We start from the raw sequence: 54322 nt of genomic DNA, 5'->3' as shown, positions 1-54322 counted from the left end.
TGACAGTGACATTTGTAGTTTACTTATAGGTTTATAATTATATCAGTCTCAGACTGCTTGGTATTTTTGTAAGGAAGTTCTGAAGACTGTCTTTGTATATTTGTAGCTCTACGGCTACTAATCTTTCAGCCGAGAGGAAGGTGATCAATGCAAATATTTTTGCATGATTCATGTTTTGTGCATGATTCATGTTTTGTGCTGGAATTGTTGAGTGGCTTTAAATATCTAGGTTAGTACTTAGTTAATCCTTAGTTAAGGCTACTTCAGGTAGAATTTTTAGTTACGCAAAAAAAAATTGAATTAAGCTTTTGATTTATTTCTACAAATTAATAAATCAATAAACACCAGCAGCGATATATCTCAAGGCTGGTATGGTAGTCTTAGAACTGAACTTATTTAAATTTATGATTGAGTAGATATACAGAGCTACAAGTGAAATGTGAACTCTATGATAAAGTACCTGTGAACTTTATAGTCAGGACGTTTGATTTTAAAGGAAGACTAGAAGTCTGGAGCACTGTTCTATTTTAAAGGTGCATTACTGTATTGTAGCAGAACTTGTCCAGTATTTCACTACATGTAGGTGGTAATTAAGTAAGGTAATTTTCTTCATGTACACGTAGTGTATGTGACGTGAACAGTGTGTTTTGCTCCCCATAGATTCTTGTCTTGGGAGATATACAATATATTAGTTTGATTCAAAACTTGGTTTTTGTGAGCAGATTGACTTATTCCTTGTTTTCTTTTTTTTCTTTTGCATTTGCCGGAGGAATCAAGAGAAAGGAAGTCTTTGTCATTTCTAACTGTACTAACCTCAATATATTAACAGGTCAGTATTGTTTTGTTTTATATTATAACAATTTAGATAGCACAAAGCAGTTCATTACTTTGAAAAAAATAAGAAAACAAATAATTTTAATTTTTCTTTATAAGAGTGTAAGAAATTTAACACTTAGAAACGGATGCTTATTTCAACTTTCTTGTACAAATTCTGGCAAAGCACAGGGAAAGTCTATACCTATTTTTTATGAGCATCCATATTTCTTTTGTGATATTTCTTGGAAATGCATGCTGAATAGAGACTAATCTGGTCATTATATTATTAGGTCGAAATCAAACACATTGAACCTAGATTGTTGGATAACTTTAACATGATATTCTTTTCATGCTAAAATTAATTCTGTGAAAATTGTTCATGTGTTTTGGAGATAATTGCGGAATAATATTCGTGGTTTAACGATTGTCCCCTAATTAGGTGAGGTTTTGGGGAACATTTGTTAGTAGCTTTGAAATTCTATAATAGTGTGCCCAATATTCAGAAGGGGCATTTTCTGGTTGTAATAATTTGTATTTATTTTTTGCAAATTATTGGTCAAAGGTTTTCTCTATTCAAGAAAAAAAAACTTAAGCCCAATTGTCTGTATTAAATTAAATAGGGACTACTATTCTATTTAGTTGTTCAATTTAATAACACCTATAATACTTAATGCATTTGTACAAAAAATAATCATTGTTTTTTTTTGTGTTGACTAGTGTTGCTAATCTGTTGTGATACTGTGCACACCAATGGTCTAACATTGTACATGTATTAATATTTAGGTTTTATAGACATTTGAGACACAAATAAAAAAATAAAATAAAAGAATTGGGATTTACATATAATTTTTCTTATCCCTGATTGCTGGGGTGCACACATCTTTTTTGTGTGTCATATTTTATGTTGTTAATAGATATAATAATTGTCACCTTTCAACACCTCAATACTTGCTTGTGTCAAAGAAGGAATTATTTCTGATTTCTGAATAGTCCTTTGATTTTCTTGTTGGGTAATCAATGGAGCAAACAAATATGGCTCAATAACAAGAAATTAAAATTAATTTTTGTAGTGAGGATGATTTGATTCCCATTTTTTCGTTGCCAACAGCTAAGAAAATAATCAGATGGAGGGACCAATGTGGGAATTTAACCCAATCCTTGTTTCTTCGGTGTCCCAAATTACGGTATGGCCCCAAGTACTTACCACACCTTGATTTCGAACACAATAGTCAATCAGACTTGAATATGGATGACTGTACAAGCAATGTTAGAGAGGGAGGGGAGGAATCTGAGGAAGAATCTGAGGAGGAGATAGAGGCTGAGGTTAATCCCAATGTTAGTGGGGGTAATCTTCATTCAAGTGAACATGCCCCATTTGATAGATCCTCTAGTAGTCGAAATCGGTATGAGAATAATGCCAATGTTAGAGGGGGTAATCTTCATTCAAGTGAACATGCTCCATTCGCGAGAAAATCTAGTAGTCGGAATCGGTATGAGAATAAGGGGGCATATGATGATTATGCGGTTAGGGGTAATCCTCGCACAACTAGCCCAAGAATTGGCCGGAAACTTCCTTCGAGACAGGAGCCCCCACCATCCCTTCCAAAATCGATTTCGTTCAATGGTCGCGGAAGTTGGGAGGTATTCAAAAACAAATTTACTTCATACGCAGCCGCATACCGATGGACGCCCGAAGAGAAAAAAAATGCACTTGGATGGTCGTTTCAGGGCGAAGCCTCTGATTACTTCGCTGCCATTTCAAGGCAAGGTCACAAAGAATACGCGTACCTAATGTATCTCATGCAAGAGCGGTACCAAAGAAATGCGTTACCCGAAGAGGAACTTGCTGAGTTTCATACCGCTCAGCAAGAACAGGATGAAGCTTTAGCTGATTGGGCAGGACGACTTCGCGTATTAGCATACCGTGCTTTTGAAGGACTGGGTAATATTACGAATCCAAGGGTTCAATCCCAGCTCGTGTTTCAGTTTTGTAAGGGTTGCGTAAACAAACAAGCAGGTTACTCTGCTCTCATGTCCCATCCCGTCTCCCTTGATGATGCGATTCAAGGAGTAAAGTGGGCAGAGAATTTCCGCAAAGTTGTGTATGGACGAAGTCAAGATCAGGGTAATTTCAGATCGGATAATAGGGTAGGTCGTCCGCGAACCGTACAGTCCGTGACCTGTTCGGAATACAATTCCGAGGACGAGGAGACTGAGTCTTCTTATGTTTCGCGTGTTCAACAGACTTCTACAGGTAATCGACCCTGGACGAATGATGGACGCGATAACACAATCAAGAGTGTTCTTGAAACCATACGGACAGGATTCGAGGGGATGCGGTCAAGTCTTGAAGGACTTCGAGAGGATATGAAGGGGATGAAAGTTAGCATGAATGGTCTTCGGGATGATTTGAGAACCGAAATTACAGAACTAAAACAGAGCGTTAAATCACTCAAACCCCGTCCGCGATCTCCATCTCCGAATACATGTTTCCATTGTGGGCAGACTGGTCATATTAAGCGTGAGTGTCCCAGTTTGCAAAAGGTGTCCTTCCTACTTCACGATACGGAAAACATGGAGGGATCGGGGAGCGAGGCCGATCCCCGGTCCGAATGGAGCAAGGCCAAGAACCTATAGATCAGGGAACAACAATTGAGTCTGGCCTTCAAATTGAGTCAGATATTGAATCACGTAATCTGCCGGACATTACGGAACAAGCAGAATCTACTTGTTTTGACCCACTGGAATTAGACACTACTTCCGTAGCTGATGTGTATTTAGAAGCATCGTCTGCATTTGAGGTACCCAAAGTGGTAACTGTGAATAAAGTATCTAGTACTTCAATGTTATACATTCCGGTTCGTCTAGGAGAGTTGGAAGTGAAGGCAGTAGTGGACACTGCTGCGGAAGTGTCGATCATCTCTGATAAGGTTTATTCCATAATGAAACCTCAACCTCCGATCGTTGAAAATATCATCCTCCAAACAGCGGACAGAAATGTGAAAATGAAAGCTATGGTAGTGGGACAAATCCCCATTAGCCTTGGATCAGTTCAGTTTGAGGAAGGATTACATGTAGCCCCCATTGGAGACGACATGCTTCTCGGTTTAGATCTTATCACCAAGTATGGTATGGACATTTCAGTGCGGGACTCTAAACTCACCATTGGACTACATGAGATCCCGTTGCACTTTGGGAGAAAACCCCAGAACGCGACTCCTCATCACGTCAAACGCGTCACAGTGTACAGTGCCACAGTCATTCCCCCGAATTGTGTCAAGCGGGTGAACTGCAATGTGGAAGGGGACATGGAGAGTACCTTCATGTTCCAACCAACTCACCCTTCTCCTATATGGTCACCGCGGATTGTTTTTGACCGGGGTAAGGATCTTTCCGTATATGTAGTTAACCTGACAGATTCCTACCACCGGTTGCCAGCTGGTTTGCCCTTCGGAACGGCAGAAGAAGTGACCCTCGAGGAACCCAATATTGTAGATGGACAGGACTTTGAAGAAACAGATATTTCCGTAAAGCAAACTTTGGTTATGGACTCGCCTAGTACTGTCCCATCTCATTTGACTGACCTGAGAGACAGGTCGAGTGAATCTCTCTCTGCAGAGCAGATTTTTGATTTAGATAATCTTTTATCAGAATATCAGAACGTCTTTGCTAGGGATGATTTCGATTTGGGAAATTTCAGAGCAGTTACTTACAAGATAGACACTGGAATGGCAAATCCCATCAAGCAGAAAATGAGGCGGACACCGATCAATTTCGCCCAAGAAGAGAAGGCGCATCTAGATAAGATGTTGAAGGCAGGAGTCATCAAACCATCAATTTCTGAATGGGCGTCACCCCCAGTTCTGATCAGGAAGCGTGACGGATCAGTGCGTTGGTGCATAGACTATCGTGCCTTGAATAATGTGACTAGGAAGGATGTATATCCATTGCCTAGGATTGAGGAATGCTTGGACACATTAGCCGGAAACATATGGTTTTCGAAATTGGATGCGAACGCTGCCTATTGGCAGATACACGTCGATCAACCTGACCAGGAAAAGACAGCCTTTATTACCAAATATGGACTGTTTGAATTCGAGCGAATGGGATTCGGACTATGTAATGCCCCCGCGACGTTTTCAAGGGCAATGAATCTCATTTTGCGTGGGCTGACTTGGGAGATCGCTCTCGCATTCTTAGACGACGTCCTGGTCCTTGGAAAGAGCTTTGAAGAACACTTAAAAAATCTTCGGATAGTGCTGAACCGATTTCAACAGTTTGAACTGAAATTGAAGCCCAAGAAGTGTGCTTTATTCCAAACAAAGGTCGAGTTTCTCGGAAGAGACGTCGATAACACTGGAATTCATCTCAGAGCGGAACATGTCCAGGCCGTTCAATCATGGCCGGTGCCAAAGAACACCCGTGAAGTTGAGCGTTTTTTGGGACTCGTAAACTACCACAGGGTTTTCTTGAAAGACTACGCAAAGGTAGCTGCCCCCTTATACGCACTAACAGGAAAACAAGCATTCAAGTGGGACGAAGCGCACCAGTGTGCTTTCGAATCAATCAAGCACATGCTTAGTACAGCCCCGGTACTTACTCTTCCGAACTCCACTGATGGATTTGTGCTAGACACGTATGCCTCCGATATTGCCCTTGGAGCACAACTTATACAAATCCAAAATGGTGAGGAAAAAGTGATAGCGTATTGAAGTTGTGTACTTGCCAAGGAACAACGAAGATACTGTGTGACAAGAAAGGAGTTACTAGCGGTTGTTTTGTTTACACGATTCTATCGCCACTATCTACTAGGAAAACCCTTTCTTGTCCGAACGGACCATAGCAGCTTACGATGGCTATTGAACTTCAAGAGACCAGAGGGTCAGATTGCGCGTTGGATCGAAGAATTAAGCCAATGTGACTTTCACATTGAGCATCGAAAAGGGAACAAACATGTTAATGCAGATGCGTTATCCAGAATCCCTCAACCTCCCTCCTCCTGTAGCTGTTATCAACTAGGTAGTAAGCTGAAGGACCTGCCGTGTGGCGGATGTCATCATTGTGAGCGTGCGCACAAGCGGTGGGCGTACTTCGTTGAGGAAGTGGACGACGCAGTGCCGTTAACCAAACGCTCCCAAGTCTGCGAAGTAAGTATGACGGTACCATGTACAAGTGAGTCTCCGCTCAGCATTTCTCCTCAGGCTAAGGAAATCGGTGAGCTACGAGAAATTCCAAGTGATTCTCCGCCCAGCATTTCTGCCCAGGCTAAGGTAATCAGTGAGCTACGAGATCTCACAATTTTACGGTGAAGCATTCCCACCGTGAGCGCCATTTCACTTTCAGACATCAGCGATGAAAACTTCAGGGAAGCGCAAGAGAAAGAGACCTATTTCGGACCCATACGTGCCTGGCTTGAGTCTCAAACAGTTCCGTCCCAAGCGGAAATCATGCTTTGGGGTGCGGAGCAAAAGTTCTTATGGGTCAATCGGGATCTTCTCATTCTTAAAGATGGTCTACTGTATTGGAAGAAGGATGAACAGCTCTTTGTTGTTGTGCCCCGTGCGCTAAGAGAACAGATTATGCAAGTTAATCATGATCTCCCTTCTTCAGCACATCCTGGTTGTGATCGAACCTTTGCGAAGATACGCCAGAAGTATTTCTGGTATCACATGAAAGACAACATACAGTCGTATGTCATGGCCTGCCCTCTTTGTAATAGGAACAAGAAGCCGGATCGTCATCAGCGTTTTCCCCTTACCCGGTATCATGCCGGTGTTCCAATGGAAAGGGTACACCTAGATTTTCTTGGCCCCTTGCCTAAAACTACTAATGGGAATGAGTATATCTTGATGATCGTCGATCAGTTTACTAAATGGACAGAAGTCATTCCCCTACCCTCCCAGACCGCTGAAGTGACAGCGCGGGCAGCAGTAAATGAATTTTTCAGCAGGTTCGGTTATCCTCTTCAAATCCAGACCGATCAAGGCCGAAATTTCGAAAGTGCCCTATTTCATCAGCTATGTCAGTTGTTGCATATTCAAAAGACACGTACTACTGCATACAGACGGTCGAACGTTATAATCGTACATTGATGGCAGCAGTTCGCTGTTACGTCGACAAGACCCAGACGCAGTGGGATAAGTATCTTCCCCAGATCGCTGGAGCGATTAGAGCAACCGTTAACCGCAGCACAGGATTCACACCTAATAGACTCATGCTGGGACGTGAAGTGAATCAGCCCACTGATTTAGTATTTCCTCTTCCCTCCAGCCAGGAACGCAAACTCCCCAGCGAGTTTTGTAAGGAGCTAGGTGATGCAATTCAAACTGCTCATGACACTGCACGGAAAAACCTTCATGCCACACAACGAACAATGAAGCGTGATTATGATGTGCGTATAAAGACAAGTGACTACAAAGAAGATGATTGGGTTTATTTTCTGAACCTTTCCACCCCCCAAAGGGAAGTCTAAGAAGTTGTGTCCCCCCTGGACGGGACCGGCCCAAATCACGAAATGTCTGTCCCCATATCTGTTTCGGATTCGATACAGGAACTCATTCTTTGTAGTTAATCATGATCGAATAAAGAAATGTAATGATCGTACACTCCCCACCACTCCAGGGTCACAATTGAATGCTGATGTTTATTGCATCTGCAGGAAGCCAGATGATGGAAAATTGATGATACAATGTGATCGCTGTGGAGATTGGTTCCATGGAGCATGTGTAAATATCTCACCTGCGGATGCCATAGCCATCCGAACGTATGTGTGTCCCCTGTGCCATGCGCCTAGGGGAACCCCTCGTTACTAAAAGATGAAATGTCAAGAGTGTAAATAATTTATACCATTTTATGTTGTGTGCACTTCTTTATTTATACAGGAATAAGTAGCATGGAGAAGGTAACTCCTTTTGTGATGTAAGCTGAACAAGACAGGCTTCAATCACAGTTTCGTTTCAGTTGGAATTCAGTTGAGGTAACAATTCTTATTTAGGGCTAAAACTAAGCCTAAGCATGCTATAAATTCTAACATGCTTATATATAGTTGTTAATCATTTAGATCTCCCAAACTTGTTAGTGGGATTTTGGGGATCAAGAGAAAGATCATTTTAGTCTAAATATGAACAGTTCAAAATATTCAGTATAAATCATTCTATTTGATCATAATTTGTGTCTTAACAAAACATAGGTTTTACGTTTTTTGCAGAACATGTACATGTTTGTGTGATTAACTTTCATCATAACTTCACCTTAATAAACAGTTTATTGCTAATATAAGACAGCCTGGTTATATGTGCTGATCATTTATATGGTATGTGTGATAACTGTTCTAACCGTTTCATCTTCTTGTTTTTATGTACAACTTACAAAGCAGCTTACAAGAGTCGGAAATGATAAGTGACCTAAATTTTGATGTCAACTTCAAAAATATATTCACTGTTCACAGGAACCACGGTATTGTAAGGCATGGTATTATCTATAGTATTACATGTACTTTTAATTCCGTTGATTTCAAAGCTCCTCACACATTCTATTATGCATGTGATTTAGGGAATGATGTGAAAAAACAAACTGCATTGGTATACGGTAGTTAAATAGTAATGTAGAATAAAGTAACAACTGATTTTTAGTGTTGATAAGTAGTCAGTAATCACTTGCAACTGTGATTGATTAGTTATTGATTATTAAATATGTATCTGTGCACAAGTCTCCCACGAGTTCTCCTACATGTATATGACTAATTTGTGGGCGGACCTTCGCTTCCTTTTTCAATACCGGGAGAAACTCCTTTTTTCTGGTGAGCGGACCTTCGCTTCCTTTTTGAATATCGGGAGAAACTCATTTTTCTGGTGAGCGGATCTTCACTTCCTTTTCTATACCGGGAAAATGTAGTAAGCACGTCTGTGCAACTCATAAGCTATAGGCCTATTGTGAGCAAGTAGCAGAGTGCGATCGGAAAGAGCGCCAGCTACGGCAGAGGACCGTCCAGAGTAGTGTTTTCTCATGGCTTCGACTCGTTACGACGTACCTCTGGAATCGTTGGAAATCCTAAATCCTGTTGAGTTATCCGGGCGTTTTGGATCAATTTTTGGACAGCGTGAGTTTGAGTGATCGCCACCTGGCCAACCTTGGGCACGTTTGGGGTGTTTCGAGCTACGGGGAGAGCTTTATTTTCATCCTACTTTTTCGTTGTACATTCATATTTCGCGGTGCATATAATACATGGGCCCATGACTTCGGACATTGACTCTCTCACATACCGGTTCACTAACCGCCATACTTCATCTCTCGCGTACGTCCATATCCGCGGAGCGAGCCTCTACGCGGTCGGTTGGCCGCTGCAACGCTTCCACCGTACCCTGGCCTGGATTGACTGCGGAGCTGAGCCCTCTTAGACTACGCTACGGAGCTGCCGTCGGCGTATCTTTCCTCTGCCTTAGAGCAAGTCGGGACTCAACAGCTCAGTCAGATCAGCTAGTGGACTTGCTCGAAGCCGTCTCTGCACAAGAACCAGGTGAGACTTAGTCATCTGAAAGCTTAGGTCCTAGTACAACTTCATCAGTTTATGCTCACACAGATTCTTTTTGTATTCGGATTCTTTTGTACACAGATTCTTTTTGCATTCATGTCAGTGCAACGTCGTAGCGTAGGATTGTTACCTTTTCTATTCTTACTGTAAAATATTATTTATCGTAGACTTTTCCCAACTGCGGTCTACGTATACAACATACTGATTTTCTCGCTAAAATACAGATTTTCAGCTTTTGAAAATACTGAGATATCATGTTCTTGTTCAAGTTGGCACTGCACTGCAGCTCTGTCGATGTCAAAATAAAAAGAAACAAAATTTTAGACTAACTAGTAACGTCATTAGGGTCAAGATATCTTACTTACTGTAAGAATTAGGTTAGATAGAGAAAAGAGTAGTCGATCAGCGCCAAGCCCAAAGCCTTGCCTTGGCAATTATAAATAGTTCAATTCAATTCGAAGTTTTCTTTATTCCCATAACTAGAAATGCACACACTGACAGTCACAGAATCTACAAAGATCAATAAAAAACACACAATATTTTCCAGTTTACAAAACAAAAATAAAATATGAAAAAAAATCAACAGCATATTCAATATATAAAGAAGACACTTCAAAACATTACAAATTAGAAGAGAGCGAGACCCGAGAAACCAGCTATGCAGCTGACCCTATAGTATAATATTAATAATACTAAAAACTAAAGAAACAGGCCAGGGAGAGTCTGAGAAAGACAGAACAGGAAAGCACCCATATACCGAGATCCATAATTCTATGTAAATCCCCCCATCAGCTATTTAGGCGACCAAGACCCGCGATGCCACACATGCACAGCCTGCCCCCACAGTGCGAGCTGTCACCACAGATCCCGTCCACACCGCCAAAGGGAAGACCCCACAGCACCAGTGCCCTTGGCATAACCCCCTCCTTAATCCTACCCATACCTCGATTCTTATCTATACACAAGCCAACCCGTTCACGGGCTCCGCTCTCCTTTAAAACAACCAAAAAAAAGGAATTGACAACAAAAGCAACCCCGGGGGTGGGACTGGGAATTAATCTAGGCACAGGAAGCCAATCGGTTCCTTCGATTCACTTTCAGTTTAAAAGATACATCCCTCATTGAAATGAGTTCCCTAATTTGCTTGACCTTGCGATCCACATTAGCTATTAAAGTTGCATTGATCCTTATTCCACTGCCTATAATTTATCAGTCTAGAGTCCATCATATATTTACTATTTAATTATCTGATATTCCCTCCAAGCACAGAGAATGAACCAAACTTACTTATTTTCTATACTATAAAGACAAAATTCAAGCATATTTTATGAAACCACAATTTAATGCACATCGTTTTGGCCAAAAAGGGTAAGAACACATTGTGTGTTTGCCAAGGAACTTTCCTATCTCCCGAACAGTTATTCTCCAGTGTCTAAATAAAGCATCCAAAGATGAGTCAAATAGTGCATATAACTGTGTCCCATAAAAAATTTAAACAAAAATTTGAAACAGAATATTGCGTAAATAACACTTGGCATGTTTGAAATTAATACCATATTGCACTGACGATTAAATTCACCTATAGGTTTGGAAACATCACTAACAATGTCATGACTGATGACATGACCAAGATGACAAATTATATCCACAACCTGAATTGGATTACCTCTGACTTTATTCTTTATGTCCACTACCTGTTAGCTATAAACATCTAAATATGATAAGCTTGCTGTTACCATTGAATTTTATATCATATTCCGAAGCATAATCCTCACAAATAAAGATAATTCTGTTGAGGGCAACAACACTAGGTGACAGTAGGATTAAATCATCAGCAAAAAAAAAGCACCTGGAAATACATTTTGTCATGCTGCCCCTAAACCTTGGAATGCGATCCCTTCTTTCATTAAGGAGGCATCTACAGGTACATGCTCTGCATTTAAAAGTCGCTTCAAAACTTTTTGTCTAAGCGGCATTATGATTGAGACAGTCTACGTAATGGTTTTAATCCTCTCTCTTCTTTGTCTACAGATTTTCCTATTAAGCGCATAGAGATGCCCTTGGGTAGTGATCTGTGCTATACAAGCAACGTCGTATTATCGTGTATTATTATGGCAGTGAGTCCAAACTTCGCGCGTGTCCAAACTTTGCGGACGGTCATTATCTCCAAAACTAGCCAATATCCTTAAAATCTGATATCATCAATGTGAAAAGCGACCTAATATTACCCTTTGCTGAAAGTTTATTTAGGATTAGTCCAGTATTCATGAAAATATTGGCAAAGATCGAAAATTTGTCACCGTTAGCGCCCGTTTTGAAGAAATCAACAAGCATCACGATATCACCATTTTGCAAGCAGAAATCATCAAAAATGTGAGTTAAATGTGGTACTAACCGATTCCATACCATTTTGCCATCAATCTGATATAAATATTTCACTTTTTGAGCTTGAGTCTTTGTTTAAATCTCCACAAAAGCTTTGGTGCGCGAGGTTAGGTCACACTTTTTCTGAACGGTTTTCCAGCACAGCCCGCATTCGCCGATCGGAATAGAATTTTGAGATCGCGATACCGGCGAAACCCCGTGACCTAGTTTACATTTTCGTCCATGATTTTATAGTTTACGATCTTGTCGTCAATGTGGTTACTATTTCTTGAATTGGTTTTGTATAAATTATGAATAATTTGTGGACAAAATTAAGCCTGATGAATATTTTTGAAAAGTGCGCGAAGTTTGGACACCCCATCATACTTGTCCAAGAAAACAACCCTAACCGTTATCTTGTAGATTAGACGGAAGACTATCAATATAAGACTGGGAGGTAATATTCCACCCTGTTTTACGTCGTTAGACACTGTAAAATAATCATGGTATACATGTACACCATTTCATCTTAAACAGATCTTTTGATCCAGATACATATTCAATAGAAGTTTTACGAAACATGGGACATACTCCTTCACATATTAAACATGATTTTAACAATTTAACAAAATTAACTACCGAAGACTTTGCTTGCATCTAATACAAGACTATATATACATTACTCTTCTCATGAACAGAGTATGACACTGTCTCCTTTACCATACTGGTACACATAGTTGTTGACAGCCCTTCTTTAAAGCCAAACTGCAACTCACCAGTGCACAGATTATTTATTTCTCTTTTCATAATCACCAACTCCCAACAATTTCCTCATTATACTACTTAATGTAATTTCTCGAAAGTTGCACGAATCACCCAAATTAGCCCAACGTCCTTTAGGAATTGGAATCACTGTGCTTTGAAGCATGCTGTCAAGTGTCCTTTCATGCCAGATCATACCTGTGAATTAAATAGCAACGTATTTACTGATAACCTTTTTACCAGGAATTAAAAGAAACCAAAACCCAAGAAGAGAAGCAATTTTATTGGAAAGAATAAAATCGGAGGAACAATAAAAAAATGTTTCATCAAAATCCGTTATGAAATATGCAAGTCATGGAAGTTTGAAAATTCTGGTTGTACTTTCTATGGGGATCCTCAAAATGGCAAACATGTTTAAAATGGCTGATTTTGTGGACAACTCTCCATTTGTTTTGTACACAAATTTTCAGATTTTCCTCATTTGTCAACTGGCATATAATCCCTTTGAGTACAACATATGTCATGGGAAAGTATAATTCACACCTCATATGTCAAGGTCAGGAGGAGATAATGTGAAATATTCAAAATAAAGGGGAAATCTGAAAATTTGTGTACAAAAGGCATCCACCGCCTACAATGCTCTTGGACAATTGAAACCCTGGGCCTGGAGCCCTGTACAGAATTCATCATTTCTTATTTATCTCTCTATAAAAGGTCTGATAACCCTTTTTATGATGCACCAGAACCAAGAGCATTCTACCACCCTACACTGACCAAACATCTCACAAAGAAAACAAGAGCAGTGAGTATAATACCCCCAACCCTTCTGTAAATTATGTAATCACTAATTTTTTTTTCAGGTACAGAAAAAATGTACCATTATTTCACCAGTTTTTCATTAGTATTTCTTATATATACACCTGTACTTCAAAAGTGCATAGTGAATTTTCATTTTTACGATCATTTCTGATCAGATTAGAATAGTGATAAGTTTTTCTTCTTGTAAAAAGGAAAAACTAATGTGGAAATAGGTAATTAAAATCAAATGTTAAGTATTTGATATAGATTTTGTTTATTTGTATGGTATGTTATTTGATTAAAATTTTTTTCCTCAACTTTTTTTAAAAGGCACATTTTTTATTTACTAGTTATTCTCTTCATATGAAAAACTGTACATGTTGAAGTGAGTCTTCGAATAAAAGTCTACCAACCATGTGTTGATTTTGACTGAGTGGAGGTGTTTATTGAAGATAAAGAAAGTCTGAATTTTGGGTTGTGCGGGGGATAAAACTCTACCGCATTCATCAAATTATATTTAGGGAAAACACACTACTGTAGAAACATCATCAGTGTATTTGTTAGAATTTTTCACATTGCAACACTTTTTTTTCGTCATGCCAGATTAGGTTAAACCTACTCTAGACTTGTTTCTCCTCGTGAAACAAAAGTTTTTTAGTCCCAAATTTCCTGATAAAATTAACATCATTGGCTTTATTTCAAGCAGAGATACCTCTTCACTTTGAGGTCTAATTTTTCTCATTACTGTACACTAGATTTCTTTAAGCCCTGAGAGAGTGAAATCCCATCTCAAGTCAAGTGATGATGTTCAGCATAGGAGAGTGAAGGAGCTGAGTCCTGGAGAGAAAGGGTTCCTGTCTGGATCAAACACCATGCTTGCAAAGGAACTCCCAACCCATGTAGGTAGGTTTATCTACACACCAAGTCCAGGGTATGTTTAAACAGTGATGCCCAATTTATGCAATTATTAATGCATGCCCCATCTTTGTTCAGTAATATTGGAGTGCTGAGCTGACTCTCGACTTGGAAACAGAGGGTCGTGGGTTTGAATCTCAGTTTTAGCGTAGTCTTCTTCAGCAAGAAATTGATTCACATTTGCTATGTAGAGTGCTGTGGTTCTGACTTTGAAACAGAAGGTCTTGGGTTTGAATCCCAGTCAGAGCATACAAGTTCTTCAACAAGAAATCGATACACATTGTACAGCACTCAACCCAAGTGAGGTAACTGGGATCCAAGCAGGATAAATTCATTGAATGCATGAAGCTCCTTCAAGCAGATAATCTGGGCTAATACATGTACTGTACATAGTGTGCGATTGAATAAGAAACTTAATAATCAGCACCTCATACATATTTAATTAGAATTCAGTATCATGGAAGTTTTTTTTTACCTTGTGAAACAACTTTTTGTTTGAGTGAGAATAAAAAAGTAAATTAAATTCCTCAGAATAGGGATTAATCGGTAGAACTGCAAGTGAGATCATAAGGAAAGTATACTTTTGAAGAGAAACATGGTGATTACTGTAAAGATTTTAATCTTGAAGTGATCGTTCTTTTCTTATTAGGCCTGCCGATGCATCCTCTAAATTTGATGAATCTTGGCCAGCCAGTGAGCGTCCATCTACGATTGAAAGCCCTGCTGATGCTCAGAATGTGTCCTCTTCTTCAGCAGCTACCAGCCATGCCCCTGTCTCTGGCGTTTCACTGTCCCCACATGGTAAATACAGTGCTCCTCAGTCTCCTGGGGAGCATTTCATGAAAGGACTTGTTGGATGTTCTATCTGACAGTAATGCTTCTTCCCAGCCAGTCAAATTAATCAATTTGTTTTAAATCAAAATATTGATGATATGCCATTGAAATAATCTCTCTGATTTTGCAATGTTTAATGTCTTCGCAATTTCCGCTTGTATTGCATTTTTTTTGCATATGTTGTGTTATTTTGAATGTTTTTATCTGTAAATATCTGTTTTTACATTCTTGTGTATAGGGGCCCCATTGGAGATCAACTGATGTTGGATGGGCTACCCCTTATTGAATAAATAATAAACAATATGCTCCCCTGAATTCAATGGAGAACGTCTTCTGAAATTATAAACTTAAAAACCATGAATACTGTATACGCTATACATCTTTCATACATATCATTTTGCAATTTTGCTTTAAAGATTGAGGGAATTTGCAACAGTATATTTTCATGAATTTATTGTATTTGCATTTTCTATGTCTAGAAATATCAGGAAGTGAAAATCGGCATGACTTTCCATGTATAAGAAGATATTTGCATCTTGCCCTCTGTTGTGAAATCTAAAGTAACAAAATGCTTTCCCCGAGAAAGATGCCCCCTCAATTTTGATAACGTTAAGTCCAATTTGAAAAGCCTGAATAACATGATTGCCCATGACCTCTTCATTGTTAGTAGGTTAGAAATCACCTTGAAAACAACTGATTTAGAATATTTAACTATGTTTATAAAAGTTACCAAAATGTGTACGGTACTTAGTTCTGGGAATACTTAATATATACAGTGAAACCTGTTTATAGTGGCCACCCAAGGGAAACACAAAATGTGGCCGTAATAGACAGGTGGCTGCTTTAGTCAGGTTTTTATACACACAATCTTTTTTCATGGGAATCAGTTTTAGTGGTCACTACAGACAGGTGGCTGCTATAGACAGGTGCTTAAGTACACACAATCTGCCTCCATGGGAATCAGTTTTAGTGGCCACTACAGACAGGTGGCTGCTTATACAAACAACCTGCCTCTATGGGAGTCAGTTTTAGTGGTCACTATAGGCAGGTGGTCACTAACACTGGTTTGACTGTATACATTTTCTTTTTTTAGATGTAATTGGTACACAGGAACATATCTCAACTCATGAATCAGACAGTACATTGGCCAGGTAAATATTTTACTCACATTCTGCAGGAAAGATTTCATCAGGTTTATCTAAAATATAATACAGTATGTTTCTTATTTTATTGCCGAAGCAGCTGACAAACCTCTTATGAGATACCTACTAACATATTGCCTTTCTTGACAAAAGTTCTTAATCTTGAAAAATCTAAATTTTTGTTAACTTGTCTGTAATGAGCTCTAATATAAGTCTTAGTTTTTTGCCCATTCTGTTTGAAACACAGTTGATAATATTTCAAATTCATGACCGGGATTCCATGTAAAACAAATAGGTATTGATTACACTTTACTGTTCATGATTGATTGTAAATTGACCGTAAATACATTTGCTTGTAAAAAATGTTTTGCAACCATTGCTAAGCATTGTGTTAAAGGACATATGAATTTGCAGCTCTAATATTAATAAGCCCCATCTCAAGATCTCAACTACTCATAGCTGGCCAGGTTTACTACTCATATTGCAACATTCTGAGCAGTGTAATGTTGTAATATAGGCCCACTTGAACAACAATGCACTAATTTACTACTTAATACATTCTTGTTGCAATCTTTCTGTTAACACACAACAAGCAGGTAATTCTCATCTCCAAAACATTTCAGTTTCTTTATAATTATATGAATTAAACTATAGGTCACTTTATGCTCTATTATAGTAATAATAATAATGATACAAAACATTTATAGGGCTCTTAATATGGTCTATTCTAAGCGCACTGTTTTCTGTATTTAACTTTACATGGGATAAAAAAGTCAATGGGCATAATAACAAAAATCATTAAGAGAGAAAACAAAATACTTACAGTTAAAAACTTGTGTGCACCTCCAATGACCGACCCATAACTGGGATTCATTGATTGAAAAGGTATGTTTTGAGCAGGGCCTTTAACTGACTGACGGACTTGGCACTATGCATGTAAGAGGGTAACTTGTTCCAGAGAGAAGGGGCAATAGAATTAAAAGCATAGTCACCAATTTTGTAGAAGTTCGCGGTCCAGGAGTTAACTGCATTGTAGATGATGAACGGAGGGGTCTTGATGAGGTTCTAGAACATAAAGAAATGAGATCTGTGAGATATCTGGGATTGACCATTAAAATTTTGTAGGTAAGGAAGAGACTTTATTACTGGTTATCTCAAAAGTAACATTTGAAGATAACCATTTATAACACACAATCAAAGAGAGAAAACATACACTGTTGGTCAGTTTGCTCATCCTTTTAGGAGCTCAGGACTAATCTTATCTTAAACTTTAACATTGAAAGGTTCATAGACCGGTTCCGTTACGGCGCTCCCCAGAGTAGAGAAGAGAGGGCGCGGCTTTCGGCTACCGGTAGCAAAGACTTTTGGTGGCTGTCGTCTTCATCGTCATCTCCACCGCTTCCATCCCATCAACCATCATCCTCGATGTCTAGTCAAGCACCCAACAAGACCACACCCATCCGAGAACCAGATTATCTCGGGGTGTAAAGGGGTTAGAAGGATCTCATAGGGGTGGAGCTGGTGGTGGAAGGGGTGCATCGAGGATACCCTCCTTGTCTGGAGTCTCAAAGAGTGGAGTCTCATCTCTAGGTAGTGGTAGACGAGTGAGCGGTGTTTCAACACTCAGCTCTTCATTGAGCAGTGTAAGTTTGTTGAGGTATTTGACGTATGAATATAAAGATGAACCATCTTGTGTTATTTCAATATGTTTATACTGTAAATATTATTCTTGATTGTCGTAAAATCGATGTACTACTTTTTTGAAGTCACCTTGTTAAAAGGAAAATTGATTAGAATGAGAAAATACCGATTGATTTTAAAGAAAGATTGTTAATCAAGCACAATTTTTTATTTTGACAGCATTAAAAAAATAAGAAAAATATTATGGAGAACAAAATCATGACATGGCATGTTACTTCCAGTGTTACAAAATAAGCAAAGTTTATGTCGGGAGGGGATGGAAAGTTAGGCATTCAGTAGTTAAAGGAATAAGGAGTGCTTTTGCAGTGCCAAATTTGTTGCGAAAATATTTCGGCATTGTTTTCTTTTAATATTATTTTCTCTGCTATTCTTGGACAGTCCATGAAGATGCCTTCTCCTGTGACTGATAAGGAGACTGATGAGATTCAAAGAAGAGCTTAAAAACTTCTTGAATTAAGGTGAGGGGATATTTGTATCAGTCAAACATTTGTTGAATGATACTTGGGATCTATAGAACTCGATACAATTTTGTTATGTTAAGTTCTGTGAACCCTAACAAATAAAAAATCAGCTGAAGCCTGTTTGTAAAGACCGCAGAAGGGAGACAAGTGAAACCGTTGTAAGCAGGTGCTCTTTATTGACAAGTTTTTACACATGATTCAATGAGGAAAGCTATTCAAGGGAACCAGATTGTGATCTTTACAGACAAGTGGTCCATTTGAATATTTGTCACCAATACAAGTTTTACTGTACTTTATTCATGCTGTTAAAGGATTATTAATATTTGATCAAAGTTCCATCAAAGCATCAATATTCACATATCGTTGAAAGCGTCTGTACATTTTAATTCTTGATTGACTGATTGATTCTGTTTTTCCATGCAAAAAATTGATCATACAACATAAAATGTATGGACAATATTTGACGGTAAAATAATAAACAATCATTGCATGGGAGGGGACAGTCATAAGCACAAAGGCCTTGAAAAAGGACGCCCTCAATGAAATTTTTTGAAATTTTGAAATTTGAAATATGAAATTTTATTTCCTGAATAAACAGTGTTAGTTTTCTATCTTCTTACCACCCCCTCTCTCTTTCTCTCACCCTCTTTTAGTCTCCCCACACTCGGGGTCTTACTCTATCCTACAATGAATTTACCCACACTTGAATTGAAATAATCAGTTCAAAACTTTGGACCCCCTTTTCAATTGCCTAAAATTTTTCCAATTTACCCCATTCTTGTGTTTGTGATATTTGTTTCATTCTTGTATTAATGCCCCATCAGCTGTTTGACAGTTATGGTAGATTGATGAGTGATTATTGTTCGACAAAGCTTTAAATTCCATTCCTTTTGTCATTCGTTATTCTATTCCTCAGATATCATAATTCATAAAAAAAACGATTTAATTCAACTAATTTTGTTTGTTAGGACCTAATGAGAATAGCATAGGATGTACATAATAGTAATGATATTGTTATCACTATTTCAAATCAATATATTCAGTGAATACTGGTTTAACAGTCCATCCTTTTCAATTTTTCCTGTTATAATGCACAGTGATAGGACTATCCTCAGTGAGCCAGTCGTGAGTTCTGATGGCATTGGGTCATTCTCTACTAGCTCACCAATCATAGATGATACACCGCCCTCTAGAGACAGTGATGTGCACAACTCAAGATATCGTGGTGAGATGATTCCCATTTCATGCAGGATCCGCTTCTTGTTATTACTCAAGCAGATTTTTAAGGGGAATTTGACGCTGAATAGGACTTCCCCCTAGAAAAAGGATGTTTGAACTTGTTAGAGTGTTAAATTCCGGAAGGTTAAATAAAATAGGTGTATCAGGGAATCAGATTTATAATTAAAAGGGGAGCAATAAAAAGCTCTCTTAAAACTTTAAGGGGAGCACTAAAAAAAGCTCTTGTTTGACATGCAAGGGGAGCCCTCTTGTCCGATTTAAAAAATGGATGGAGGAACGCACAGTTACGTCACAACCAACAACCAAAGGAGACAAAGAATCAGATATAGATCTATGCAATATTTATCTCTCTGAAATTTTAAATGTTAATGTATTAATTAAGTATGATTGAGGCACTTACTGAATAAATGCCCCTGAGCTCCAAGGTGTATAATATCCCTCGATAGTACGTGGTGTCCAGCGAAAGTCTAGAGGTCCTGTTTGTTGCGGCTGAACACGTACTTGACTTGACCTTCATTCTCCAGACACAGAACTCTCACTGGTTAACCTTGACACTTGTCGATCATCGGGGGTAATTTTGGGGGTATTGCGGGCGCGCCGTGCGTAATGTTCATTCATGCACGGAGGTGAGTTAAGGGCTATTAATCGTCTATATGGCCGGTTAAACCCAGGCGACATTGTTTAACGACCCTTTATGCAACACACCCCCCGGCCCTATAGATTGGCAAATATTTTGAAATTGTGAATTTTAAATTGCCAATCTCTAGATATAAATCGAATAAAAACAAACCAAATCAAAACGAATTCACACAATCCCCAATTGTAAACAAAAACAAAGTTCAATGCTTTGAAATACAATATTTACAAACATATACAATATTTACAAACAATGACATCCTCCTCAGTTTCCCTGAGATGGATAGAAAATAAGTGGAAATGCCTGTAATTTACATATGATTTCCCCTGTTACGATCAATCGGATTAATTATAAATATCAAATTGTCCGTTTCTTGTTTACTTGTCATGCTTGTTGTGACATTTCTTTAGCCTGTCATAATTAACAACGGACGTGGAATTCCTATACGAGTTGCATAGAGGTAGGGAGGGAGTTCTATAAGCCTGGTCGGTATAGGCCTTTCCAGGGAGGAGACAGTTTCTTTGTCTTCCCCTTTTTGAGTGGCCGTGTCGAGTAAGTAAACTCGGTCCCCCTTTTGGAATTCACGACAATAAACTCTGACATCTTATTCTCTTTTTAAGCGCTCTTGGGTTGTCCAGAGCTTAGTCCTTGCAGTTTCATGGGCTTGGATAAGAGTCTGTTTGAGCTGAAAAACAAACTCCTCCGTTGAGCCTGATTCTGCTGCGGACGGAAGATCAGATCCGATGGCTAGCTCGTCTTTCGGTCAAGCATGAACATGTTTGGGGTGGATGTGATAGGCCTTGCTATTTGAAAGACTTACTTTTCCAATTGACTTTCCAATGGAACACCTTATAGCCTGCATGAGATTTTGGTCAAACCGTCCAGCTTGTCGGTTAGCAGATGGCCGATAAGGTGTGATAAGGTTGCGCCTCATTCTTTGTTTGATTGGCGCTACGTTTCCCGTGTAATGTAATGTTCTATTTCGGTAAATTTCCCGAGGTCAAATTTATCTCTGGCAAAGAATTCTAACAGTAATTCCTTGAGAGTTCGATGGACTGTTCCCAAAGACCCTTAAAGTGAGCAGGGATTGGAGTCGGCGAAGATAAACCGACACCCCGCACTTGCTTACTGTCCTAGGTTGGTGGATCCAAGTCTGGTTTAATGGCGGTAGCTCCTAAGGCTTCCCCAATTACCATGCCTTATTTCCAACTTAGGTTTCGGCCAGTGGCATTAAACACAAAAAGTTCAATGGCTCCTGCTGTTTCATGAACTGTGATCCGACTTTGGTTCAGCTGGTGGGGGCCATGGAGGTAGCACCCATGGGCAGGTTATACTAGATGAAGGCTGTCCCTTCCTTTCTACCAGGTAGACTGCAACTGAGTGTGTCCTCGGAAGTCTGCACCAGTATTACTCCTCAACTCTTCAGTTACCTTTGCTGAGGAAGCAAGAGTAGGTGAAGTAGAGGTGGGGCACACTACCGACTTATATTCAACAGTTGCGTCAGTCACTTTATGTAAGGCAGGGAATGGGGGCACTCCATCTTTCTGGACTAGTGTACGAACCTGCGAAGAATTCTGACTAGTGCCCTGGGCTATGTGGATCGGGGTCGGGCTAGTTCCTCCGATCCCAACTCGTTTCCCGTTCGTCACCAACAAATGAAACAGTCTTCAACTGTTCTACTTCTGGACAGTCCCGTTTAAAATGGCCGGATTTGCCACATTTGAAGCAAGGATTGTCTGGGCCCGGTGACCTCAGTTTTCCTCTGGCCGGGGACGTCCTTCCTGGGGACGATCTGGGTTTAGGAGGATCACTCCTCATTTGAAGGGTTGTGATGAGCCCTTGCACCATAGAGTGAAGTGTTCCCACCTTTGCTTCGACTGAGTCTAGCTGTCCTTTGACAGAGTTCTGAAACGAATCAAATTTCTGTTCTAGTTGGGAGACTCGAGTTTCGAGGCTAAGATCGGAACAGTGAGAAGTAAGTGAAGATGGGACAGGTATTTCCATCTTCCGCACTTTCTTCTCAAAGGGGTCTACACAGGTAGATAACTGTCTGATGTCCTTCCGAGGTTTGCCTTGCATGGCCTGTCTGGCATGCTGGAACATTCGGGAAACTCGTAAGGCATCATCAAGATTTAGGGGTTGATGATTTAGTGTGTGCTGCCCTGCTTCGCGATCAGTCGATCCCTGACAGAAGCGCAGCACAAGCTGCTTCTGCACGTAACTATCGGGCAGATTGGGGAATGCCTGAGATGCTAAAGCCTGTAGTCGCTCGGCCCACTCTACACATGATTCTTCGGAAGTTTGCCTTGCATAATTAAAATGCACCTGGGCGACTTCCGGGAGTTCCTGTGGAGCAAATCGTTTCTCCAACTTCAGAACTACATCATAGTAGCTTATGGCCGGTTCACGTCTAATCAGTGAGGCGTAGTACTCGCTGGCTTTCCCATCTAATGCCCAACACAGTTGGTTTTGCCTATGTTGTTCATCCCAATTACTATCATTGGCAAATGATGTAAACTTGGCAAAAAATGCGTGCCAGCTCCCTGAACCATTAAAGACAATTGTTCTAGGTAAATACGTCCTGGGAGCGGGCTTGGGAGGCATTCTTGAATTTCCTGAGGAAATGGTGGGGGGAACTATCTCGGGCCGGTTTGAACTATGGCCCTGAAGTTTGGGTGAAGGCCTTGGCTCTGGCTGGTTGAACTTTGGAACTGTAACGGAAGAGACATTCTTCTGTCGGGTAGGTCCAGAACCCAGCTTAAATTGATTGGACCTAGGAGCCGGCTTAGGAGGCTGATTCAGTTCGGGATGAGGCAGTGGTGAGAGCCGGCGAACAGGTGGCGGCGACACCTTTACTGATGCTGAATATCCCCTCTGGTTTCCACCCTGATTGGGGTAAAAATCATCATCCCTTAGAGCATGAGTTGGGGTCCGATCATAAGTCTGACGAGTATGATAACAATCACGATCGTCAGGGAGATATCGATCACGAATATGAGTACATCGATCATAATAGAGATCATCCCTTGATCTTCGGGGAAACGACCCATTAAATTGATCCTCTTTCAGCTGCCTTGGGGGCACTTCCATCTGAAACAGAGAAAGTAACTCTTTCAAAAGATGTGAAACCTCCTGGATGGAGTGCTCCCTTGGAAGGCGAGACTGTTTTGCAGTCTGGGAGGCAGATGGACCAATTGGCTCGCCATATGAATGCAGTGGCTCGTCCATGGGACCACTTGGCTCGCCATACATATGCTGTAGCTCGTCCATGGAGCCAGCGCGATGGCGCTCGTTGGGATCGCCACAGATATGCGGCTGTACCCCGCAATCGGGGATTGTTTCAAGATGATCTCTCGGCACGCCCTGGGTTTGCCTTCCTCCCCTCTCCCATTAAGGGCTGTTCAACCTTATTCCTCTGGAGTGTGGAGGCTCCTTGCTGAGCATCCTGTAATTGTTTAGCTACTGTGACCCGCGGCGTCGCAATGGGCCTAGTAGCTTGAGGTCTACCGATGTCAAGTGGTAGGGATTGTCCCTGCTGACCATATGACACAGTAGAGTCAGAGAGTCTTATCGGGAGGGATGCAGCCCTAGGATGTCCTGGTGCCGGAAAACGATCATAAGGATACGGGGCAATAGGCGGTGGAGTTCTCCTCCGTGCCTGAGGCACCGGTGAAATATGCGCGAGTGCATCTGCACCAGCAGGTGTAAAATCAAAAGCATCTATCACTTCGTTTAAGTTACGAATATGCGGGACCGAAGCTAATAATTCGGGAGTGATGTTTTCGGTAGCTTCGCGTAACGCAAGAATGCGATCGGCAGTGGCAGAGCCAATGCCTGGTACTCGTAACAAGTCATCCCTATCACAAGAATTAATACGGATCTTATCCATTGCGAAGGAAATTAAAATTAAAATCCGTAAATAAAATTAATTCAAAGACAATTGATGAATATTCGCTAGAAAATAGTGGAGAAATACATCAATTACATTCAGCAATAATCATTTAAAATTTATCCACTTAATTCAGCAAACCAATCGCAAATTCAAATGATTTGCAATTTAACAGTTAATCAATTATTTGCAAATTGAAGCTGTAAGCATTCATTCAACTATTGCAAATACACATAGAAAATTACATCCAATTATATTATCAATTATTTGCAAGTTATGAAGTTAACATCAAATAATTGGTGACAATAGAGCGGATTTTCCAATTAACAATTATCTGCAATTATTTCCTAAAGTAGAGAATGACAAAATAACAATAATTAATTGCAAATTTCCTATCATTCATCAACTTATTTATTGTAATCTTTCTAGTGCAGTGTGATAAATTGATCTTTACCACTGCCAATGTTTCCGATTTAGAAGTATCAGGAAACAATATTGATTCCAAAAATAAGAGCAAATATCATTAAATGGTAAATGGAAACAATAATCGGGTCACAAAATTTAATTGCAAAAAGAGAACAATTAAATCGACATTAAATGCTAAATGAGACCGCCTGTGATAGCAGAGTACCTAAATAAGCATAAAGAATTTAAACTACAGGTTTTCCTTTATATTTACTTATAGAGAACAGTAAGGGAAAGTTATATTTAAATTAACTCGACCAATATTAAATTTTATTTAAAAGGATGCCAATATGAGAAAGGGAAAAATTTATTTAACAGATTTACTTTGCCTCCAATTGTAAATTGGCAACAGTTATCATTCGAGCCGCGTTTTTTACCGCTGGCGCGAAATTCGAATCATGTGAGTCACGCCCGAATTCAATAGGCTATTCACAAAAGACAAAGGCAGTCACACGTAATGGCGGTAGCTACGTTAGAGCGGAATATTTTGCGTTTAGATAAATAGCTAGTTTAAGCAATTTACGCCCTATACCTAGCCAGTGACAGCAATAACTATTTAATATGTACACAAACTAATTATTATTGGCCTACTACTAACGTACCGTATTTATATTAGACCCTACCTAACTCCTAAGTTCCTAACACAAGTTTTAATTCTATCCGGTATCCCGTGCAGAAAACGTGTTCCTTAAACGGGTTCAAAATGGTGAGCAGTGTTTAACGTTTGATCACCAAAATGCTGGATCCTGCTCGCAGCGCCATTAATGTATTAATTAAGTATGATTGAGGCACTTACTGAATAAATGCCCCTGAGCTCCAAGGTGTATAATATCCCTCGATAGTACGTGGTGTCCAGCGAAAGTCTAGAGGTCCTGTTTGTTGCGGCTGAACACGTACTTGACTTGACCTTCATTCTCCAGACACAGAACTCTCACTGGTTAACCTTGACACTTGTCGATCATCGGGGGTAATTTTGGGGGTATTGCGGGCGCGCCGTGCGTAATGTTCATTCATGCACGGAGGTGAGTTAAGGGCTATTAATCGTCTATATGGCCGGTTAAACCCAGGCGACATTGTTTAACGACCCTTTATGCAACAATGTTATTCTTGCAAGTGTGTTATTGGTTACAATATAATTGTGTGTTATTTAAATGTACAAAAGTTTGATGGAGAATGGGATTTTCAAGGTTGACTCTAACAGTTTGATCATTGACTGACACTCTTGTTAAGCAATTGCTGAGACGAGTGATAAATCACTCAACCAAAAATGGATTAAAACTGACTCACTGGTGTATAGACTTAAAATAGGATTAAGATAAATAATGAATAGGATTTTTTACAATTAAAGTTGGCAGCTTTTCTGCTCAAGTCCATAGCTTTATCCGTTGCATGAAATACGGTAGACTCTGCTTTAAAATGTCAAACTTCCTTGAATCACCTTGATGGAAGCATTATTTCATGCCAGGGCATGCAATAATTATTAAATGATATCTTCCGAGTCAAATTTCGCCTACCGGTAAAGTGAAAGAGAATTCTGTTGTTTCAAGGGATGTAACTTTCATCATGATTTGTTTCCTCTATTTTAAAAATACCCCACCAGCTTATAACACAGGAACCCCATTGCCTTGTGTGATATGTCAATGGGAGCTCAAGTGGGGTACATCTGGATTACATCTGGGCCAGTGTGGTTTTGTTTAAGGATTACCATTCTTGCATAGGATTGCTGATGGGGGAGGGGTTTGTGATCTGGTTAAGAACTTGAAATTGAGGTGTCATGGGTGTTGATAGTTTAAATGAGAATTTTCCTAATGATTGCCATAGTCATCTGTGCATTCATTGAACAGAAATCAGGATGTACCATGTGGAGTCACAGAATTTCCACTAAATCACAATTATGTCCCTAGGCCCTAACAGTTACAAAAATGCAGGAAAAAATATTAATAAGCCAAACAACAAAAACTGTGTTTAAGTTGATTATTTAAATATAACCAGTTTGCTCTGTTTTGCTTGTGTTTGCAAAGTAACAGGTGTGGCTGCACATGATAGGCAGTACTGTATATTAATGATCATGGTATTTTGTACTTGTGATACAAGTAGTACACTTGCCTTAAAAGTTTTGTGCATGCTACCATGGATTATATTACTTTGTCATTATTTGTAGTCACAGAATAAATCTTCTTCCTGGAAAGGTATAGATTCTCCAGATTCTTCATATCTGATCCCAATCAATCAATGTCTTTCTAATTTTCTTTTTGCTGTGGATTTTGACATCTTTCTTTACTATTTAAAACCTGTGATTCTTTGGATTTAGTTTGAAATTTGTTAGTTGTTTAATCACATTGTCCCTTCCTTACAGACAAAGAGAACATACCAAGGCCCCCGCTCTTCCCAGCCAATCTCAATTACACACAGCGCCCTCAACGCCCCGAGGAAGATATTCTGCAACAGTGGCGTATGAGACGCAGGATGGAGCAGGCCAAAGAGGGAGCACTTCATAGAGTATTGGGTCAAATGTCAGAACGCCCTCTCAGGCCGACTCAGGTGGATAATGTCAGTGGAGGGAAAGATAGAGATGTAAGGATTGAGTTTGTCAAACGTATTTTGTTGGTGTGCGAAATGTCAAATTGTGTATTGAGGTTCATGTCCATCATGTTTATTTCTCAAATTGGCAACACTGATTTTACATCCCTTACAGATGAAAGAAAAGGAAGTTAATGAAAATCAATATGACTGAGGATTTGATAAAAAATTGCCAATTCTCATAATGGAGATAGTGATTGCTTATTTAAATGCTACTTTTGGAGCTCACAAAATGTATTACTTATTAAGAAATTCTAAAGTTAACAATTTAATTATTATTGAAGTGTATGTACAGGAAGAGGAATAAAACTTTTCCCTATTAATGTGTTTGTCCTCTTTCTGCATATATTCATGTGAATGCTTGGATTCAGGATTAAAAAAAAAATTCCATCAAGCCACTTCACAGAAAGAAAAAGCAATGTACCTTTATGGGTCTTATACAAGATTTACAATGCTCCAGTTGGAACCAATTTAATTTTCTCATTGAAATAATTGGATTAATGTCCCTATGTCCTTTTTTTGTATACAGACAAACATGGAAGAGATGAGGATTGAAATTTCTCTCTAGACACATTCTTAAAAGGTTCTCTGCAAATAAACAATGCATGTTTTTTTGTCATACAAATGCCCTCATGACCAATCAGAGAATCTACCATCTTTGTTTTTAATGATCGCAAGCGCCCTTTGGCCTATTTCTTTTACCATTCTAATAGTACACTTTGCAATCCGTTCCCTTGTAATAGAAAAGTGGGATTGAAAGTAATGAACAATTTTGAAGGGAAAAGAGACAGTACTGCTATTATTTTGATGTACACCTTTATTTACTGTTTTCATTCAAGTTTTCATGATAATTTGTATTTTGATGATAAATAATAGATGTTCATGTTTTTTCATTAAGACAGTAATTTGTAGTACATTATGTGAAGAATACATATTAATCATGTAGTGTGGCCGGGTGTTCTAACATGTCTTCCTCACAGTCATAAGCAAGCAAACTCATATTGAACTTAACTAAAAAAAATAAGGATGTTGACCAAATGCAGTACAGTGGTGTTCTGATTTATTAGTCTGCAATGCAGACCTCACTAGGCATTGCCTTCAGAAATAATACATTCAAATATATTCAAAAATAATGTCACATGATAAATTGAACCAATAGAGAAATAGAGAATGGAAGAACCCAGAAAAGTGGAAGAACCAAGGGTGAAAGGTGAACCAATGAGGATGAGATAGGATGATATGAATGAAGAAGAATGTTCTGAATGTAAATGAGAAAATGACAATAGAAACATGTAAAGCTGTGTGGAGTTGGAATGGCAATGGAATGATGTGATGAAGAAACTAAGGAATGAGAGAATCAGGTGTGTGACAATGGTATAGAAATGGTAGTGAAGAGAAGTATGGAAAGCAAAGTGTGAAATAAACAATTATATTAAATAAGGCAAAATCCAACTCTTACATAAGTTTCCTTCTTCGCTAAAAATGTCCTCATTTTTATAAGTTTCAAATTGATACATTTTTTTCTTTTTTTTTAAATTGTCAAAAGTAGTTTTCTGAAACCTTTTGGACTCACAAAATGAGGATGAGTACTTTCTTTGATGAAGGAAATCCATAAATATATATATTTTCAAGCATTATCTGCAACTTTTGCAACTGTCAGTAAAACAATTTTTTTCTGATTTTGATAATTTGAAATTTGCCAAAATGAAATTATCCAGAAAGAACATCAATCTTTTTTTTCTTTTATAAATGAAAACGTTTCACTTGTTTATTTGAACAAAATATAAGATAAATGAAGGCTGTTCTTCTGTCAGTTTTAATAGATATACAAGAACATGTGTATTTCTTTCATTTCTTTAATTTCATTAAATGCAATTTTTTAAACATAAATTTATTTACATGGCAAAGTTGTCTAGTCACTTTTCTATATACACAGCAAGAAATATAATTTTTTTCTTGCCTGTTATCTATAAAGCACAATATGCTGTAATCTGTACAATAACTAGAACTGAATAACATCAAAGTATTCTTTTATACCAATATTTTCTTTTGTGAATGGAAAATGAAATGCTCAGATCACTAAATTGACTTTCTGTTTTTTTTTCGAAATAAACTTCAGAAATATGTTTGAATGTGCTTGAATATGAAAAGAAAACATACATAATACTGAATTTTTCTTTTCTGTTAAATAAACTATACATCACATGATCTTTCACTTGGAAAAGTTAAAAAAATGAAAGAAAATATCAGTATCAAGTGTGAAATAAACAATCAAATTAAATATTTCTTTTCGCAACTGCTTCTTATTACTTTGCTTTCAGTGCTGTTGAGAAAATCCAATCATTATTACATCTTCTCTGTTTTCAGTATGGTCTATGCTAAATTGTTTAAAAATGGAGTAATAAAGAATTTTTCTGAACAGCATTGGTTTCTGTAGAGTCAGTTACATATTTTGTTTTCTTAATAATTGTTTTTGTTGCTTTCACCACTAATGTTAAATCATTTTAATTTCCAATTACTACATGTTCTATATGTATTAAATGATGTATAATAGTGTATCACACTCTCAAAAGTTTATCCAAAGTAAATGGATGGACCATTAAAAAAATAAAATTACATTCTTGATTTATGAAGTAGTGACTGTTTTCTGATTTTATGAACTTTTATTTTTTCAGGAAGGAGTTTCCAGGCTTCAAGAGTTCCGAAGGCGTTTGCAACAGCAGAAACTTCTAGGTGAAGCAAGAGTGGCAAGCAGCGTTCAACAAGAGCCTGCTAAAGCTGCCACCACAACTCACTCTGGGACAGATCCTATCCCACAATCCATTGCAACACAGACAGGAAGAGCAGGGTCATCTTGCATCCAGACTGGTAGTGGTTCCCATTTATATGATCAAGCAAGTCATCTCCAACAGGAAAAAACATTGAGAAGTGATACCTTGCGGGAAGGAGAGGAGGAATGTCATCAGCCATATCCAGTAGCTAGTCCAAATGTCCAGGCTGCTGAATCTCATGGGGGTCATGACCCAATGTCAGTTCCCAATGTCGTCCCTCATTTGCATATGTCATGTGATATACTGCCTTGTGGTGAAAGGGGTCCCCATGTGCATACTGAAAGGGATGTCAAGGACAGAATGGATAATGTGAGATGTGAGAGATTAGACCCGGACCATACTGAGTCTCAGCATAAACATCCTTATGGACATGATCGTTACAGGAGAGATAATGCATCAACAGATTTGCCACACAAACAAGCTACATTCCCCAATGACAAAGACCAAAGAATATTACATTTACCTCAAAATACCCACCATCAAGAGAGGCGACCTCCGAATTGGTCTGAAACGTGGACAGATGAAGATGAGTGTCGCCTGCATAGTTCAGGGGGACATGACAGAACATCCCATTATGATGGACCAAGCAAGGGTCCTACAAACTCGTCTTCGGATTATATCCAAGAGATGGCATCAGGAGAGTCTCCACATGATCCAAGTTGGTTACTGGATACTGGGCAGCAATCTGCTGTTGATGATACCAGAACAGTTGATCATCATCAAGCACTACCAAGTAGGACAAGAACTCCAGGCGACTCCTGCAGAACAGTGAAGTCTGCTCAAGATGAGGCTCAAATAATTAACACAAGGCAACCTTCTGCTTCTGAAGTTACAAGAACATCTGATCAAACATCAGCAACGAGGACAAGAACGCTTCAGGACTTGCAGGAGGACACAATACATGATACCTCCTCAGGAGCAATGCAGGAGAGACATATTACCAAACAGCAGCAAAGACCAGATGATGAAGATGGAGCAAAACGTCGGCTACAGTTTGACTCCTCCTCACCTATCAACAGTGCCATTGGACAAGTAAGTATATAGTGGTATGACACAGGTCTGTTTGATAAGTGAGTGCTTAACCTGTTGCCCACTTGAACTGCATGATCCCTGTACAAAGTCTATGGGCATCACAGAATTCAATATTCATTGGGTTAACTAAAATGAATTGAAATGATGATTTTATTATCCTTCAGGAATCTTACCTTTCGCTGGTGCACTACAAATGCAAACATTTATAACATAAGTTAACAAATGACAAGAGGAAAATATAAATCAAAATTCCATGTCAGTAGAAAGATAAATTTAATGTTCACACAGGATTGAGGTTTTGTGAATGACTTAAGAAATAAGTGAACAATTAACCGACCAGGCATGGATTTGACAGTTCAGTCATGATTCATTCACAAAAGAAGTTACAAATGTTTATCAATGCATTCAAACTTTTGGGCATTCTATATTGATTCAATAACAAATGATATTTGATTTGACTTTATTTTTTATTCATATTCTCTATTTGACAAATGACAGTCAATAAACAAAACTGATCTGTTAATGCGTCCTTGCAAATTATAATTCATTGCTTGCAGTAATTTACACAAATTTTACTAATACACATAAACTGTACTGTATGTACACAAACATGTATTTACATATATATTGATGCATATACATGATTTGATAAAATATCAGTAGTGGAAGGATATAGTAAAAAACTTGATTTGTAGGATGTAGATAGGTCCCCTAACTGATAATCGATACAAAAGGTTTTTTTCTGCAAAATTTGATCCCGCATTGTGACGTACAAAGGTACATATTTAGGGTGCCATTTTGTTTCTGAAAAAATAATTAAAAGGAACACCTTTCAATTTGTTACATCATAATTAAATTAATGTAAAACTGCACATATTTTTTTTCTGATAAATTTCATTTCACCACTCTAATGCCATGCCCACCATGTATGTCAAAAAGTAATCAAGGTATTTTTTTCATGTATTTTTAATTTAATTTGTATTTTACGTTTTTATGTTTACAATCCATATAGACATTTGAAGCCAGTAGGCAGTATGGATTATGTTTTCCTTTAGTAAAGGTTATTAAAATATTTGTTTTGATAAATGAGAAATATGTGAAAGTTGAAAATAGATTGTGGAAAGGATGTGTGATATAGTTCTAGTTTCTGATGTTATAGATTATTTTTACTTCCTTATTGTTGTGGTGTGCATATTGTACATGAAAACAAATGACTTGCTTTGTTTTTTATACTGTGTTGTTGGGGCATCTCAAATCAATACTCGATGCATTTCTTACTAAATGGTTTGAGGGAATACAAATAACATTTTAGTGGATACAGAATAAAAAGATGATTTTGCATTTTTAATGTTCGATGGGGAATTACGGCATTCATTTAAATAATATTGTCTGTTTTTATTGTAGGGAAATTAATCAGCCTGTATTTCTGTAATGATTCAATACATCCCTGTCAACATAATTGTATGTAATGTTTTTCGTTTGTCAATAAAATGTTTATAAGAAAATTAAAAAAGAGAAAACACAAATCACTCATAGTGGTACTGGTCCAAGCAATTCCTCCTGATAGTGTTGTGATTAACTAAATATCTTGGATTTACAGAAAAAATAAAGGAAATATGAGAGTGACATACAAGTAGATCATTTGATGCAATTTAACCACAATATCTTCATTGTAGTGAATATATTTATGCAATGAATATCTACAAAAAATATCTCATTTATCAATTTGATACAAGCTTTGTTACATCAAAAAGTCTTGTACCTCACTGATATCTTTATTTGATTTGCAGGAACAATGAGAAGCATATTGTATCTGATCTGCATCATCACCATCATAAATCCCAAATAAATTCCATTGTTTATTGTTTGTGACATCATTATTGAAGAAACATGGTATTCCCCTTAATACAGACATACAAAAATATCTTATTCATGGATTGGATATGAGCTTGTTACATAAAAAAGTCTTGTACCTCACTGACATCTTTATTTGATTTGCAGGAACAATGATAAGCATGTGAAATACATCATCACCATCATATATCCCAAATAAATTCCATTATTAACTTCTTTTTTTTGCATCATTATTGAAGAAACATGGTAGTCCCCAATACAGATATGGGATCTACTTATCAATGGAGCCCTGCTATTAATACATATGTACATTGAACCAAAATTGTTTTTAAAGCATTAATGCATGTACATGTAGCAAAAAATAATTAACATATAATATGATTTATCAAAACAATAGAGACCAATAGCTGCTTTACAGAATAAAAAATAGTGAGAAAAAATTAGTAAAGGAAACAAAACAACACACAATATGATTTGGATTTCTATCTTACATTCAAAGAATGATATCGTGACAATTTCTGGTGTCTTCAATAACTTTTTTTTCATTTATTCTGGATGCTCTGTATGTTTGTCAACTGATATTGATTTTTTCCACATATAGCCTGGCCTCTTGATCAAGAACACTCATTGTTTGAAAGCACTTATGAAAACAATCAGTTCAAGTACACAACAACAGCATTCATGTAATGTATCTAGAGGGTGCGAAAATTTATCATTGATTAGTTTTGAATGGTGTCATGGAGTGTTTTGCTTTAAGAAGATCTAGTTGAATGCAGTTTCTCTCTTCAGATTCTTTAATTGTTGTATAATTGAAATCGATGACTTTGTCATCCATGTAACCTTATATATCATAACTTAATTAGCATTGATATAAATTGCTCTTTCTTTCAACCACTTTCAATTTCTGAAACATGTCATTCTATCTCTTTTTATCTTGAAGGTAATTAGTGATAGGATATTCAGTTCCCCTAAAGGTCAAAGGTCGATCCCATCAAGTCAAAGGTCAACACCATCCAGCATCAGATCACCTGCATTGAGCCAGGATACGTTGATGTTTACTCCACCAGTAGAGAGCAAAGCTTCCTCACAAGAGAGAATATCAAAAGGTATTAAATGTCGAAAGAAAGTTGTGATGAAATAAAGGAAAGTCACCTTCAGACCTTCTGCTTCTCATAATATACATAGTTAAAGACTTTTGTCTTTATAATATAAGTAGAGAATGCTATATTTGAGCCTTCAATTTGTATTCACTTAAGTCTTCAGATCAAATGATGAATTGCACCTTTTGTGATATATGTTATTATGAAGAAAAATACCCCCATAAATGATGAAATGGATGCTCATGTTATTCCATACATGAGGCTTGAAAAGTATTCCCTCATCAACCAATCCAAAGTAAAATTCATATTAGGTTTTTCCCTGTCTCAGTTACCTAGACATATGACAACATGAATGAACTATGAATAACAGTAATATATTTTTTTTATGTAGTGCCTATAATCTTGCACTTGACAGATATTTATTACTTGGTTCTTTGATTAAATTTCTCATATTTAATTTAAATTTTATTTATTCAATTTGGTTTAATATCATCAATGAAACATCTGGAAAGGATGGTGCAAGAAGTTTAGATGCCCCTACTTGAATGCTTGCTTAACGAGATAATCCAATTTATTCTTAGTAATTGATTTATTGGTATGGAAACTTCAGAGCAAGATTGTCGTAGTTCATGATGACTTCTGTTTGAAATTACATGTACCTTTGTACACCAATTAATATCCCCCTCAAGGATTTTTGAAGTTTTTATACCCTTTGAACAGTGCTTCAAATTTATAGTGATAATTTTCAGCAGGTATTTTTCTAATTTTTATGGGAGGTTTCATTTAAAGGGAAGTATCATACTACTGTATATACATATAAAGCTGTGGCACAAATCAAATCGCTACATGTATGTTTTTGAGGAAATTTTCATCTAAAAGCAAAAGTAACATGGGATTTAGAAATGTTTTGATATGGATATATAATCTTGAGTTTGCTACAAACTTTCTTAATGAGATCATGATGTATTAAATCAGCAAAAAGCATACATGTAGAGATATGAATATGTCCATGGAAACCCTTGTTATCATTTCTTTAGTCTTTTCTTTTTCATTTTTTTTTAACACATTGAATTACTCTGGAGTCTTAACCACTCGCATTTTTCAATCTCCATTGTCTCGTAATTTTTTTTCCAGTCCTTTTTGGACACATTTTTTCTCTCTTTATAGCATAAATTTGCCCTCTCATATTTGTCACATACTTTCTCCTCTCTTATTTGTCACATACTATCTCCTCTCTTATTTGTCACATACTATCTCCTCTCTTATTTGTCACATACTTTCTCCTCTCTTATTTGTCACGTACTTTCTCCTCTCTTATTTGTCACATACTACCTCCCCTCTTATTTGTCACATACTTTCTCCTCTCTTATTTGTCACATACTATCTCCTCTCTTATTTGTCACATACTATCTCCTCTCTTATTTGTCACATACTTTCTCCTCTCTTATTTGTCACATACTTTCTCCTCTCTTATTTGTCATGTACTTTCTCCTCTCTTATTTGTCACATACTTTCTCCTCTCTTATTTGTCACATACTTTCTCCTCTCTTATTTGTCATGTACTTTCCCCTCTCTTATTTGTCACATACTTTCTTATTTGTCACATACTATCTCCTCTCTTATTTGTCACATACTTTCTTATTTGTCACATACTATCTCCTCTCTTATATGTCACATACTATCTCTCTTATTTGTCACATACTATCTCCTCTCTTATTTGTCACATACTATCTCCTCTCTTATTTGTCACATACTATCTCCTCTCTTATTTGTCACATACTATCTCCTCTCTTATTTGTCACGTACTTTCTCCTCTCTTATTTGTCACATACTATCTCCTCTCTTATTTGTCACATACTTTCTTATTTGTCACATACTTTCTTATTTGTCACATACTTTCTTATTTGTCACATACTTTCTTATTTGTCACATACTATCTCCTCTCTTATTTGTCACATACTATCTCCTCTCTTATTTGTCACATACTTTCTCCTCTTATTTGTCACATACTATCTCCTCTCTTATTTGTCACATACTATCTCTCTTATTTGTCACATACTACCTCCCCTCTTATTTGTCACATACTTTCTCCTCTCTTATTTGTCACATACTATCTCCTCTCTTATTTGTCACATACTATCTCCTCTCTTATTTGTCACATACTTTCTCCTCTCTTATTTGTCATGTACTTTCTCCTCTCTTATTTGTCACATACTTTCTCCTCTCTTATTTGTCACATACTTTCTCCTCTCTTATTTGTCATGTACTTTCCCCTCTTATTTGTCACATACTATCTCCTCTCTTATTTGTCACATACTATCTCCTCTCTTATTTGTCACATACTATCTCCTCTCTTATTTGTCACATACTTTCTCTCTTATTTGTCACATACTTTCTCCTCTCTTATTTGTCATGTACTTTCTCCTCTCTTATTTGTCACATACTTTCTCCTCTCTTTTCTCCATACTTCTCACACTTTCAACATTCTTCTTCTCCACACACTTTCTCTGAATTTTGTTTTGTCACACAAATTTAATATTCCTCTTAAGTCACACTTCTCCAAATATCTTTTTTACGCCTGTTTCACTACTTTTCCTTATCAAATACTTTGAGCACTCTTGTTGCCTCACATTCCCAATTTATTTTGTCACATTTATTACTTTTTGTTTACTAAGGGAAAAATATATCGTTGTACATGTACTTGCCTCAATTCATATTGTCTTTATAATTTCATTGTAATTATTTTGACCACTTTAGCCACTGTTGAAAATGAAATAAATTGAAATTGAGATTCTCTATGCCTGTTTGACATACAATTTCTCCCCTCTCATTTGTCATCTACTTCATCCACTCTCCTCTTTCAACCACTTTCTGCAGTCTTTCTTTGTCACACACTTGTAATGTTCTGCTTTGTCACACAATATCCTCCAGTTTCCCTGTTACCCTGTGTATCTTTGATCTGTTTCCTTATATGGTCATTATTTTATGCTATGAATTCCATCACTCTTCTTTTCTTTCTCTGTCACACACATCTAATGCTCTGCTTTATCAAACAATTTCCTCCACTCTCTCCTGCCACTCACTTTATCTTTTAGCTCTCCCATTTCGTGGTAGTTATCCAATGCTATGTTTATTTCAATGCTGGGTATTTGGCTAAGCACTGTATTTTCTATTTTAATCCCCTTAATTTCAGATATACTTCCAGAGCCTCCCGATCCTGAACCCCCCAAGTCTGCTGGTAGCTCTGACAGCGAAGATTTCAAAGATGACGAAATGCTTCAAGTCCTTCGCAAGCAGCGAGAAGAATGCATACGGAAGCTGAATCATCTAGATAGCCTGCTTTCTCATACAAGTAAACATTGATCCTTTACAATTCATTATCATATCCTTTATCTACAGACCAGAGGGCATAGTAATTGATAGATTTATAAAGACTTACTCTTAAAAGCAGTTTGTTCTACTTCCAGGCAACTCTGTATTATGATGTAACACATTATCAAGAAATTCTATCTATATCAAGACCTGTTAAGTTTTTAAAACTTTTCATGCACCTACATAAATAATTGTAATGCATTTTAAAGACAAAGGATATGATAATACAACTCATGAATAACGCCATGTGAAACATATCATTGTTTTATATGTGCAGCAGGTTTTATTGAGCGTGCCGTCATAACATTATATAACATGCAGCATGTCTGTCATTGTTCAAAGGTAATGATGCTGATCGTTGGAAACAAATCATGTCATGACTGAACTTTGATAAAGTTTTTGTGGAAAATCCCATGATATTATAAACGTATAAAAGTACCCCTATCATCCTTACATGATGTCATGAAAATAGTTTTGTGCATTATTCATTAATGTTATTTTTTGTGTTGACTTATTCTCATGTTGGTTTTTTTTCTCTGATATCATCAAGTGTAAATTAAGTTTTATCACTGATGTGGCCTTTACAAGACAAACACCTGTTACCATATTCTTATAAGTTTACTCTCCAAAGTCAGATTTTGTTGTATTCTTAAAAACCCCCTGTATTTTATTCAGAGCAAATTGCTGCAGTTGTGCAATTATTTGATAGAGTTATATTAATACAAATTAGACATGATTGCATAAATACCACTTGGATTATTAACACACCATTTTGTTTCAAATACTATGAAAAGACAGTATTTTGGGCTATTCCTGGAATACTAATCTACTGCTATACACATATGTCAACTACTAATACAATCTTAGCTACGATATCAAAGTGACTATGCTTTGTGCAAGGTAGTGTACAAACTCGATCGCTGCCTTTTTAGCATATCATCCATGATTTTAAATTTTGAAGTGAGCCAATAGAAACTGTGCCTTATGTGTTTTAAAAGGTGTATAATTTACTGTTGGGCCATTGATGCCCTTGATGTCTTATAATGCACATAAGATTCAGTCTACAATCCTTTCCATGATAATTGTATTGCATTGCTTTGCTCACCTAAAGATCTATAATACTTGCAATTTCAAAGAATCAAAACTGGAAATTGTATATTTACTGTATGAACTACATCTATTATTAAAAAGAATAACAATATCCAAAAATAGTAGACTCCTCTCTTCAGGATCCCACTTTAGTCCTGGGAGTCTAAGCTGACTTTTGCTGAAACTAACTGCAAATGTAAGTAAAATCTATAGTGACTGCAAGGAAATATAAGACATACACATTATAGACAATCCAACATATAAATAAGCAGTTGAGCTAAACATTGTATTAACTTTGCACAGCAAGGTATAGTTTCGCACAGAAATTGGTCGGTACTTATAATAAATTTACAATATATATATGTAAATGATCACTCACAAGAAATTTACATTGTTTCAAACACTTTATGATCTATGGTTGGATGCTAGTTTTGATTGTAAATCCACTGTTACTGTAAGTACATGTACATGATAATGGAGTGGTAATATACACATGAAAAGTGCAAATTTAAAGTTTAGATGAACATCAGGGAAAATCATAGTACAAAACAGTAATGGTTCATACATATAAATCTAAAATACTGTACCCAAGTCTGCAAAACATTGAGAATCAAATAAAAAAGAACTATATTTTTGTCATGATTACTTTACAAATATATGTCTAGAGTATCCTACACTTTTCATTATTTCATAGGTAATATCATTTTCCTTTTGTAAATTCACATGTATACTTAATTTGTAATTAATATAATTTCATAGTACTATGTTTAAAATAAAATATGAAGCTGAATCACTTTTGAAAAGAACACCAATTGTTGAGGGTAAAAACTTTATAAAAAATATTTCATGATCAATTTGCAAAGGATATTGATAAAATTTGATAAAATATTGCAATTTTCATGATACATTTTAGTCAATAATGTTTACTTTTTCGTTAATTCACATGCTAAATTTGTAATCAATATAATAGAATATGAAGTTGAATCACTTTTGAAAAGAACACAAATGGTTGAGGGTAAAATGAAATTAAGAAAAGAATTTTTATATTGTGTGAACTTTAATTGGCACAATAATTTTCTCATTAAAAAACCTTCCTTGGATGCAACAATACTGTAACAATAATTTACAATACAATATAATACTATAACAATGTCTGACAAATATTGGCTATAATAGCTGTGTGAGAAAGAATGTCATTAACTACTTCAATTGTAGATATGTATAATCAAGACGTAAATAATATATATACATGCATTGCTACATTTACTTGTTAGCTCCTTCAGATGAAAATTTATATAGATTATCATTAAAAAGTTATTAAAACCATATTGAAAACAAAATAAACGTGTACTAGTTCTTGTAGTTATTGTGTATTAAGAAATTGCTATTTACATAAAGTGAAAATAATATATGTAAAGTTCTATAATTCTAAACATGTTCGTAACGAATAAAGGTTAGAAAAAGTAGGTTTGGGATTTTAAAAGAATCTTAATTGTTTTCTCCTTAAAACCTAATGGACTTTAAGTAACTGTCATTTACAAGTTGAGCTCTTTTATATAGTTAAATCCACTGCCAAATTTGATGACAAATTCTCTTGCAAATTAGCAGGTGCCATATTTATTTTAGGTAGTATTCAGAGGTCACAATCTGGAGAACATTAAGCATTCTAGAGAGTATTACATTCTCAGCTTTCTTAGCCATCAACTGGCAATGCATTAAATTTTGTAGAGTCTATTTTATATTGAGAGCTAAATGCTGTACATTTCGAAGAAATTATAGGTGCCAGCCATCTGTTCAGCCCTTTCCTGCTCAGCCCTTTCCTGTTCTTTTCTCATTTTCACCAAGTAGTTACCGTACATTGGTTGGCCGTCTGGCATGGTCGGTCCGATAGCTCCCTCTGATCTTCTGCTTCCGTCGGCTCTATAGGATGCATCATCCGCCTGTACCGGTGGTGGCATTCTGGCCTGTTCCTGTTTCCTCTGTTTGACTAAGTAGTTCCCGTACATGGGTTGGCCGTCGGGTGTTGTTGCATTTGTGTCCGAGTATTCCATCTCTCCCTTGCGATGTTTTGTGGCGTCTTTGTTGAGGGAGGCGTAGATGGTTGGTTCCTCTGTCTGTATGGGTGGGGCATTAGGGGGATGGGTGCGGTCATGCGCCACTGAGATGTATACCAAGCCATCCTCATCCACCTAAAATAATGAAACAATCAGATGAGGTCATAAATGTTTTGGATTGTTGTTTTTATAGGGGCAACATTGGATAGGAAGAAATGTCTTTAATGGAGATGATTGCATTTGAATTTTGTTGCAATTTTATGCGTAAAAAAAGAAAAAAGAAAAAAAGGAAGTACAGACACTACTCCATGTAATAAAGACACAACATACCTGAAGACCTTTCCTCACAAGTGCAACTGAATGTAGAGCTCATTAAGTTTAACGAAGGTTTAACTTAAATATTAAAAAACGTTTAACAAAGGTTTGTCTTGACTGTTAATTATTTTTGTCATACAGTAAGACAGATGATAATGTAGTATACTGAAATTCATTTGATGACAAAGACACTTGGACAAATACATGAAGAAAGTTTGAATTCGTATCCCCCTCTATTTCTTACAAGTCAAATGCACATGTTCTTCCTTTTAAATCTCATGATTTTTTGTAAATACAATTATTGAGGTGCACTCTTTTTATTCATTTTCTATAGATCTAGTAAAGTTTATAACGTATTTTGATATAGAATAGGTCATGAAAGGTCTAAAGGAGATAAAAATAGTTAACAGTTTTAAGCGTACCGTTCTGCCTTCTGGTTGATCGCCGTTATCTGCTTTGAAAACAAAAGAAATAAAAAGTACATAAAAATCTCTGTTAGTTTGACAAGAATATTTCAGTGTCATAAATAGGATGACCTGATTTGAAAAAAGATAATTGTGCATACTCAATTCTTGTAAACTTGAGGAAAATTAGCTTTGTGTAATCTTAAGTGTTTTCAATCAAGTATTTGAATCAAGTTTTTCATATTCTATATATTTGAATTTCATTTAGGTAACATTTTATCCTACTTCCAAATAATATTGGCCATTTATACTCAATTGCATTGTATTTTGATGAACCCTAGTATCCTTTTATCAGAAACTGCTGTATATGGATGATTTTTAAAACAAATGTTTTATTTCCTTTACACTCTCTTTTGCATCTATCTCCTTGGCTAAGAATTTGACTAGCAAGTAAAATGCATAATAGTTAAAAGAGAATGTGGGATAAAGAGGAAGTGAAAGTGAAAGGATTTTAATGTGCAACTGGAGGACATATCGGGGATAATAAAATATGAAAAGAGAGAAGAGTAGAACAATGATAGCATATTGTAAAATGTTGTACAAGCCAGCAATATCATTTGAAACTCAGTGAAAACAAGAATGGGTGAAAGACAAGGCTGCAACGTAGGCCTTTTGAGAACACACACGAGAAAACCACATCGCAATACATTTGGGGAAACACACACCCTGAAACATATAGAAATTTACTCATAACATTCCCCACTTCCTTGTATTATATTGATAAAAAACAATCCCCCTTCTCTCACTCTCACCTTCACACACGTGCGCCCCCATACTCTCACGCGCATCACAATCCTCCCTCATCTTTCGAATGTTGACCTTTAAGGTTGGTTACGGAAGTAAATAATTATATAAAAATGGTATGTACCTGTAAAACCCAACACACACATACGCACATGGGATATTACTGTCAATGAGGTTAGAAGGCAAAGCCTGCACCCTCAATATTTGGAGAAAATAATCACACAAATATGCACTGAGTACATACTCCCACACCCTCAATATTTTTAGAGAAAAAGCACATCCCACACACTCAATGAATTAAGAACATGCCCCGCATACTTCAATGTATGAAATACCATGCACATGAAAGGATATTGTCAATGAAAGATGAGTTCACACACACACCCACACCCTCAATTTTAGAGAGAATATCACACACACACACACACACTCAATTCATCCAGTGCACACCCACACAATCTCAATGTATGAAGAACCCGTGAACGTAGGATACTAAATATAAATGAATAATGATTTCAGGACACATACACACATTTGATTCATGAAACCCACACCCACAAGGTAAAATACCCCCCCCCCCACAGAATATGTATTTACAGGGATAAACACACACACTAAAGCCTTTCTCCGGGGTGCATTTTTTTGGTTAAAACATACCTTTCTTTCGTTTGGTACAGCACATCAATCCATAAAAGTACATGAGACCAAGTGAGATTACTATGATGACGCTGATTGAAGCAATCACACCAATAGCAATTATCATGTAAGGAGTTCCTTGATCACTTGATGGAACTGTCGGACCAGGTTGATCTAGGATGAGAGGGTAAAACCCCGACCAATGAGATATTGTGAATACATCATCACGTTATAACCATTTCAAGAATCAATGTAATATCAGTGTGCATGATGGCCCCATATTTCATGAGCTTGAAATACTCTAGTTTATTAAAATGATAGGTGCAGTTATTACTTAATTGTTCAAGAGAGCAAATTAATTGTAGCGTTTATGTATCAAGTCCTTCTTATGAGCCGAATACAATTTATCCCACGCACAATGTCGCCATAAAAAACTCTCACACTCGCATTTGATCGACCCTCACACACATCCGCCCACACATGTTATACATACCTCAATCCTTGTACACAGTGAGCTGCCATTGGCTTGTCCATTCCCTCACATTTTGCCGATCGCCAGATGTAATTATTCATTCAGTTTTATTTTCATATTTATATCATACAACCATTTATTCAGTTGTCTTTCACTTTCCAATATAGATTTTCTGCAGAATGAAAATCGTCTTATAATCAATAAGGGTTCTGTATATTGTTATTCTATTTTATCGGTAATAAAAAAAACCTCGGTGATGAAAGAGACAGAAACGATGGAGAATAAGTACAAACGGTTACCTGTTATATTGGCTGGTTCACTGCACAACCCTCTCCCATAGGTCACCACAACTACGTCATCATCCGGGTCAATGCTGATCTCTTTCTCGGGGTCAATGCACTTTGTTTCATTCTGGAGGGGACAACTCTCTTTGAAGGTCTTCAAAACAAAGCAGACTTCATCCAACGACTGATTTTCTTTCGGTATTTGAAGTACTTGTCCCTTCTCGACCCAAGTAATGGTTACACCTGTAGGATGAAAATAGGTAAAACAAATATAATTAAACCTCACAAAAACACCTGACAACTAAATGTTTAATTTACTGTAGAAATCTAAACGCAACTTATTATTGAGAGATAAAGTATTGGTTTACATTTCATTCGGAAAACTTACAAAAATACATGAGAGGTGAGCCACATTTAAAAGAAGAAACGAAGAAGATCCAACCCGTGATACAAATATGATTGAGTTATAATGCTAAGGATTTTTTTTTTACTAAAAGAGGGAACAAACGTATATTTCTTCCAAACTGTATGAGAGAAATACCCACCAAAATATGCCTTAAAAAGTCACATTTTTTTAGTGCATTGAATGTAATACGATAAACGATGTATACTATTTTGCCTATACGTTACCGTTTTACTCTCCTTGCGAAATCATGAATATTTTTTATCAAGCAGGAAGAGAATCATCAATTATTACAGAAATGCCAAAAATAAAACAACTGTCAAACTTATCGTTTTTAAGTTTTTAAAGAATTTATTCATTGTATTATTTACTTATAAAGTGTTTTTCATTATTCAAACACCATTCCAAATATCCTGCAAATCAATACATTCATTTAGTAGTAAGTTTTTTAATACAGACTAGCAGGATTTTTTAAGGTATTAAGTCTGGATGGGTTTGCAAAAATCCATGTACCGTGTTGTACATGTATTCATAGAAAGTTAATGTTTTAATGTGAGAAGGAAAACGTGGAGAGAAAATGTAATTAGTATAAAGCCTTATTCTTACCATAGTTCTCTGGCTGTTGTGCTGTATATAGCCAACAAGGAAGCACAATAGAGAAAAGAAACAAAAATACGATTCAATAACATTTCAAAAGTGGTCCTTTATCTCCAGAAATTGTGGTTTGTGATGTTTCGATTTCAATGCAAGCATAGATGAAAATATCAAGTGGATGATCCTTTTCATCAACCGAAACTATGTCTTGATCGCGATCATTAATTATAGTTATAAGTTAACATGGTAAATTGCACATGATGGAAAAGTATTGCGACCATCTTCATGCATGGTTCAATGTAACTTTATATTTTATAGTTATACTAGAGACACTGACTTGTTCTGGAAGCCTAAAAATAAAATAATATTTACTTCTGATTACAGTTTTTTTTAATTGAAAACCTACTTAAATTAAAAGACGAGAAAAAGTAAAAAAAAATAAAAATTACATAATGTTACCCAACGTAAAGAAGATAATGAAGAATATACATGTGAAATCCCATATCGAAAATTATTAATTTTTTTGGTTAATCAATCAATGTTTGTAATCCTCGAAAGGTCAGCTGTTAATTTAACAGGTTTATGATTTCAGTTAAAGTATGAATTTGAAGAGACAATTCCATTAAAATAAGAAACAAAACAAAAGAACAATTGCGCTTTCGCCAATTTTTACAGGCAGTAGTGCTTTTTCGCCAATTTATACAAGGAGTAGTGGAAATAAATTTGAATTGAATTGAACATACGAGCTGTTGAAGCCATTGCAGTCACAGTGCTACTATTCCCTGCGCTGTTCTCTGCCCATAGTGTTAATCGGTACCATGTGAACGCTTTCAGTCCATCCAGGGTAAAGAATTGTTGTGTCAGGTTGGTGATAACACCACATTCTTCCTCCATCGCTGCTGTGTCGTTTGAACAGTATTCCAGATTGAACGTCTGATTAAACCCACCATTGAACCCTGGTTGCCAGGCAACGAAGAGAGTTGAAGATGTCGTCTGGTTTTGGTGGACGATGAGCCGAGAAGGTGGATCTGGGATGGCTGTATTGAGGTATAAAGACTTGATGTTAACGGTCATGGGACAATAAAAAAATGGTGTAAAGCGATCATTAACTACACCAGGAAAGCACACCAATATCGCATTTTGTGGTTACATAGGATTAATTCATGGCATTTGGGAGGGGGAGAATCATGGTTGATTAATGAAAATGTGCCTCGGCCTGATATTACAAAATTTACCAGAATATAAGAGGACCATCGTCGCGCTATCGTTCCCAATCGTCGTCTCGGCAAAGCATGTATAGTTGCCATCGTCTTCTGACGAAATATTAGAAATGATCAGAACACTCGTAGTCAATGTCTTTTCTTGTAATGGACTTTGGTGGATCTGATGACGGGTGCTGTTGTTGAGTTCTGTATCATTCCATTGCCAAGATATCGAGGCTGTTGGTCTACTATCTGATCTACAAGTGAGGATGGCATTACCGCTCTTACGATCATTAAATAATCGATAGAGATTTTCACAAGGACTCTGAAACCAGGGACGCCGATTGGCCGCTCACTACAGAACCCAAGTCCAACACGTTCCACTCTTCCTTTTGAAAACACATTCTTTATGACTGTCTTGTCTTTAATTAGACCTACCGGGATTTATTCAACAGCATACCAAATAGATACTTAATGATTACGATCGTATATTCTGATAATGTGGACCCGGTGAGCCTCTACGAAGTGGGCATTGGTATAGTTAAAATTCAGTGGTTAGATAACTGTTTGCTTAATCGACAGGATGTACTATACGATTTCATTAATTACCTTCATGTATAATATATTCGATTCTGGCAAGTGAATTAACATTGTTGCTATTACATGTTCCTATGTATTCTAATGTTTTCATTTTTTTGGAGAATGAATAAATATTATAATGAAATTAGTCAATAGCTATTCATGAACCATTGTGGATTAGATTTTTGCAAATATTCCTCACATCTGTATGTGCCTGACGGGATTATGCCACCTTTCACCATGGACTCACTCCTGTCACGTTGGTCGTTATTATGATTTAGTTTCTAAAACAAGAAACACTTTTCGCTTTACACCGGGTTACAAAAGTCATCCCGCGCCTTGCTGTTAACCAACCTGGGCTAGAATAACAGTATGATTATCTACCTATTTTTGTCAACTCACACAAGTTAAAGATGATGGCGTCACTGTCGTTGCCAAGAGGTGTCATGGCCTCACATACGTACTCTCCTTCATTGAACTCTTTTGGATTCGTTATCATCAGCGTACATGTTCTAAGCGTTTCTCTTCCTGGTCGGTCAAACTGATTGATCATGACATCGGAAGCATTATCCAATCTTGATCCATTGAAGAACCAGTGGATGGAATATGCTTTTAGTCTCGCATCTACCTGGCAGGAGAATAGTACAGCAATGTTGCCATCATCATCTGAAGTTCGACGCACCGATAGGTCCACGATGGTCGGAGGATCTACATGCATGTGTAATTAAAATACATGTAGATTAAACGGTGTGGAATGATCGAAGACAAATGATCTGAACTTCATAGTTCAACACTGATAATAAATGGCGCTAAAGGACAATTTCAAATTAATTTAGTATCCGTTAGAATAGTTTTAAAGGCAAAGCAAATGGGTAAAAATTTGCTTGGAAATATAAGTCATTACCAAAAAAGCCCTTTCTACAAGTTTTATAAACATTTGAGACTTACTGAGGTTTAATCTGCTTTTGATATGTATGATAGCCGTCACTACGAATCTCTCCAACCCACCTTTCCAAAGCGATTACAGTAATGTGCGTCAAGACCAACTTACATGTAACATTGATCATTATCCGCACGCTCCTAGACCAACCACCTGTGGTTTCAGAATGATTTACCCGACAGACAAGATATCGGCCATGGTCTTTCTTCCTTGGAGTGAACGTGAGCACGTTTCGTGCCATAAATCTATGGTTGTCATTTGTGTTTTCTTCTGTCCTTGATTCGTTGGTAAGATCAGTGTTTCCTAGATGCCAATGGAATACAGGAGCTGGATACCCGTTGTCGGCGATGCACGTGACTGATGCGGCCATGCCGTCTTGTAAGTCAGTAGTGTCGAGTATTTCTGGAGCGTCTGGAGGACCTTCAGAATAAAATCATCCTTTGAGCATGACGAGCATTATTGGAGGAACATCATCTTATAGTTTAGATTTACTTTGATATAAATATTGAGTCACATTGAGTTCTAAGAGGATCTAGATTATGATATTTTTTTTTTTATTATCCTTAAGATGTCTCACCCTAGGATAACTAGTAGTGGCTATAAAGAAGAAAAGATATTTAGGTAATTTAAAGAGGTATTGCTAAAGGTTACAAAGTGACCGAATAAAAAACGTGACCTGTATCAAAGTTAGATAACTGATTTCGAGATCGAAACTATTTCAAATAAAAATGAGAAAATTAAATTTATGTAATTTTAACTTCAAATCAACTCACCATAAACAACGATTCTCACTTGTTCATGAATCTGCCATTCCCCGGCAGGTGTCGAACATCGCAGAAATTTGAAATGATCCCTTCTTTGGGGTGTTATCCGCAAACTACTCTCTCCATCACTTAATGTGTTGTCCATGTTGTTTGGCTTACTGGTAGATGTGATACCAGGAAGCGTTGTAGGTCCAAGTTCCCAGGAAAGTGCAACAGAAGGACGAGATCCAAAATACCGACAAGTAATGATTACTGGAACATTTTCGAGAACGATGAGAGTGTTCGTTCCCGTTTGGTTTGTTATGGTTTGCGATGTAAGCTGTAACTCCCTTGGCAGGACTATGAAATAAGAATATGGAAAACCTTTCATAGTATTCACTCAATTATGCAGTAGGAGGAAAACTAAATTAGAAAAGATTGTGAAAGCAAACATATTGAAACGTGTTTATATATGGTCCATTTCAGTGTTGGATATTTTCAATTTTCAATGATGAAAACATATTCGCACATCTCTTGTTCATGTAAAAAACATATTTCTCTCTGAGTAGTTGAGAACACTGAAAGTGATGGAGGGATTCACTAAGAGCCTATGCATGTTCAGAAGCACATGTTGAGATATGAACAGTAGTTCCATTAGGCCCATTAATGTTAATAATATACATTGACTTCATGTTTATCTACCAATCCCCATAGCGTATAGACGTAGGTCCAGCCACGCATCAAGCATTTGTACCTTGATTTACATGGGTTTTTAATATATTGAACATTTCTTTATAAATTTGTTGTATAAATTTCGATTTTCAGATGTGTTCTGTCGTTTTCAGACCTTATTTTAAGACCCAAGGTGCTGTTACTCTTTAAAGAGTAAAAGAATGGCAATAGGAGTGGAATTTAGATGGATTTTGACTGAGTGATAGAGATATAAACTCAACACAAGGAGGATTCCGTCGTGAAGAAAACTGCGCAAAATGAAAGAAAAAAGGAGGGAAGTGGACAAGGTGTAGAAGACCAGACAAGACATGACAAGACGAGATAAGCAAAAGACAAGAAACATATGAGAAAAGAGAGTAAAGTCGAATTGGAAAGGGCTGACCACCATGACCACAGACTAAAATCTTGCGATAGAACAGAACTTGATGTAGCCGGACTAAAGATAATAAGGAATTATGATATTTATTTATTTATTTATTAAACAATATTTCAATAGGGTGCTCTTTCAGCAGAAATTGGTATCAAAAGGGGCCCTAAAAACATAAAAAAGATGTATATACAAGTGATAAAAATATACGAAGTAAAAACATTATACATACATATTATCATACATATTAGAACACAGAAAGGCATGCAAAATTGGAGTCATTAATATATTTGTAACACAGGATCCTCATTGACATTATACCATTTGCTAGACATATGATTTGATTTTTGGGACATCGAGTTGTAGGTTTGAGGCAGATCTTGTATTTACGTTATGTTTTTCGATGCTATTTTAAGGTTATCTTTAAAGAAATCTTAAGATAAATTATTTAAACTCGGAAGTACATTACTCTTTGGGGATAGGAGAACCATTTTAGTTTTTTAAATAATTGATCAGACGGGGTAAGGACGTTAGTTTTGAGTATAATTCTGGTAGCACGTTTCTGAAATCTTATTATTTGATTCGTTTGTGTGGTAAATCGCAAGACCCATACTTCACAGCAATAGTCTATTTGACTTTGGATGAAGCAGTAACAAATTAGTTTTGCCGTAGTAACATCAATGAACGGATTAGCCCTTTTTAGTATGGCGAGAGCAGCACATACTTTATTCACTAACGTGTTCTACATGATCATGCTAAAGAAGATAATCTTCTATTATGACACATAAACACTTAGTAGAGTGATCCTTCTTTATTAAAATTGTAAAAAAAGGTAAAACAGGAAAAGAAGCTATTCAGAAATTAAAATGTTTGGTTATGATTACAAGAATAAACAGGAAAAGTTCGATTTTTGGTTGAAATGTATCAGTGTTGTAGTGCCTTGATGCTCGGCCTTGGCCTTAAGGCGCCTTAAGGCCTATTTTTTCAAAGCCTTGGCCTTGAACATTCAAGCCTTGGCCTTGAGAGAGCCTTGGCCTTGGCCTTGAGGATTTTGAGCCTTGAAATTTCAAGGCATTTTCAAGGCATTTTCAAGGCTTTTTCAAGGCATTTTGTATTTTGTACTTTCATTTGTTTTATACAAGTAATTATAAATGTTTCAATTGTTCTGTACATCTAATGACACTAAATACTACCAGTCAGCTGCAGCAGAAGCAGTAAGTGTACTTAGCAGTGCCATCAATTGCAATTATCATCACATAATTATGTAACAAAGAGAAGTGATGAAAATTAATCTTATTTATTGGTAATATGATGTAATCATGACTAATAAGGATAATGACAATATTAATGATAATGATAATTATGATTAGGATTATAGTCAGTGGCGTAACTACAGGGGGGGCATGGGGGCATGTGCCCCCCCCTCCCCCCCCCCCATCGGCTGACTAAAAAAAGGAGGAAAAGAGGGAGAAAGGAAGAGAAACGTAGTGGGAAAGAAGACATTAATGTTCATTATAATGTTATAATTATGTTATGTTACATTACATAAGAAACATTTTTTCATATAAATGACACATAATTTGCTCAGGGCATATGTCTTCATTGTTCCTGGTGCTCCCATTGTCTGTTTACCGAGATATATAATCCTGTTATACTAAAACCTCCCGTTTTCAAGTCAATATACACCAAACTACCAAATATATTTCCTCGCACTTCGAGTTATTCTTTTACATGTACAATAGTATGCTTCTTTTTCATGAATACTTTAAGTGATTGTCCCATTTTAAGGTCTTAATATAAAACATTCCCTGTCCGTGCTTACGTTCGCAGTAGTGGATTGGTGAAAGATGTCTGCTCTCCATCAATTCCTAGAATGAGTCCTTAAAATGTCCTTTTTCTGTTTTCTGATCTGAATATCAAAAATTTTTAGCTCGCGCTTCGCGCTCGCATCATTTGGTTAGTGAACTACGTAATGTTATCTTGAATTCCTACAAACAAGCCTTAAAATGCCCCTCTTCGGGTCTGAATTTCCTAAATTTTCAGCTCGCGCTTCGCGCTCGCAAGATTTGATTAGTGAGATGGGTATGTTAATCATGATTACAAGTGCTTTATGTGCATGTTTAGATGTAATTCTAACAAAATCAGCAAGCGCTTATTGGCACTCCCATTAGATGACTATGGTGAGATGTGGATAATCTTAATAGATAAAATATTCCTAAAAAATAGTCCTTAAAATCTTCCTGTTTGGGGTCAATATTTACAAAAATTTCAGTTCGCGCTTCGCGCTCGCATTATTTAGCGAGACAGGTACGTATCATGATTACAAAAGATTGATTGTAATGTCCCTTTTTAGGTTTGAATATCAAAAATTTTAAGCTCGCGCTTCGCGCTCGCATTATTTGACTAGTGAGATACATGTCCGTTTATTGGCACTGTCCTTATAAAAATATCTCTATTTGGTCAGTTTACCTATCAAGTGGGCGCGCTCACTAGGCAATTCCAAGTTTTTGCTGGTGCCCCCCCCCCCAATGCCGTGACCCACGCTACGCCACTGATTATAGTGATTTTATGACAGGAATAATTCTGACAGATCTGACTGCAATTTTGACAACAATTTTCATACTTTAAAAATAGCTTACTCTAAAGAATGATAACAAGGTTGATTTCTATTCCATTAGGTTTTCCTTGTATTATTTTCTTTGACCAACAAGATTGTTTAAGTTTTAATGATATTCTGAAAAGATTCAGTAAACTTGAACACAAACTTCAATTTCGTCATTTCCAAATGGGCTATGGCATCAATGGCATGATGAGCCCAAAAATGTTTAGGGGCCAAGCATGGCATACAGAGCAAAATTTTAGGTTTCAAAATCAACAAATTTTGGATTGTGCTTGCATAAATTATTGTTAAGGTTCGCATTCAATTTACACAAAAAAATGCTTAGAATGTCTAGTTTTTAGGTCGGAATATTACAAATTTTTGAGCTCGCGCTTTGCGCTCGCATTATTTGATTGGTGAGTTATGTATCCTATTTATGAGTCACTAAATGCAGTCCAGAACAGCTTCCTTTTCTGGTCTGTAAAAATTTCAGCTTGTGTTTTGTGCTCGCGTTAATTTGTTTAGTAAGATGCATACCTTTTTCATGATTACAAAAACAGCTCGAAATATTTAAATTTCATTTCTTATTACATCTTATTACAACATCTCGCAAGGATGCCCTTTTAACAGTGATTAGCACCATAATTGACCCAAAATCGAGTTTTACAACTTCAAAATTGTTTTTTTTTTCAAAACCACTTGCTCGCTAATTAAAGCCTAAATCAAAATATCTGTCTTATCAATTAGAAATAACTTAAAAAAGCTTTGCTGAACTGCACCAAAATTATCATTTTGACTTATACTGTAAGTGCATTTTTGGCTTTGACCTCCCCCCCCCAAAAAAAAAAAAATACATTCTGCCTCCCCTGTCCCAGGTAGAGGAGAAAGACATTTGAGAATGGGCATGCCAGGATCAGATCACCTTGGTAATAATGATTGCAATGTGAATCGCCTAGAACAATAATTAAATGTACAAAGGTAACTACATATTTATTTTAATTTTATGTCTAAATCTACATGATCTATCATGAAATTATTTTCGTTTAAATGTACAAGGGTCAAAAATTTTGCTCGCTCACACCTTTTATACATTTGGTCCTGTGTGTCATGTATGCTGCCTAAGCATTGTTGTCTAATTTTTTTTCCATATATTGTACAATTGAAATGCCTTGGCCTTGGCCTTGAGGTTTTCAGGCCTTGGCCTTGGCCTTGGGTTTCCATGCCTTGGCCTCAGCCTTGGTTATTGAAGCCTTGGCCTTGGGTATTAAAGCCTTGGCCTTGGCCTTGGAGGTTTGAGCCTTGACTACAACACTGAAATGTATTCAATGAGACAATATCTTTTATGTTATTAGAGAAGTAGTTCCAGAAGTTAGGACCGTTGTATATGAATGTATTTTGGCCTAGACTGTATAAAAAGGTATATGAAATTCGTTCGTGTGTCCCGTGTAAGTGTCCTAGTGTCTCATGAGTAAGTAAGAACATAGGATAAAAAATATTACCTTGAATAAAGAGACTGATGGTTGACTGAAGAACATTCGGAAGCTTAATTTGAGATGCCAGACAGCGAATAACTTTGTTGTGGTCATCTTTAGAAGGGGTAATGGTTGCTACCCTACGAGATACATAAGTGATGCCTTTAACAACATTGATCTGATCCTCAAACTGGATACGTTCAATATCGGTGCGCCATTCAATAAGAGCCGGTGGACGTGCCCCTAGTACTGTGCAAGTTATGTCACGCTGTTGGCCAGCTGTCATCCAAACAGATGGGTTGTCTGGATATTCCATTTTTTGATTCAGACTATCGGCGAGAGTGATCGCATACGCTGGGACTAGAAATCGATGATTTTATGTTGGAGGAAAGCAAGATTCATGAACTCATATTAATTCGTAATAGCATTTTCCATCTGATGATAGACTCTTTACTACTGGTAATTTTGAAGGGCTACAGGATAATAAATTGGTGTGTTTTTCTGTATGAAGTGAATGTGCTGAAAGAAAATCAACCAAGTTAACCTTTACCCCGAGTAATGAGTACAATGCATGTAAGTAACCACCCTTCATATTTATGCAGTCAACTCTACCCTGTTCGCGGTGGATTAGTATCATTACGAGGCCTACTTTTTGACGTTTTATTCTACGTAGAAATTTTGACCGAAGCACCTTTAATACGGCTGTGTTATGAAGAATAGAGGACGCATTTACCATAATGCCAATTTGCATCTTACATTTTATTATTCCTTATTTGCTATTATTTGTTACAACTTTCTACTTTACCATGTACAACAGCTCCATTTTCTTACCTGGATTTAGGACTGTTAATGTCATATCAGAAGAAAGGGTTCCCTGAGCAGTAAACATATTACAAGTATATATTCCATTGTCTAAAGAAGTCAAATTGATTATTGTAAGCGATGTGCTGCGGTCATCTATCGTTAACTTGTACTTTGTTGAACTAAACCCCACAAAATGACACGGATTCCTAGTTATGTCGCAGTATCCGTACGCAACCTGAACATTTCCATGGGTCCAGCTTACTGAAACGTTACCATCACGAAAATAGCACATGATTGTATAATCATCTCCGATGATGGGTAGGTCACGAGTTGCTTGTATTGACATAAAGGAAGAAGAGAGAACATGTACAAAGTTGAAAGTGGAAAGTGTCGAGAACATTATGCAATCGGGTAAAGGGAAGGGATTGACATATTTTCATTAAAACATATATCTATAGGTCCATAGCAAATCATTAAAGTTTGCAGAATTGATATTGAAACTTCGGA

General features: G+C 37.0%; 3 protein-coding genes and 1 long non-coding RNA gene across 5 annotated transcripts; 3 read left to right on the top strand and 1 right to left on the bottom strand.

The window, feature by feature from the left end:
* The first annotated feature begins 8713 nt into the window (after positions 1–8713).
* LOC121420262 lies at positions 8714–14164 on the top strand. The gene is made up of 3 exons (XR_005970735.1): positions 8714–9331; positions 13187–13274; positions 14026–14164. It is a non-coding gene; the product is annotated as an uncharacterized LOC121420262 (long non-coding RNA).
* A 76-nt stretch (positions 14165–14240) lies between these two features.
* On the top strand, positions 14241–27688 carry LOC121419600 (proline and serine-rich protein 3-like). Its single transcript, XM_041614058.1, is given in 9 exon segments — positions 14241–14257; positions 14835–14986; positions 16113–16170; positions 17445–17623; positions 17626–17804; positions 18241–18320; positions 19421–19548; positions 26910–27149; positions 27663–27688. Coding segments are annotated over 9 exon segments (1059 nt in total).
* Positions 27689–28303: 615 nt separating this feature from the next.
* Positions 28304–38473, top strand: LOC121419599. The gene is made up of 4 exons (XM_041614057.1): positions 28304–28336; positions 29809–30996; positions 33791–33956; positions 37144–38473. The coding sequence occupies exons 1-4, from the start codon at positions 28304–28306 to the stop codon at positions 37311–37313; spliced, it is 1557 nt and encodes a 518-aa protein (XP_041469991.1). The 3' UTR covers positions 37314–38473.
* Positions 38474–39588: 1115 nt separating this feature from the next.
* Positions 39589–46745, bottom strand: LOC121420786 (protein turtle homolog B-like). 2 transcript variants are annotated; one of them, XM_041615420.1, is made up of 7 exons: positions 46561–46745; positions 45121–45414; positions 44390–44410; positions 43396–43623; positions 42646–42798; positions 41203–41234; positions 39589–40600 (listed from the first exon to the last, which is right to left on the bottom strand). In XM_041615420.1, exons 1-7 carry the CDS (start codon positions 46709–46711, stop codon positions 40160–40162), a joined length of 1320 nt encoding a protein of 439 aa, XP_041471354.1. In that variant the 5' UTR covers positions 46712–46745; the 3' UTR covers positions 39589–40159. The 2 variants fall into 2 exon arrangements, with proteins under 2 accessions (XP_041471354.1, XP_041471355.1); XM_041615421.1 differs by having other exon boundaries at positions 41203–41231.
* Positions 46746–54322: the final 7577 nt, after the last annotated feature.

This window comes from Lytechinus variegatus, chromosome 8 (genome assembly GCF_018143015.1).
Source record: "Lytechinus variegatus isolate NC3 chromosome 8, Lvar_3.0, whole genome shotgun sequence".
In the NCBI taxonomy this organism is placed as follows: domain Eukaryota; kingdom Metazoa; phylum Echinodermata; class Echinoidea; order Temnopleuroida; family Toxopneustidae; genus Lytechinus; species Lytechinus variegatus.
The sequence above is the reverse complement of the archived record's forward strand: the minus strand, read 5'-3'. Positions and strand labels throughout refer to the sequence as shown.

What these genes read in the sequence shown, in the direction of transcription:
- LOC121419599 (XM_041614057.1), top strand. Translation starts at nt 28,304, where the DNA reads ATGGAAGAACCCAGAAAAGTGGAAGAACCAAGG. An exon ending in TCAACAGTGCCATTGGACAA is followed by an intron (nt 30,997 to 33,790) that starts GTAAGTATATAG and finishes TTTATCTTGAAG; the next exon opens with GTAATTAGTGATAGGATATT. An exon ending in ACAAGAGAGAATATCAAAAG is followed by an intron (nt 33,957 to 37,143) that starts GTATTAAATGTC and finishes CCTTAATTTCAG; the next exon opens with ATATACTTCCAGAGCCTCCC.
- LOC121420786 (XM_041615420.1), bottom strand. Translation starts at nt 46,711, where the DNA reads ATGATCAATCAGTTTGACCGACCAGGAAGAGAAACGCTTAGAACATGT. An exon ending in CGCCATCATCTTTAACTTGT is followed by an intron (nt 45,415 to 46,560) that starts GTGAGTTGACAA and finishes ACCTCAATACAG; the next exon opens with CCATCCCAGATCCACCTTCT. An exon ending in CTGTACCAAACGAAAGAAAG is followed by an intron (nt 41,235 to 42,645) that starts GTATGTTTTAAC and finishes TTGTTTTCAAAG; the next exon opens with CAGATAACGGCGATCAACCA.